The sequence below is a fragment of the Amblyraja radiata genome, chromosome 23, assembly GCF_010909765.2.
Source record: "Amblyraja radiata isolate CabotCenter1 chromosome 23, sAmbRad1.1.pri, whole genome shotgun sequence".
Lineage (NCBI taxonomy): Eukaryota > Metazoa > Chordata > Chondrichthyes > Rajiformes > Rajidae > Amblyraja > Amblyraja radiata.
The window spans coordinates 30,916,810-30,988,898 of NC_045978.1; the positions used below are offsets into that span (position 1 = coordinate 30,916,810).

The following is a 72,089-nucleotide window of genomic DNA, read 5'->3' on the forward strand; positions in this document are numbered from 1 at the left end:
ATAATACTATCCCCTATCACTACGGCATTTCTTCTAACTCCCCCCTCTTGAATGGCCTCCTGATCCACGGTGCTGCAGCCAGGTTGCTCATCCCTCCCACAGCCCCTGATCCCGTCCTTACATTGAGTAAGAGCCTCGGTCATGCTTGTCAGGGACAAGGGCTGTGGCTCCTGCCGCATCTCCTCCTGGTTCCCCCTACCTGCCTCGCTTTTCAATTCAAAACCAGCAATAACTGCAAAGCACAGGAGAATGGTTACAGGAAATAAACCAGAACAACTTAGATATCCCCAACAGGTTCAAGAACTGCACAGAGATAGAGATAACCTCTCAAACCATTCATCTTTCAACAGGTCTTCATTTTTGTAAACTAATGCTAGTGGTTCTTTCTTAAAACAATTGTTCAAAAAATATTTTATTTACCTTATTATAGTCAGCAAAAGAAAGGTAGGATATTTATTGAAGTTACAGTTCTGTGTATTTCTTATTATATATATATTAGTTATTATATTTTGTATTTTTATATTTTATCTTACCCATACACACACATATATACACACACACACACACACACACACACACACACACACACACACACACACACACACACATATATATATATACACACACACACACACACACATATATATATATATATATATATATATATATATATATATATATATATATATATATATATATATATATATGACAAAATGTTGAACATCAATAAATAACATGAATTAAATAAACAACTTGCGCAGGTTGACAAAAAACAGGTTTATTAAAAACACCGTGTAGCTTAATGACCAATTGATGCAGTAACATGCTGGAGAAACTCAGGCAACATCTCCGGAGAAAAGGAATAGGTGACATTTCAGGCCGAGACCTTTCTTTAGACTGAGAATCAGGGGAGGATGGAAACTAGAGGTGTAAAATGGTACAGAACAAATCAGAACCGGCACCGACGGCCAACGAACCCATAATGGTCCATTGTTGCCTGACTCGATGAGTTACTACATCATTTGTGTCTATCTTCGGTACAAACCAGGATCTGCAGTTCCTTCCCACAGAATTGATATTGCGAAGTGTTCTAATGCCACAAGTACTGCAGCACATGAGTCTAATCAGCAACTGGCTTGATTTTCCACCACATTCCTCACCTCCATCTTCAGCAGCTGGTGCAAAAAAGGCAATAAAACCAACAGTTAAAATGCAATGCTCCTGCACTGGTGGTGTAGATCTACACCTCAAAGAGGAGAAGCTACAACACTACAGATACACTGTTCTAATTTGTGCTCTGATTATGCAAAGCTGCCTGCTGGGAGAACAATATCACTAAATTTGCTCTGTTAGCTGAGTAACAAATCCCTAGGAGTGAGTTAAATGGCCATGCTGCAATCCCTGTATGATGTTTCATACACCTCCTCAACTGAATTATAGCCTTATAACACATCCCCATCTGCTTATTATTTTGAATTGTTCAAACTCTTTCCTCCTGCCACTTGTAATATCAAGTCGGCTATTGATTATTGAAATTATCAACTGGCTTCCCTAAAATCAAATATTGCTTTAAACAACTCAAATAACACTGATAAGTAGGAACCATAAACATAATTGGATACGTTGACAACTTAATTACCAATATCCAAAGCTGCAGAATTGACAGCACACAAAATCCTCGGTCATTCATTACAGTCAAGATATTAATGCGTCAGTTCACACTGCCAGCAAACTACTTAATCCATAAAACATTTAACAAGGCACAAGACCCAATCGTCTGTTGCCTGGGTATAATACAAGCTCCCAATAATATGTTCATTTGATATGCATTTAAATGGATTGCTTCAGGTCCCCACAAGGAGATCTGTTAAGAGCAATAAGCATTGATGCCAGTCTGGTGTTGCAAGATGATAATAAAAATACTGATAGTATAACTATGAATCCTCTTGTAACACTGACATATTTTATAGCACAAGTGAGCTTCAGAAACCTCAGCGGTTCCTTCCTAGATGATAAAGTGTCTCAAGTGCTTATTTATGGGTAATATGGGGAAACCAATGATTCAATGTTAAAAAAACCCCCCAGCAGAACTCATTAGCAAAATATCATGCTAACACACTGAAATATTTTTATCCAAACTCCTTCAATGCTATTTTGCAATATCACTTTTAGATTTTTTTCTATTCATTGTAATCAATGAGGACTGCATTAATTATGTTTCCAATAGCCCTGCTTTCATTTTGTGACATTCCCCTGGTTTCACTTACAGGAAAAATATGCAATTTGTAACACTAAAAGATGCTATTTTCATCCCAATTTTTCATTAGCAACACGTGTTTGAAAGGAGCAATTATCAACCATTTTCACTATTAAATATTAACGGGCAGATGACTGAAGATGTAACTTAATTAGACAGCGAGTGCAGATTAACCTGTGATAAGTATTATCATTTCATTTGAATTTCAGAAACATTCATCTTCAAGCCGGATGCTAATAACTGATATAAATGATCCATTTAGTCCTGTTCTGGAATAAGGAACCATGAATGGAATAAAATAGCGAACTCTCCATTTCATGATCAAATTTCATAGAATATATTTCATTGCCTGAATAAGGATCATTGTTCAACTAATTTTAAACAACCTGAATAATCGTTTCTTCTTTGTCCAGTCTTTAATATACGATATTGCTGACAGATTTTAATATCCTGAAGTCAAATACAGAGGAGAGAGATGACTGAACACTGGATTGTAACTCAAGCTCTCATTTAGTTTTCCATTCATAATTTTAGTGTAGGCTCTTCTTCCCATAAGCATTTCTGCTTATTATTGCTGCAATAAGTCTCAGAAAGCTTACTCGAGTGAACATTCTTCATACACAAGGCTGCAGAGCGATCGCCAAGAGAGAGGTATTATAACTGAGCCCGATTCTGTCCACAATTGGTATTCACGTATTTTTCACCAGGGAATTACTGGAAAGGACTGGGAGCTGAGAAACCTTGACTGATTCTCATCATCGTCTCAGGCTGAGAATACAATGGACAATTTTCCGCTCAGTGTCACCATCTACACTGCTCCTGCAAACCCCTAATCCTTCAGTAAACTTCACGGAACTGGGAACTCCATATCAGATGGTGTTGATAATTCAAGAGATAGTTAGATTTAGCACTTAGGGCTAACGGAATCAAGGGAAATGGGGAAAAAGCAGAAATGGGATACTGGTTTTTCGGATGATCAGCCATGATCAAATTGAATGGTGGTACTGGCTCAAAGGGCCAAATGGCATACTTCTGCACCTATTTTCTATGTTTCTATATAACTCGATGTTATCCTCCTGTAAGGAGAGCCTGGATTATTTTGATCATCTGTCTTACAATGATTTCAGGATCCATTCTGCTTCTATTGGCATCTGATAATATTGCCTCAGTGATCGGTGTCCAGATACAAGTCTTGGGTCTTCAGATACAAGTCTTGGCATGTGGAGGTGCCTACCAGAAATGTAGTAGGCACAAAAAAGTAAGAAATCAACATTTCTGATAGAAATAGGCTTGTAACAATACATGGTAAATATTATAGTGGTTGTTATCCCTTTAATAATTGTAACACACAGCAAGCCTTTTTCTATGCATATGCAGCAATGTTTAGGGGAGAATATTGTAGGAATTCTCCATGGAGACTATCTTGGACCACTCGGGCCCAACTCGTCAATTCACACAATAATCGTTTGAGAATGTAACAATGGGCTGTATATCCATCCCAGTATGACAAGGACATTGAATGTAATGCATTCAAGCAGAATGCAACAGTAGGGCAGTCCAGTGGTAGAGTTGCTGCCTTACGGCACCAGAGACCCCGTATCAATCCTGTATATGGGTGCTGTCTGTACGGAGTTTGCAAGTGCACTCTGTGACCCTGTGGGTTTTCTCTGGTTGCTCCGAAGGTCCAAAGATGTACAGGTTTTTAGGTTAATTGACTCCTGTAAATTGTCCCTAGTGTGCAGGATAGAACTAGTGAATGGGTAATCGTAGGTCAACATAGACTTGGAGATGCGATTGGACCTGTTTCCACACTAAATCTCTAAATAAACTAAACTAGATGCCTTATCAAGATTACCTGATGGAAGCATCCACACAGCCCATCAGGATCAAGGATGACGTGTTTCTCTTCAGATGCTACGGGCTCTAAGGTTATGAATAGTGGGTGGTTCAAGAGATGTTTCTTCTTCACTTTAATTCTTCTTCTCTTCTTCACCTCTACTCTCCATGTCTCAGAAGCATAGGGGGAAGGATCATTGCTACCCATTAGATTAGAACTTTGTATCATGTTTTGATCTTAAAACATGCTTTTTATTCAATCACGTGCTCATGCTTTAAAGATAATGGTGAATTGCATTGCCAAAGTCAGTCACATTTTAGCTGAGAAGTGGCTACCATGAAATGAAAAGTAATTTATGTTTACTAATGTGTTAATGCAAATAGTGAAAATGTGATTTTTGCCTTAAAGGCAGTAGAGGATGACTTTTTAATATAATTGGTGGAGATAGTGATTCTGATGCAGAAGGACCTAAAACTCATATCAGACGTTGAACGGCTGGACTGATTCTGACACATGTTTGGATGGGAACATGACGCTTTTCATCACAGACACTGTGAGTTGTTCACAAATCGGGGCGACAACAAAAGATGTCAAAGAATAGTTGTACCTAGAGAATTACAAAAAAGAATAATCGATGAACTTCATATGGAACACTTGGGCATTATTAACATGGAAGTAGTAACTCACAGCTCTGTTTATTGGTTCTTGTACAGACAAGGATCTGGAAGAGTTAGGTAGTACGTGCATAGTTTGTGAAGACTGCATAACCCAGCCACTGAGAACAGAACACAAGTATTGAACTGGCCTACAAGGGCATGCCAGCCAATCCATATAAAATACAGGCAGAGAGACATGGACAGTGCCGAGTGTTGGTGGACAACTATTCAAAACAGATTAAAGTGAAGCAATTAAGATCATGGGCCATGGCAGAATGCGCCATAGAAGAATTAGATCCAATTTTGCAATGCACGGCTGTCCTGAGAGATCATATCAGACAATGACACATATCTGACAATGATATCCAAGTTCAGTTTAAACAGTTTATGAAACTAAATAAAATCGAACGTTGCTTCTCATCTCATCACCATCCAGCTTCCCAGAGTCTTCTGAGACCTTCAGATAGGTTGAAGATGGGAAGACACTATAGTCTAAAATGATTTAATAGGAACTTGAGAGAAATCCAGACAGGTTCTTGTCATCACTTAATCTTAGTGCAAAACACCCAAGGGAACATGGGTGGAGATTATGAGGCGAGTCCATTCGAAGAGTCATTGAAGAATGTCACAAAACTACATCTTCAGTGAGTTATGAGATACATATGACATCAACAACATCTATTAAGTCCTCATGAAAGCACAAGCTGGTATACTTGAGAAGACTGAAGAGAATTCAAAGACCCATGAACTGGTTCGTCGTAAATTTGTAAATGTTATTAACCAGCTTTGCTTCTCATTTCTTTAGGAAGGGGAAGTAGTATGGAGACCTGAGTACATGTCACATCATTTGTGATGTATTTGATCAATGTATTTCAGGCGTAAACAAGTCTAAATAACTCAAATAAATCTGGCACACATTTTAGAAACCTCCATGCACCCCTCCGTAAAACTACACACTTTTCTTATTGCTACACCAAAACATCACTATAGTAAATATCTTACACCGGGAAAATAACATGTTGACACAGCTGAAGATTAACCGCTGACGTATGGTCTAATGCTGCTGGTTGCAAACAGTTCAACGATCTTTCATCCAGAAGAGTAAGCAAAAAGATGCATCTCCTTACACTCTGTGCATTTTACCTCATATCATTAATTTGTCTTCGTAAATCTACTTCAATTCAGAATTCCTCTTACCAACCTACTGTCAAGGTGCAACAAACCTTGCTTTCACGCATTTCTTTCTCATCTGCAAATGAAAGTCAAAAAGATGCAGATACTGAAAATCTGAAATAAAAGCAGAAATACTCACCAGGTCAAGCGGCATCTCTGAGGAAAGAAACGGTGTTACTGTTTCAGGTAGAAAACATTGTTGCTTTAATTTCGTTATTTTTCACTAACCGTTGACATGAACCGTGCCTTAATGTCATGTTATGAGTCTCTCTAATGGTCACCATTAACAACTGAACTCCGTTTATCTATTTAACATCTACAATTCCTCTCAGTCAATGATTGCTTTATCATTGCTATGCTGAAGTAAAGATAAAACACCAAGAAAAGGAAGAGAACCATAAGATCATAAAACATAGGAGAAGAATTTGAATTACATACTGGGGACAATTTACAATTTACAAAGCCAAATTATCCTACGAACATGTACATATTTGTAGTGTGGGATGAAACCGGAAGAAAACCCATGTGGTCAATAGACAATTTTATAGACAATAGACAATAAACACAGGAAGAACGTACAAACTCTGAGACAGTACCCGTAGTCAGGATCGAACACAGGTCTTTGCCGCATTAAGGCAGCAACCCCACTACTGCTCCACCATGCCACCCTTATAAACCAGAACTACCCTTTTATTCCTTTTGGATTCGGAGAAGTCTGAAGATGAATGAGATGGCTGAATGCATGATCTTTGGATGTGGAGAGGTGGAGTTTCTCTTTTCCCTCATTCCTATTTTTCGTGGCCTGTATCGATTGTCCACCATTACGTCCTTGAGAAGATCAACGATGCCATCTTTTTTGACAAATGTGATCTTCTTATGAAGGTGCTTTGACTGTGCAGCTGTAAGTTATTGGAGCAAATCCTCCAAAATTATGGAAGAACTCGGATAAGGACATGGACATTTTAAAAAGACAGATTTGTTGGCTGCAACGGAAAACCCCCCAATCCACATAGAAAGAATCAGTTTCAAGTTTCAAACCTGTCTGGCCTGTGGACTTGGGCATCACACAACTATGCGAATGGTGTGGGCAGGAAAGGCTGAGACGGAGATAACGAGATTATCTTGGATACACAAAGGAAGGAACCGAGCCTCAGCAGACGGTGGTAAACAGGCCAGCAGCAAGCACAATCACCATCTTGGATGACCCATCCATCGAGACAATAGGAGCCCATCCAGGCGATGGCATAACGATCAGGCTGAGGGATCATGACATCAGCAAACCCCTTATCATCGGAAGCCTATTGTTCATGCCAGATCGAAACTGGGAATCATCAAAAGAACCCTTTTATCCAGAGGACCACCTGGGGGTTTCAAAGGAAACTCAGGTATAAAAGCCAGAGTCAAGCCAGAACTCGCTCTTTTTCTGCTCTGCTGGACGGCTCGTGAGCCCAACCGATCGACCTAAGCTGTAAGTATCCCGGTGACCTGGTGAAGTTCCCGAAATAGGATAGAGGTTGAGAGGAGAAAGGTAAAGGGGGAGTATACTTGCAAGTAAAATTGTGTAAAGTAAGTTTTACGACGTGCCCGATAGTTTTCCTTCCATAGTCTTAGTTTAAAGCATAAGTTTAGCCACGAATTATGTAGTGTTGGTGAGATTCGATTTCTCATTGTTTAATAAAGCCTGTAAATTTTAGACTTGCTTTGAGTCCATCTTGGTTTCTGTTTTCTCTCATCAGCACACTCTGGTCAATTCAACCTTTTATCATATCCCACCATAATTCCGAGGTCTAGAACATAGGGGAATCCCTTTTGTTGTATTCTCTCTCTTGGGAACCGCTCGAGTGGAGTGGTGGCCGTTTGACCCTCCGACAAGGGAGAGAATAACTCGGGCAGTTGGGCCCGAAGTGGAGTAAAGGGAAACGAAAACCCCTACACAGCGTGGCATGGAGTTCCTGGACATAAATAAAGGATGGGTGATGTATGTCAAGATGGTGTGCAACTGAGAGAAGATTCTGCAGATGATAGTGTTCCTTTGTGCCTGCTGTTCTAATCCTTACGGGTGATAGACGTAGCAGTTGATTTGCAATATCAGAGTAAACTAGGAGATTAATTGTGGTGACATTTTGGAGATGGTACATACTGCAGCCATTGTGTGCGTTTGGTACAGAAGATGTACGTTTAGTATTGTGCCTGGACCACCAATTAAGCGTGTGGTACTTTCCTGGATTTGTTGAGCTTTTTATGAGGTTAGAATGGCAGTCACCCAATCAAGCGGAGAGTATTCTACCACACTCCCGCATTGTGCCTCAGGGATATTGAAAGGTTCTGAGATGTCAGTGTTAATCCTGGCCAAATTGGAGAGGCTAGGACACTAAAATTGAGTATAGGCTTCTGGGCTGCTAGGCCATTTGGTCAATTTAAAAGTGCTTTCTGTAGAAATGGGACAAGCTGCAGAATGGTGCCAGTTTGTCTAGAGCCTAGATCAGAGCTGCAGGAAGAGAATGGGAACATCTGCAGGCCCTGACAATGAGGTGCAAAATGCATAGAATTGATTGAATGAATGCAAACCAGACATACACATTGTAAATAATGTAAAGCTTTACTTTGCTGGATGTTGATTGGATTAAGTGTTGAGCATTGTCTGGTTTACTTGCATATCAGGGCACATGTTGCGATGTTCGTTTCCTCTGAGAAACACTGTTTGAATACAATTTATTAGCCACTGTATTTTTGGGTTAGGGAAATGTCTATCATGTATGGGGTTAATCAATATTTGTTATTGGATTGTAAAGAGACCACCCTCATGTAGTTCGGCCCCTCGAGGTCTGGGGACCTATAAAAGTCCGCTACCACGAGGTCCTGTGTCGATCTTCTGGGAGAGCGCTTAGGACTGCATGACCTTCTGGAGTGTCTGTTTGAGCGAGGCTTACCTGGATTTGGTGAGCTTTTTGTGAGGAAAGATTAGATAGTGTTACTTTCCTTTCCTTTACTGGTGGCAAAAGCTAGATTATGTTAAAGTTAGGCACTAGGGTAGGTTTTCTTCCTCTTCTCTGATGTCAGTTTCAAGGGAGTAGGGATACCGAGGAACAACACCGACACCTATGATGGCTATTGGAGCAAGCTTCACTTTGAAGAACTGAATTTGAAAAAGACATCTGTGATTTGGGGTAAAACACTTACTTTGTGTCTAAATTATGATTATTAGAAATAAATTTATAAAATTTTGAATTCGATCTCTAAATTGCATGGTAATGAATGGGAGGGATTTTAAAATGTTGAGATTTGGAACTGACTTGTGTGATTTGGCTTAGGGATATTTGGAGTTTGATTATTAATTGATATTGTTATTGTCTCATCCCCAGACAGGCAGCCAAAAGACGGGAAGCATTATTCAGAGAACACCAGGAAGGATGGAACTTATGAAGATATGGTAACATGAAAATTATTCAGGGAACATGACAGTTGGAATTGGAAATGGTCAGAAGAGGAACTGTGAACAGCAGGACTTCCCTTTAAGAGACCAGACTAGAAATTACTCAGTGGCTAGGAAACTAGTATAGGAGAGAACCCCTATGGACTGAGAGCCGAGCCAACATACTAAGGAAGATGTACTGGAGAAGGTCTAATGAATTAGAAGGAAAAACTTGAATGGATGTGGAGATATCAGAGTCGATGTATTTGACCGATGGATCTAAATTGTTCAACCCTTGATGGCAAAGTGGCTTCTATTATCAAGGTGGAAAGAAATTGTCCCTAGAATTGGCATTCGTAATTAGATTTATGACAGAATTGACAACATATGGAAATTGATTGTTTAAATTTGAACAGCTGTGAATTCCACAGGAATTGGAATGGAATTGTGTTATCGACCACAATGAGAATGAGAAGGATGAGAGGGCCACTGAAAATTAAAATAGTAAGTTGAAGGCTGAGACTGAATTTGGTTAAATTGGAACATTCATCATGGTTTGCTTTAAATACGAGTCACTCCTGTAGGGAAATCTTGACTGAACCCAGCTGAAATTTATATGAGAAACCATCATCAGATATACATATTATAACATTGTGTGAATATGGAGAAGGCTGATTATTGTTGATCCTAGGATAGTATATTATAGAACAGAATAGTAATAGGAATATAGTGATAGAGCAGAATATAATAGAGCAGAATAGTGAAATGGAAAAGGGATAGTATTGCAGAATTACAGTGAGTGTATGGGGAAGCATTGGTGCATGAATGGTAAGTTGCTTTGTCCCAAGTTTTTCAGGAAATATAGTTTATGGGTTCGACAATGGAAAGGGATGGAAGAATGGGCAACAACATGGAGGGAATTCATGCCCACGGAAACTCGGGAGGTGATTACTCATCAGACGGAAATTGTGAAGCTGCGCCCACGAAATCTCGGGAAGCTTGACAAGATTCTGGGAAGAAACATCATCATCTTGTGTTGTTGATGGATGGAAAATGTAATAGACACACATATGTATATCTGGTTATCTGATTATCTGACTACTTGGTTATCACAAATGATGGTTTATCATATATGATAAAAGGAAGGAATGTTAATCCTGGCCAAATTGGAGGGGCGAGGCACTAAAATTGAGTAAAGGCTTCTGGGCTGCTAGGTCATTTGGTCAATTTAAAAGTGCTTTCTGTAGAAATGGGACAAGCTGCAGAATGGTGCCAGTTTGTCTAGAGCCTAGATCAGAGCTGCAGGAAGAGAATGGGAACATCTGCAGACCTTGACTATTAGGTGCATAATGCATAGAATGGATTGGATGAATGCAAACCAGACATACACATTGCAAATAATGTTGTAAAGCTTTACTTTGCTGGATGTTGATTGGATTGAGTATTGAGCCTTGTCTGCTTTTCTTGCATATCGGGGCACATGGTGCGATGTTTGTTTCCTCTGAGAAACACTGGTTGAATACAATGTATTATTGGGTTGGGGAAATATCTGAAATGTATGGGGTTAATCGATATTTGTTATTGGATTGTAAAGAGACCACCCCCATGTGGTTCGGCCCCTCGATGTCCAGGGACCTATAAAAGTCCGCTACCATGAGGTCCTGTGTCGATCTTCTGGGAGAGCACTTACGACTGCGTGATCTTCTGTAGTGTCTCCGTTTGAGCGAGGCCAAGAGGGCTTGATCAGGCAGATACGAGGATCGAACCTGTGGTGGTTAAGCACATTAGTGGGAACTGTAATTGTATTTTGTCAAAATAAAGTTTAGATACGCAAGTGCTTGACTCAGTGATTTTTGACTGAAGCTAGACTGGGGGGAAGCTTAAAACGAGCAATTCACATCAGGAAGTGTGTCACTTGCAACAGGATACCAACTTCTGAACAGAGATACAGCATGGAAACAGGCCCTTCAGCCCACTGAGACTGTGCCGACCGGTGACCCCTGTAAACTAACACTAACACTATCCTACACTAGGGACAATTTACTTTTTTTTACCGAAGCAAAGTATCCTACAAACCTGTAGGTCTTTGGAGAGTGGGAGGTAATCGGAGCAACCAGGGAAAATCCATACGGTCACGGGGTGAACGTACAAACTCCGTATAGACAGCATCTGTAGCCAGGATCGAACCCGGGTCTCTGGCGCTGTAAGACAACAACTCTACCACTGCGCTACCATGCATGTGATAGATCCAACTGAGTGTAGTCAATGGTGACCTCCAGATGTTGATGGTTGCAACTCAATGATGTTATTCAAAGCCAAAGGTTGTTCCCTTTTTGTAGTTGGTCATGACCTGACATATATTGGCCTGAGATACGTACAGTATCACTTATCAGCCTTAGGTAGGCTTCAATTTTGTCTCGGCCTCGCTTTCTGGAAATACGGACTGATTGATTGCTGAGGAGTTGCAAATGTAATCGAATATTGTGCATGTATACACAAACAGCCCCACTTCTAACTTTGCAATGGAAGGAAGATCAATGATGAAGCTGCTGAAGTTATTTGGGCAGAGGACTATGACCTGAGGCGTTCCTGTTGAGGTGATGTGAAGCTTGACCTCCACCAATCCCTACCTTTGGCTTGTAACAATATTCCACCTCAACCTCCCTTTGACCATACAACAGTCACTCAGTTGCAACAATCATCAAGGAACAATAGCCCATGTGTTTTGAACCCCTTCTTCAATCTTCATTATCCTAAACCACCCAAAGATGTGGGCAAGGAGAGCGACTTACATGATTCTGACTTTAGACTAGAGATACAGTGCAGAAACAGGCTCTTTGGCTCATCGAGTCTGCACCGACCAGCGATCACCGTACACTAGCATTATCCAACACACTATGGGTAATTTACAATTTTACTGAAGCCAATTAAGCTATACACCTGTATGTCTTTGGCGTGTGGTAGGAAATCGGAACACCCGGAGAAATCCCACGTGGTCACAGGGAGAATGTTCCAACTCTGTACAGACAAGGCTGATCGATCTTTCTCTCTCAACGCCATTCTCCTTTCTTCTCCCCATCACCTGTGACAGAAGTCCCACAACTAATCAAGCTTTAAAAATACCCAAAGACTTGACCTCCACAGACTTGTATGTCAATGAATTCCACATATTTACGTCTGCCTAAAGAATTTCCTCCTCATCTCCTTTCTAATGGTATGTAATTTTATTCTGAGGCTGTGCCCTCTGGTCTTAGACTCTCCCATTAGTGAAAAACATCCTCTCCACATTCACTCTATCCAGGCCTTTCATTATTCGGCAAGTTACAATGAGATCCCTCCTCATTCTTCAAGCAAGTACAGGCCCAGAGTAGTCAACTGCTCATTCTACGTTAATTATCCCAATTATCCCTCGGATTATTCTCAGAAACCTCCTCTGGACCCTCTTCAACACATCCCTCCTCAAATATGACATCCAAAACTGCTCACAATACTCCAAATGTGATCTGACCAGTGCCTTGTAAAGCCTTAGCATTACATCCCTGTTTTAATATTCTAGTCCTCTCGAAATGAATGCTAACTCTGCATCTGCCTTCCTTACTACTGATTCCAACTGCAAATGAACCTTTAGGGAATCCTGCACCAGCACTCCAAAGGCCCTTTGCACCTCCTATTTCTGGAACCTCTTCCCTCTTATAAAATAATCCACATCTTTATTCCTGCTACCTAAGTGCATGACCACACACTTTGCTTTGCTGTATTCCATCTGCCACTTCTTTGCCCACTCTCAACCTGTCCAAGTCCTTCTCCAGACCCTGCTTCGTCTACACACTACCTGCTCTCCACCTATCTTCATATCATCTGCAAGCAGCCACAGAGCCTCAATTTCCTCATCCAAATTATTGATATACAACGTGAAGAGTTGCAGCCCCAACACTGACCCTGCGGAACACAGTAGTCGCTGGCAATCACCAAGAAAAGACCCCTTTATGCCCACTCTTTGCCTTCTGCCACCCAGCCAACCTGTTATCCATGCTAGTATCTTCCCTCTAATACTCTAGGGACTCATCTTGTTAAGTAGCCTCACGTGCTGCACCTTATCAAAGGCCTTCCAAGTAAACAACATCCACTGATCCTCCTCTGTCCATCCTGCTGTTAACTTCCTCAAATATTTCCAAAAGATTTCTCAGGCAATATCTCCCCTTAACAAAACTATGCTGACTTTGGCCTATTTTATCATGTGTCTCCAAGTTCCCCAAAACCTCATCCTTAATAATGGAGTCATAGTCATAGTGTGGAAACAGGCCCTTTGGCACAACTTGCCCACATCGGCCAACATGTCCCAGCTACACTAGTCCCACCTGCCTGCGCTTGGTCCATATCCCTCCAAATTTATCCTATCCATGTTCCTGTCTAACTCTTTCTTAAACGTTGGGATAGTCCCAGCCTCAAATACCTAATCTGGAAGCTTGTTCCATACACCCACCACCCTTTGTGTGAAAAAGTTACCCCTCAGATTCCTATTAAATCTTTTCCCCTTCACCTTGAACCTATGTCCTCAGGTCCTCGATTCCCCTACTCTGGGCAAGAGACTGTGCATCAACCCGATCTATTCCTCTCATGATTTTATGCACCTCTAGGATTACCCCTCATCGTGCTGTGCTCCAAGGAATAAAGACCCAGCCTACTCAACCTCTCCCTATCGCTCACACCCTCTAGTCCTTGCAACATCCTTGTAAATCTTTTCTGAACCCTTTCAAGCTTCAGTTAAGTTTCATTTGCAATTTTCCAGCACTCTGCGATCACTCTTGACTTGTGATTCTTGAGCGATCACTACTAATGCCTCCACACTCTCAACAGCTACCTCTTTCATAACCCTGGGGTGTAGTCCATCTGGGCCAGTTGATCTATCCACCTTCAGACCTTTCAGCTTCCCAAGCACCTTTTTCTTAATAATGGCAACTCCACTAACATCTGCCTCCTGCCTCCTGATCTCCTGGCACATTGCTGATATCTTCTGCTGTGAAAACTGATGCACACAACCGATTCAATTCGTCTGCCATTTCTTTATTCACAATTACCACTTCTCCAGCATTATTTTAAAATGGTCCAATGTGCACTCTTGCCTCTCTTTTACTCTTTATATATCTGAAGAAACTTCTAGTATCATAGAAGAAGTCACAACCATGCAGTGCAAAGTAGCAGAAGAACTGGGAGTTTGCCCTAATCATGAGAGATCTTTGGCATAATATTTTATTCCATGGAAATATTGGTCACTTTCATGGAGCAACATATATATCGATTGAATAAATGCGTGTAGAACTTCACAGCACTGGGGGAGCCGGATGGGGCAGGGAGATGAGGGTTAATCATGAATGCCCCTTTGAATGGGATACAAGATTATCTAACTTTAGTCCCATCTTCAGTAAACTTCTCTGCAGCTCATTAGTCGGAGGGAACAATGGGAGGCCTATGAAGTGGATGAATAGGAGAAGGAATTGGGTGATCTGATCAGAATATCTCTCTGACCATTCTTAAGTTCATATGCTCATAAGATCTAGGAGCAGAATAAGCCCATTCGGCCCATCAAGTCTTTCCTTCATTCAATCATGACTGATCTATCTTTCCCTCTGAACCGCATTCTCCTGCCTTCGCCCCATAACCCCTGACACCCATTCTAATGACAAATGACAACCTTGTGGCACCAGCAATGGCTGCCTCGCCAACAGTCTGTCTTTCCCTTCCTTCTTTGTTGTTTTATAGTATGTGTTAAATGTATGTTTAAGTGTTCTTTAGCTTGTTTTATGTGAGGAGGTGGGGTGGGGGGGAGGGTTGGGGGAAACTTTTTTAAATCTTTTACCTCGACAGACATGCGATTATTTTCCATATCGTATCTCTATCCGCACTGCGGCGTAACATCGAGGAGTTGGTGGCCTTTGCTGGAGACCGACTTCGGGAGCTCCAAACACGGGAGCCTGTGGACTTGCCATCGTGGAGCTGGCGATCCCTGTCGGGGATCGACTTTGGAGCTCCAACCGCGGGAGCCTGCGGACTTTAACATTGTGGAGCTCGCGGTCCCTGGTTAGAGAGTGGCTTCGGGAGCTCCAAGCCGCAGGAGCTTTGACTGCCCCGACGCGAGCACTTCGATCGTCGGCTGCGGAAGGGAGCTTCGATCGCCCTAATTGCGGGTGGTTCGACTGCCCCAACCGCGGGAGAATAAAGAGGAAGAAGTTTGGACCTTATTGCATTCCATCATAGTGTGGAACATGGGGAATCTGCTGTGGGGGATGTTTATGTTAACTTTTATGTAGTGGTGTTTCTTATTGCCTTTTTTTTAAGTATGGCTGTATGGTAAATCGAATTTCACTGCACCTTATTTGGTACGTGACAATAAACTGACCTTTGAAACTTTGACCTTTGAATCAAGAATCTTGATTAGCTTCCTGGACATTAGAGTGGTGAATCTGTGGAATTCTTTGCCACAGAAGGCTGTGGAGGCCATGTCAGTGGATATATTTAAGGCAGAGATAGATAGATTCTTGATTAGTTCAGGTGTCAGAGGTTCTGGGGAGAAGGAAGGAGAATGGGGTTAGAAGGGAGAGATCGATCAGCCATGATTGAATGGCAGAGTAGACTTGATGGGCCTGAATGGCCCAATTCTGCTCCTATCACTTATGATCTTATGATCTTTCCATCTCCAGCTCCTACCCTCCCTCTGCACAAGGACATAAAGTGCTGAAGTAACTCAGGTGGTCAGGCAGCATCCCTGGTGAACATGCATAAATGACAATTTGGGTCGTGATCCCTCCTCAGACTTCGAAGGAGAGGACTCCCTACTCTGTCAGTAATTCACCTGTTGCCTGAGACCTCCTTTCGATCCCACTGCAGTGTAAGGAGCTAATGCAAATTTAGGAGCCACAATGTCAGTTCACAAGTAACTCAGGTTCAGTCTGAAGTGTCCCGACCCGAAACTTCACCCATCCTTTTTCTCCAGAAATGCTGCCTGACCCGTTGAGTTACTCCAGCACTTTGTGTCTATTTTTTTAGTTCACAAGTAGTTGCCTTCAGTGATTACAAACCTAGCTACAAATCTCAGCAGGCTTATTCTAGAACTTTCTAAGCAACTTCCCCATACAGTTTGTGTAAAAAGAACCTCACAGTCATTGAGATATATGGCCAAATCATCCCTCCAGTCAGACATGGCTATCTGAGCTGGTCCCATTTGCCTGTGTTTGGCTCATATCCCTCGAACCCTTTCCTATTCATTTCTCTGACAGAACCTCTCAAGAAAGCAACCCTAAAATTCCCAGAAAATACACAAAAAGCTGGAGCACTGTAACTCAGCGGGTCAGGCAGCATCTCTGGAGAAAGGGCGGCATGGTGGCATAACGAAGCGCTACAGTCTCACAGCGCCAGAGACTCGGGTTCATTCCTGACTACGGGTGCTGTCTGTACGGAGTTTGGATGTTCTCCCCGTGACCTGCGCGGGTTTTCTCTGAGATCTTCAGTTTCCTCCCACACTCCAAAGATGCACAGGTTTGTAGGTTAATTGGCTTGGTGTTAAATGTTTTTCAAAAATGTCCCCAGTGTGTGTAGGGTGATGTTAATGTGCGGGGATCACTGGTCAGTGCAGACTCGATGGGCCGAAGGGCCTGTTTCCGCATTGTATCTCTAAACTAAAAACGAAACTAAAAAGAATAGGTGACGTTTCGGGTTGAGACCCCTCTTCAGACTGAGAGTCAGAGGAAAGGGAAACGAGAGATACAGAAGTTCATGATATCTATTCACGCAATGAGTTCCTCAGTCCCTTCACCTCATTGCAGTATTGAGCTGCCTTCACTGGTGAGTTCCAGGAATATCAGGAAAGCCTTGTACTGAGAGTTAATGTTCAAAGCGCATAATGGGTAATTAATATTTACTGAAATTGGCAACCTGCTTTCCCAGTGGAGGTGCTTGTGTGCAGCCTAACATGCTTATGATAAACGCAGCATTCAGCAAGTTAAGAGTTGGATTCCTGATGCGTTATCACTTCCAGTGCATTCAACCTAGACACCACTCTCAAACCCAAACCCTTACAGATGTTAACATCCAAACCTGAAATCTGGCAGTTAATTACTAATAGGAGGGAGAGTCACAGTGTCATCTAACAAGCCCCTGTCCCACTTTCACGACCTAATTGGCGACTCCTGCCGAGTTTGCCCATGACTCATACTCGCAGCATGGTCGCCACGAGGTTGTAGGAGGTCGTAGGAGGTCTTCGTAACTCTTCCTCATGCTCGTGAGTGGTCTCCGCGTAGGTTGCGGCGTTTTTTCCAGCTTGATAAAAAATGTCCACGAGTAAAAAAAAGGTTGGCATGGAAAAAAATGATACTTTTTACTCATAGGTAGGTCGTAGGCAGGTCGTAGTAGGTCGTGATTGTAGTCGTAGGTCGGTAACTGGCCCGAGAGAAAAAATGCAAACATGACATAATTTTATCATGTGATCATTTTCCACTAGTAGCTAGTCGTAGTTGGTCTTAGGTGTGGAAGACTGAGGTCGAGGGAGGTCGTAGACATGGTTGTAGGATGTCGTAGACATAGTCGTAGGAGGTCATAGGAGGTCTTTTACTTCGGCGAGTCAACACGACCTTGACATTTTTTTCAACTCGTCTAGGGTCTTCTAAATTCGTGGATTAGGGTCGTCCAAGTGGGGCAGGCCCTTTAGAAAAAAAGCCCTTCAGCCCATCAAGTCTGCACTGATCACCAAGATCACCAGTGATCACCACTGATCACTTACACTATTCCCATCTTATTCTCCCCACATTCTCATCAAGTTCTGCCAGATTCTACCAACCCTCTACACACTGGGGTCAAATTACAGTGACCCATTAATTAACTTATCAATCTGTATGTCTTTGGGATGTGGGAGTACGCAAAGAAAAGCCACATGGTCATAGAGAAAACATGCAGACTCCACAATGACAGAAAACAAAATCAGGATCAAACCTGGATGACTGGAACTGTTAGGCAGCAGCTCTACAAGCTGTGTATCGCTGTGCCAGCATGCTAACTTCAGTCCCCTTTAATTTAATGCCGGTATTCTGTCGGTAATTGTGCAACACATCAGAATTGACATCAGTCTATTCAACACTGCTCAGGGATCAGATTCAGAACATCACCGATAAACCCACTGAGTCATCAAAGGAGCAACATTTCACTTAAATATTTAATAATGTCAATCAGTGTAAAGTTGGGATGTTCGCAGACCTCTTGATCTTTAATAGATTCAATTGTGGATTGATCCATGTGAAAGACAAGAAGTTCAAACAAGGTGTGCACAACACAGTAGAAGTCTATTCACTGAGTGTCTCAGGAATCTTTAATGCACCTTGATGTAGCCCAGAGAGTGGTAGTCAGATGGCACAAAGTATCTCTAAACTAAGCTATACTAAAAGGGGCAGCAGCTTTAAAGCAACAGTTAACATTCACGATCAATGGTACATATACCATACTGGGGAATACCTAATTCTGTGCCCGAGTAAGGGTTTTATAGAGCCTCATTCAGCAAACACTAAAGGCAAAATTGACATTTGTTAGTAGCGTACAATGTCCAATATTAGTTTATAAGGTGTTAGACAATTCTCCACATTTTCATTTTGGAGAAAATAATAGATAGTCAATGGAATATTGCTGGATTCATGCTATCATTTAAATAAATCCCATCAGATGCCACTAACTCAAGAATCTACTCCTCTTTTAGACTTTAGACTTTGGAGATACAGCGTGGAAACAGGCTCTTCGGTCCACCAAGTCCGCGCCAACCAGATCACCCCGTACACGAGCACTATCCTACACACTAGGGACAATTTACATTTTACCAAGCCAATTAACCTACAAACCGGGACGTCTTTGGAGTGTGGGAGGAAACTGGAGCATGCGGAGAAAATCCACGTGGTCATGGGGAGAACGTACAAACTCCGTACAGGCAGTACCCGCAGTCAGGATCAAACCCGGGTCTCTGGCGCTGTGAGGCAGCAACTCTGCCGCTGTGCCCTTGGCCCTGGGATTTTTGTGTGATTCATAGCACAAGAGTAATGTCATGTCATTCTGATATAAGAGATAACATCACAGCTGTACTGCTTATCCCTGGACAATAAGGGATGCCAGTGCAGTGACATGGTATGATATCATTACATTGCCATCTGCCTGAACTTAGACCTTTTCTGCATGGTCTGAGGAGCTTCACACGGGAGTCCCTTAGGGTACAACTGCTAACAGGACATCATCTTATGGTTTACCGCTAGAACATCAATTCTGCGTTACCAATTTCAGAGTTAACTATAAGTTGAAAACTTTTGCTATTCTCTCCTTGAACTTGAACGTATGTTCTAATTGCATTCTCAAGAAAGTAAATGAGCATATTGTTATTTTACTCTTATTTGAGTCACGTTTATGTCATTATGCCATTCGGCCCACATTTAATCAAGACTCTTCTATCTCTCCCTCTCAACACCATTCTTCTGCCTTCTCCCCATAACCCCTGACACCCTTCTGTGGCATTGAATTCCACAGATTCAGTCAGCACTTTGTTAATTGTGATTTCAAATCAAGTGTAGTTTGTTGTCACATACACAAGTACAGTGTGGTACAGGTGCAATGTATATCTTGCAACCGCAGCATCACAGGCACACAGATTCAGACAACGCACAAAAAAGCTAATTAAAAGTAAAGTACACATAACTTCTACAAGACAGAATGAAAAGAAAATATCAAGACATTAATGCAAATCACAAGTCCACGGTTGTGCAAGAGACAGTCAGTAGTATTTCATTGCTGAGGTAGTATAGGTTACGCGGGTCAGTTCTAGAACCTGATGGTTGTAGGAAAGTAGTTGTTAGTGTTATAGAGTCATACAGCGTGGAAACAGGCAATTCAGCCCAAATTGTCAATGCCGACCAAGGTACCTCATCTGCATTCGTCCCACCCGCCTGCGCTTCCCCATCTATATAATATTAAAACTCTGTGTCTGCTGGCTGGCTGGCTGCCGGCTGGATGTGTTTCTGCCTGGCTTGTGGTTGCCAGCCTTTGATTCGTTGCTACGCCAACGCCAGACCCAGAAACGCCGACATTTTTTCCATTTCGGTAGAGATTTCACTTTTCATTCCAAGTATCCACTCTTCATTAAATGTTGTCGTGTTTATGTACACATTTTTAATAAAATCCTTCTCCCCCCCCCACCACTCACTCATTTTGTCGCCTCCTGCTGGTCACCAACCATAACGGCTGCTGGCGCCCGCATCTCGCCTCAAAGATGCCATTTAAAAACAGCCGCACTGCTGAGTCCTGAACGGATTGAGTTGGAGGACCATGTCTCCCGTGGGGAGCTACGGGTAGGGAACGGCTGCGTTGGGGGAAAGTATCCCTCTAAATCTCTCCTACCCACATACTAAAGATTATATAGTTGTGATTTGTGAAGCTAGAGGAAGGAATGTATGTGGAATTGGAGAGGGAGGGGAGAAATAGGTGTGGGTCCAGGTGTGGCACAGGGGAGGTGGGGAAGTGGGGTGGGTTATGGGGAAGAGATAAAGGGCAATGGTTTTGTAGTTACAAAATATGCTTTGTTTGTGTTTTTTCTCAACTCTGTCTTACTATAACTTCCTTGTATCTACATTATGATAAGACAGCATTCATTGGATTGCTATGGAAAATTAATGTCATATAAAACGATTCCTGTATTTAGTTTAGTTTAGAGATAAAATGCGGAAACAAGCCCTACAGCCCACCGAGTCCGTGCTGACCAGCGATCCCCGTATATTAACACCACCCTACACACACTAGGGATAATTTTACATTTATACCAAGCCAATTAACCTACAAGCCTGTATGTCTTTGGAGTGTGGGATGAAACAGAAGATCTCGGAGAAAACCCATGCAGGTCATGGAGAGAACATGCAAACTCCGTACAGACAGCACCTGTAGTTAAAATCTAACCCTGGTCACTGGCGCTGTAAGCCAGTAGCTCTAACACTCCGCCACTGTGCTCCTGCTCCTGCTCATTCTCATTATATATTTGTATTTTATAGAAACCACTTGCTTCTTTATGATTTTCTTTGTTCTCTTCTTTGGGAATGATGCAGAATCTAAAATGAAAACTGAACTAGAGTGAAATCTAAGAAAAGAAACTCTGAACAAGAACCACCTCTATTTACAGTATGTCTGTTTATTGTCGAATAAACAGGGGGGAAATGCAGAAATAAACATTTCTTCTTCAGTGTGCAATATCAATTCTCATGTGAAAAAGGTAATGAATTATCCAAGTAAATGATGGATGGAAAAAATTAGTGGCTGTGGTTTCAAAGCTATGGGATGCAGCAATTCTTAATAGGTCTATTTGCAAGTGTATTAAAGACGGGCAATTTTTACACTATGCATTCACTCAAGGGTTAAACCTGCAATTTATTAAACAGAGAATAAATAATATTTGACATGTTCTCAGCCTCACTATAAATCTTGTTCTACATTTCCAAAATGCAGGCATTACAAATATCAGGTAAAAAATGATTTACCTATGTGCTACCTTCTTTCTGCCTCAACCTGGAATCTTTAGGGAATTACGTTGGATCATTCCATCCAAATCAGTAAGATTTCTCTGCAGTGCATATCCTTGAGAAAAAAGAAAGGTAGGAAATGATTAAGCTCTTTCTTCACTAAGAGTCGAATACACCTCTGTTGTCTTAAATTTATGATTTATCTCATCAGTATCTGTGTGCAATGCAAACCAGACCAGCTGCATTGTTTGTGCTAAATATATTCTTGCAGAACACCACAGTTCAAATTATCTATAGGCTTTTCCAGATGGCCTACCTTTTCCTGAGATGCTGCATGCAGTTGGATGGAAATCACTGTAGTTTCGTGCATGTGTGGAAAGACAATTGTACGTTTGTATATTTGCCCATATTTATATCTAACACCTAAATATTAATGTAAGTAGGAACAAAATGTGACTGCCTGTATTGAAAGCAATTCATGGAGCTGTACTTTCCAGCTTGCAAGGGAAAAAAAACTCCATAGACAAGGGATAAAATATTATCTGCTATTTGCAGTAGTGGAGCTGTTGTGTGGTGCAGATGTGTCTGGTATAAAATCAGTCACAAGAATAAGCCTGGGACCAATAATGAAGATCAGAAATCCTCCTGCATTTGGAGCATGTTGCAAAAATATTGTATAGATTATAGCTCACAGGGGAAAGGTGAAACTTGGTTAGTTTTACAGCTGTGCACTTACATTTTTAAACCCTGCTCACATGCTTCCTTTCAAAACTGAACAGCTGGTTGCTGTGAACAAATAAATCAGCACTCTCGTTACCCCCAATGCTGCATAGAGAATCTGACATTTTAAACGCAAGGTTTCCTCTAGTCTCATTCATGGGCATTTATCTCTGGAGACCGATGTCTGGTGCTTGGGTCTGGAGAAGCTCTCTTGGTCAGTTATCACCGGTGACCCTGGTGACTTCTCTTGAGACTGGCATTATGCGGCTCTGATAGGAAGTCCTACACTAGATTAGTGCTCACTAGCGCAACTCTGATGAGTCAGGGGAAACTTCCACAGAACTCCACCCAAACTGATCTTCACACACTGTAGGGTTACCAGCTGAGCCCTACTATCAGACACAAGCGCAGTCACAACCATCAAGACCATTATTAAATACTGTGCCATTGTTATTGAGAGAAACATCATTACATGCTAACGAACACGTGACCAACCTGGTGGTCTTGCAGCTTAAAATAGATCATTGTTCCCGTATTGTTTCTCTCCAAAGAGAGAGAGAAAGAGGAAAAAAAAGATCAGTTCCATTTAAAATCCCACCTTTTTAAAGTGTTTCTATTGTCTTCTTCAGCAAAAGAAAAATTCAACAGATTCAACCCGGTTTCTGTCGATATCTATTATTATATCGATGCTTACCATACATAGTAGGGACCTACTGAATCACTGGGGCACTTTAGTGGTAAGATGAGATACCTCTTTATTTGGCCTGGCTAAAAATAGCAGTCAAATGGCAGTCAGAACTCTACAGGACAAGTAGTCAATGGACTGAAAGAGGGATTGAACTCGAAATACTCCAGGTTCGGCAATCTGCAGCTGACAGGCTATTTTTTGCCATGGTTGACTAAATATGGTCAGGGAGGGAGCGACATTGAAGAGACTAGTTGTCGGTAGTGCATGTTTCAGATGCTTAGCTGGGTATATAAGTACGAGAAATGTGGTCCCACTTTCTGATTAGAAAGTGTTCTCAGCAGCCCCCTCCTGTGTGTGTGAGTGCTGACCTCTGCTTCTGTCTGACCTCTGGAGGGGAGAAGGTAGCCTCTACGCTCGGTGCAGCTCAGATATGAATCAAGGTGTTCTGTGCTGCAGCATCCATTCAAGCAATGGTTGCCTCTCCTAAACTCCTGAGTTTTGTCCTTCAGTGTGTGGTCTGCCTCTCTTTCTCACTGTCCCTGTCTCTGTCTGTCTGTCTCTCTCTCTCCCTCTCTCTCTCTCTCTCTCTCCTCCTCCTTCTCTGCCTTCAGCTATGGCGTGTCATACCTTTTAACACGCATCAACGTGACACAGTTCACTCTGCAGCAGGATGGGAAGAGTTAGGGGCTGCTAAATTCAGAAGGAATTTCTACATCTGAGGACTAACACTATCACAGGGCCCCCGTTCTCTGCATAAGAGATTGGCTATGTGAGAAGGCTGACGGCTGCTGCATGAAGTGCATTATTACCTCGTGATACTGTGACCCTCCTCTATGCATCTCTAACTATCCAAAGCTGATTCAGCTTTCAGCGACTGCTCTGGTGACACAACTGCTGTAACAGAATCTCTGATCTGGTATGTCTCTCTCTTCTTTCTTTCTCCTCTAACTGCAATTGCGCCTGACAGTGGGGTTTCGTTGACCCCCTCGCCCATGCAACCTGCTCCCGTGTCCGTCGGTCTGTGTGTCTGTATCTGTGCATATATTCTGGTGTGATAGTGGGAGCCGGTGCGTGTGTGTGTGGGAATGTACGAGGTGGTATGGGTTTAATTCTGCCGTGGTGTACTTTGTATTTAAAAAATACTGCAGAGCAAGCAATGGACTGGAATGATCTAAACAGAAATGTGAGACCTCTGGCGTGCGAACACTCTGAAAGGTTAAAAAGCCTTTTATGCTTATTGCTGAGACAGGCTGCTTGTTGGATGCTGAGTGAAGTGATGTAGCAATATAAACTGTGATAAATAACTGCAATAATAATAATAATGACTTCATAATAGTGGATCTTACAATGTGGCTGGGGCTAGTATGGCGTAGTAAAAACTTTCATCCCAAGTCCTGCTTGGAGAATTCTTTAAAAAATGAAGAGTGAAATACAGCAATTAGAGGAGGGGAGGGGAGGGGAGGGGACGGGGGTTAAAGCAGTGGGTGAGGTGGGATGGGTGATTGGTGGGTGGTGGTCAGAGTGAAGGAGATTTCTGTCAGTTTCCTGTTGCTCTCTCGTTATTTGCACGCCTGCTCATACAGTGAGACCATCCACAGGCAGCCCTTAATTTCATTTGTTTCTTGTCGACTGTCCCTCTCGTTTGTCAGATGGCAGTGGCATGTGGCACCCACACCTCGCTGTGGTCCCAATGCCTTGTGAAATTTCCAATGGTGCTGCCCAGCCTCTGAGTAGAATGCAGTGCAGCCGAACTACCTTGACTCCTGAGGAAAGTTAGTGCCTTTGTGAATAGACACCACTTTCCCACAAGTTTCCCCGGCAATATGAGCTACTAAGAATGGCATAACAGCGAAGGGAACCAAAACAGCAGAGCCTTTTGGAAAATTAACATTTTTCCACCGGTTTTAGATGATTACTGCCAAAGTTTGCTTAAAAAGCACCAACCCCACCCACACCCTAGTAGTTTAGATCCAAAGAATGTGTGGAACTAAAATTCATTAACACTAAGACATTTGCTTTGCATTTGCCTGTAAATTGGTATTGATCTGTGAGCCTTGGACGAAATAGCAGTCAACAAAGCAGGTGAGTGGATGAGCAGAGCATACCATTACAGCAATGCTGAATGAGCATTAAGTGCCCCGTGTGACCTCTTGCTTTTGCCTTAGTGCCTAAATCCTGCCCATAATAGCCTTTTATTCAGTCTGATCATCATTTTCAGCATCGCCACTCTGGCCACATTGTTAGGGGAGGTTTAAAGCTCAGCCCAGAATGACTGTGCAGCAGACAGAGAAAGACAGAGGCGGAGAATGAGCGACTGAAAGCAGAGGATGGGACTTGAGATCACGAGGGGCCAAGCTGGTTCTCTGCACGGCCTTTTGAATTCTTTATTTGTGGGGAAACCTCACTATCTAACAGCGGCTTGCAAGTGAACTGTCAGCGATGGCAACAGATGTGTGCCATGGCATCGCCAAGTCTAAAAGTGTACTTACCCTGCAATCAAGAAATGATCCTGGGACCAACAGTCCAAAAAAAAAGACTTTTACCATCCTAATCTATGGAATTTGCACTTTAACATAGGTAAGAAAATAATATTTTTTACTCTAAACTGCGTTATGAATAATACGTTTGGACAATTAAAAAGCTTCTTTATTGATCTCAGCATGAATTAAAATTTGCAACATGTCACGACTGCAGTAATGTCCTTTAATTAAAGCGTTGTCAACTGTAGCAATTTCCCCTATCATTTCTCCCCCTCCTCCTCCTACCAAACTCTAATGCTTACTAATCCATGGCAAATATGTGAAACAAACTGTGTTTCCCTGGTGTCGCTTCTTTAACATTGGTGTTCAAAGCAAAATGGAGGGGAGAAAAGCACTTTTAACTGCTGCTTTAAATTTGTTGCATGCAACCCAGATCCTGGGAGCACGGATACTGAATCAGCATTTTTACTTACATGAAGGCAGCGCATCGGGCAATGACCTATTTGGAGTACATACTTCTTTATATGCCCATATGAACCTTACAAGCTATGGAATGTAAAGAAGTATGTATTTCTTTTAGGGGATATTCATCGGAGAAGAGTGACCATTCAATAGAGGGGGGAAAAAAAATCTTGTCTGACAGGGCTGCCTGAATGTGGAGTCAATTGATGAGGTTGTTGTAGTGCATGCATTGTTCCGTCACTTTTCCTGTGTCAGCAGGTGGAATTGCTCATCAGGACATTAAATATTCAATATGCTGACTGCGGCAGTGCTTTGAAATGCAAGGCTGGAGGAGAGCTTTCTGTCCACATTTGTTTTAACAAACCAAAATCAAAATGGAATTCATTTTATTTATTTTGTAAAGAAGTACTATCAAGTGCATTGCATTTAGTCAGGCAGTCACACAAGACTTCATGTTGCAGGAAGGCGTTCATCTTCAGATAAGTCTAGTAGATTGCTTCCTTTCTTTTGGCAAAATAAAGAATGTATTTAAATATGTTTCTTTCTCCCCAACAAATGCCAGTGATTATTTTTTACATTTTTCAATTATCATCATCAAAATTGACAAATGAAAAATTTTCAGCTAATTTTCAGTCAAATATTTTGCAAATAGGATCTTCTTTTTCATTTCTAAATTTCAAAGATCTTTGTCAATGTGTTTCTCAGAACGAAATGCGATAAGGGAACACAGACTTTATAACAATGCAACATTTCAACCATGATTACATTCGAATGAACTTCATTGGCTGTAAAGCGCTTTAGGTTGTAATGAGGTTGAGACAGGTTCTACCATAATGCAATTTTATGATTTGTTGGAAGCCACATGCTTCAAAAGACTAATCTCAATTTGATGCGCCTTATATCCATAGGAAAAAGTTTTGCTATCGGTTTTAGAAATTTAAGATTTAAACAACTATGTAGATTTTAACTATCTTCCCTTTTATTGGTGCCTTTGAGAGTAAACTGTAAACGAGTGGCCTGGATCATTTTTTAATTTTAAATTACAATTTGCGAATAGTGGATTATGCATCAATTAGACATCGAACAAAAACTGTAAATTGAAATATGGTATGCTATTCTTATTAAATTTGTGCTACCATGCTACAAATGAGATATTTTTTGTTAATGTTTCACATACGTTTTTAATACATTTTGCTTTCATTATGCATGGCTATGTGTGCATCTTAGAAATTATGCCTAATAATAAATCGTCCTCCAATCGTAACGGTTTAGTCAGCAAGAGACTATTTAGCTACAAATGAACACTACTAATAATTGCTAAAGCAAGGTAATAAGATATTAAAATGCATCAAAGGAAAATAATACTTTTGCGATATAATGTTGAGGAACCGCAATTGCGCTTTGAAGTTGATGACTTTTGGGAAAGGTCAGGGGGTGTAAAAGTTGTTGATTAGTCAGTCGTCATGTGATACATGATCCTCAGGAGAATCCCACTGAAGTTAAGTCCTGCAGAGGAACTTTGGCAGCAACAGGTGTAAAGCAGGCTAGCTTGAGAACTTTCTGCAGAACCAAGGGATGACCTTTGCTGAGTGAGACACAGAGGCATTGTGGGTCAGATTGAATCCAACGTGTCAAGCTCAGTTGCAGAAAACAAGCCTGCATTCTTGGCTAAGGGCTCAGTCCATTTGACCACTGCAGATTTGAATAGCGTTTTATGACCATGTTGGGTGATTAGCTTAATAAATGTTATCTACCGCTCAATGTCAGCTCCACTTAGAATCTGTGCTCTTTTCAGTAACCAAGTAGAAATTACAGCCACTGAGGTATTTCTTTCTTAACTTTATTCTCTAAATTGCCAATTAACACAGGATTTTTAATTCAGATATGGGCAAATATATCCAAAATAACCGCAACAGGTATCTTGCCCTGTCCACTGCTTTTTCATATATAACCACTAAAGTTTAAAGAGTTTTATCTTTAGTTGAAAGCATTAGTGAAAATTAAAGCTCACCTTAATTTGGAATCGAAAGCATGTTGGGAATAAATCACAACAAGGTGCCCTTTTAAAATGTATTTAAAATAGAACAAGAGTCGCCTTTTCAATGAATCTTGCTTGGCAAAGTAACAATCTGCAAATTTTAGTATTTACAAAAGATAAAATAGCTTACAATACAAATTTAATAGCTCGACTATCAAAGGCAGTAACCATTTTATTGGATAAGTGTTTAAAACCCTAGACATGGCTCCAGTAAAAGCATTAGTGAATGGCGCATAAGCAATCTCATTTTAAACTGTCGTCCTGAAGTGAAAAATGTTGTGTTGAGAAGTAAACCTCTATTAAGCATGATTAGATTGACCCAAAGGACAGATACTTCAGCAGCATGTATCAGGGACCAATCACTTCTCTCCCAACAGGATGGAGAATTGCATAATATTTTTTGATTTCAATAGAAAGAGCGCAAAGGAAATTAGTTACACATGTTCAAAATTTTAGGATGTGAAGGTTTGGTGTAGAATACCCGGGGTTATCAGAGGTGTGCATTTTACATATGGTAAAAGGTTAGTGAAAGAAAACGTTAGCTGCCGCCTTAGCATAAATTGGGAGTACAGTACCTGGGTCAACAAATCAAAGAAATCTGCAGAGTCAGAGTTTGGGCTGTGCACGTCCTATTGCAGAAAGATTAGCACTGCACTGCAGTATCTCTTTATGCGTCTGACACTGGCCTGGCTATTTAATCTTGCCCTATTTCCACAGTTATATGTGGATAAAAAGTAGGGAAGAGGGCAGCTGGTCCCTCAACGATATTCCACCACGCTAGTGTGATTGCGTCACTCTCTTCTGAGCAGGGCCTTCTCTATCAGTGCGATTAACTTTTCCCTTCCCCCCCTCTGCACACACCCTCCCCTCAATGCACTCCCCCCTCCCAAAAGGTGCAGAAGCCTGAACATTTGCTGACAGCGATGTAACTGAAGGATTTATTTTCTCTTTGGGGGTGGAAGCCTGATTGACGTTCCAAACAGATGCAGCGTTTTATGAAGTGCTCATCTGCCTGCGCAAGAACCTCACCATGCCCTGATATGGGCAGCGCATGGAAGTGCCCTGTTGTCTAAATAAGCACCTCAGCAGTTCAATGTGTCCAAGAACGCCATGACAGCTGATATAAATAGTCTTCATTCTCAGCTGCCCTCTGTGCCGAAATCACACTTAACTAACCCTTGTAATGGAAGAGGGAGATGCTTCTCGTGGTAACCAAATGTAGTAATGTACAGTGATTGGTAGATGAACAGCTGGGTAAGATAAATCTAAAATATTCCTGTTGTTGGCAACCATCCTTCAATTTAAAGCTGTCCGAATGCTCTTTATATATATCTATACTATGCCTTCCCTTTGCATTCCCTGTTAATTATCTAACCAAATCAGCAATATCGGGATTATAAGCTCTAAAATAACAGCTTACTTTCTAATGAACAACTATCGCTCGTGGCCTTAACTGATTTATACCACACAACTGGAATTATACATAGAATTACAATGCCTTAACCCAGGGTGAAATTGTACATGTCTTGAACCTTTACAAAGTGGAAGTAACAATGTTGTTTAATTTACACTTTGTGATCCTGCAATAAGTCTTATTTAGTGTGATTATATGATTATTTTTTTTTAAATCATATAAATAAAACAATTTATTTTAGAGCCATTAGTTTTAATGTTAGAATTAGATGCTGGGTGGAATTGTGGCTCAAGTGACCATGCAACAAAATATTTAACTGCTGGATTTTCCTCTTTGGGCAAATTTCACTTCATCCAAGTAGCTACTTTTTATATATTCATTTAAACAGTACAAGTCCTATCCGATGGTCAAATGTTGACCTAATAAGGAACTCTGAATATATTCAGTATTGCACATTGGGCATACTAGAGTAGATTTGCAGGATCATTCCTCACTTAAGCCATTTGAAGTCAATATTCTTTCTCATTGATTTGGTTCAATCCTACAAGTGTTTTTTTTTCAAATGAGATTTTAAGTGAAGAATTAATATTTTATCAGAGCATCTTCCTCATTAAATAATTGAATTTGGTGTGTCAAAGGTTTCTGGCTTTTATTAACTTAATAATATTTTCCAATCCCAGTTTGCATGAATAAAACAAATGCTGTTGCTGTTTCAAAGTTAAAGGATTTATTGTCTTAGATATGAGGCTCATCACCATATTCAGAAAATGATGGCTTGTTTTATACATTTAAACTTAATATAACAAATACTGAGAATATTAATGATAGGAAAGACCTCAAAAAACAACAATGTTTGTATCTGTATTTTAAACAAAACTGAAAAGTTGAATTCACCTTTGGCTTCAAGAATTCAGTGAGGGTGAGTAATATTGGATGGCCACTCAATTAACAACAAACATTCCACATTGGTTATTTTGAACTGAAAGATTAAATATATATTTTTCAATAAATGCTAAAACCAAAAACTCCACAGATCCATTTCATGTTTTACTATTAACACATTGTGTTTTCATTTGCACTGGAAATGTTTCTGATGACTCCTAATTGATAATATAATTATGACTTCAATATAAAAAGTATGTACAGTACAAAATGGATGAATGCAGAAAACACTTTTTGCTCTGCTTTTTCTATTAAATTAAGTAATTAGAAATGATGGCAAAAACTAAAATCTTTTAAACGAAGATCTTGTCTCCAAATTGTTAGTATTCAATCCTAAATGTAACAAAGCATCTAACAACCAAAGCTTTAAATAATGAATAAGATATGCCATAAAACACATGCAAACTTACAAATATATTTTCCATAACAGCTCATCGAAACTTACAGATATCAAATTATTAATTAAGGGAAATATAATTTAGAAACACTTTCATATTTATTTTATTAATAATAGCAATTATGTATTGTATCTCAAAGAATAAAAGGTGCAGTGGATCAAATGTTTCCCATCCCCTTTTGTAATTACATAAAATTATAAATTAGTATAAAATAATTATAAAAACATGGCAATAACAGATAGTTTTTTTATTAGCAAAATTACTGGACTCTGCTCTAGTATCAGAGATTACTGCTAGTGTACAATATACTTTGAAGATAAATTCAAATTTACAACCAGCCCGAATGCAACCAATGTGTAGGAAAGAACTGCTGATGCTGGTTTAAATTGCAGTTAGACACAAAATGCTGGAGTAACTCAACGGATCAGGCAGCATCTCTGGAGAGAAGGAATTAATTACTTTTCGGGTCGAGACCCTTCTTCAGACCGAAAACAACCAATGTTGACATCAAATTCTGAATCTTAATTGTTATCTTATTGACATCTGTAATGTGTATTTAATGTGCATCTAAAATAATAAGGGAACCCAAAACTATCAGATGTCAAAATACGCAGTATGATAGTTAGGATATAAAGATGAAAGGAAGCTAACAATTTGAAAGTCTAGATATGAGCAACGATTTTAACATCAATTTAACTGTTGAATAAGAACAAGAGGTGGAAGAGTATGATTTAACTCACTCATCATCAACACAAAGATCTATTTCTGAAACTTATTACGTGAGACTCCAATGTAATTGTGGGAAGTGTAAACAGTTTAATCAAAATATGAATGGATACCCATGCATGCACAGAAAATACTAGTGAAAAATATAGATGAAACCAAAAGGTTAAAACCAGCTCTTTGTTGATCTTGTGCCAATGTAATTATGAAATCAAGATGACAACTTTCCCGGCCCTGATTATTTAGCCGTGTGCTGACTATCGAGGAGTGTGATCCACTTTGAAATTTCCATCCTGCCCATTTCATTTGCTTCTATTCAGCGTCTTTCGCTGGTGTAAAGCTTAAACAAGAACAGGACAGCACAGAGATTTCTCACCCCTGCTGGGTTACAAGACAGATGATTCAAAGCACCACGTGAAATAATTCTACACTGACAGTCATATCTTTATATTTATTTATAGTCAGACTTGTAATGTGGTTTTCAACAAATGTACAGTTAACATAAAGCATCAATTTCCAAAGCAATCACAACAAATTAACAAACAGTTATTATCACTATAAAATATCACACTTAAATAAATATTATACTTCTCTGCCTTCACATTTTGTTTATTGGTTGAGAATTTGTGGGCCACAAATCAAAGATACTATTTAGTTATTTTAATGTTGTTAGTTGTCATTATAATACTGTCATTTTAAGTGATTTTAATTTGTTTTATTTGGATGAAATGAAAAGATATATAACCGACTATTTAATTCCTTGCATCAACAGATAATTGTCGAATGAGAGATTATGATTATTTTATACTCACCTGATTTGGGAAGAATGAGAGCTGATTTCATTAAGGCTTCCAAGCTTCTGGGATGGATTGACAGGGCAGAATACTGAGAAGCTATTTACTCAGCCTGGACTGTAAACATTAGCGGTGCTGTTTCCAGATAAGTGATCATCTATTTAGAAGTAAGTTAAGACATTTTTTCACCAGCGATAGTAGATCGTTGTAACTCTCAACTGCAGAGGGACATACTCAGTCACTGAAAGTGTCCAAGGCCACAATCAATAGCTGTTTGGGCACAAAAGTAATCTGGGGTTTATGGTGTAGGGGCTGGAAAGTGGAATCATGGTATGGAATCAGCCATATTATAACTAACTACACAGTCTCCTTTTGTATGAATCAAGATTAGAATATCTGTCTCAGAGAATGCACAGAACGAAAATCTAATCAAAATCAGAAGGGGGATTCCCTACAATAGTTACACTGAATGAATTAGTGATGAATAAATTGTAACCTGGTAACTCCCCAGGGAAGCAATCGCAGTATAAAAGGGTGTAATTCACAAAGTGACAAAATTAGGAGAGAGGAATTTTATTGGGGAACAATAACTCTCAAATTTTGTGTTTGTTACTTTTTATTTCTCATTGATATTCTTGCTAATGCAGAATTTACCGATTTTTTGCAGATACAATCTTAGAAATCGGAAAGAAGCATCTTCATGATGCATCTTCTGATGTTTAATCCACTGTCCTCACATGTTTCTTACAATTGTAAAAATATCATCTTCACTATTCCCTATTAGAAATTACTCTTTAATCTTCTACTGCCACCCTTTAAAATTGTCCATTCCAAAACAACACGCTGCAGATCCAAATATTTCTCCATATTATTCCTTGAGTCGTAGAGTCATACAGAGTGGAAACAGGCCCTTTGGCCCAATTTGCCCACACCGACCAACATGTCTCATCTACACTAGTACAACCTGCCTGCGATTGGCCCATATCCCTCTAAACCAAACCTATCCATGTACCTGTCCAACTGCTTCTTAAACATTTCAATAGTACCTGCCTCAACTACCTCCTCTGGCAGCTTGTCCCATACACCCACCACCCTTTGTGTAAAAAAGTTAGCCCTCAGTTTCTTATTAAATCTATTTCCCCCTCACCTTAAATCTATGTCTTCTGGCTCTCGATTCCCCAACTCTGGGCAAGAGACTACGTTTACCCAATAATTCCTCTGGTAATTCTGTAGATTTTCAAAAATCCAAGTTGTCTAGTTACCAGTCGCCCTATGAGTGAAAAGCCTTTACCCAAATTTACCCTGCCCCAACTGCTGATAACATGGTTTGCATTAATTCTAGGATTAATTCTAACTTCTCTGGTCACCCCATGCTCTAAGATTATTCCATTAATAGCTCAAAATATCCATACATCATTTACTCATGCTCCTAATGGTGACGCCGGAACACCAAAAGACCTGAATATGGTCAATGCTCTATCTGTTAAACTTGCTCTTGGTTGTGATATATTACACAAGGAAGTCATTTACCTATTTTATAAAAATCAGTTTCACTATTACTTCTACTACAACAGAGGCCAGCAATGGAGATGTGATAGGCCACAGAGCTTAGAACAATACAGCACAAGACCAGGCCTATCGGCCCACAATGTCTGTGCCGAACATGATGCCAAGACCATTTCTTATCTACCTGCACATAATCCATATCCCTCTATTCCCTGCATAAACATATGCCTATACAAAAGTCTCTTAAATATCATATCAGCTATCAACCCTGGCAGCAAGTTCCAGGCACTCATCACCCTCTGTGTAAAAAAGGTTACCTCACACAATTCCTTTCAACTTTGCCCCCTCACCTTAAAGCTAATCCCTTGCGTAATAATTTATTCATAGCAAATTTTGTAATAATGTGGCTATAGCTTCTAAATTCACCTAGAGGTGTGTTCTATGAAACCAGTAAGCCAACTCATTATGAAGCGTCAGCTGTATATTTAATGTTCTTAATTGATTAATAGCGCTAAATGATTGATAGTTTTCAGAAATCTGGGCATTTTCCAAATGTTCCTCTCCTCCTTTTGCAGAGAATTTCACTTCCAATTTGCACATAAATTACATCTTATCAAATAAGAAAAGGCTGCTGACTCATCCTTCAAGGGTCGCTAGATACCTAAAATGAAAGAAACTACCTTTATCAGTCAATGCTAAATGTACAGAAAATTATTAAGTTTAAAACACCGTGAAATGGCAGCATTATCAAAAGTGGAGATAAATTTTAAACCACGAAAATTATAACTCAATTATCTGTTGTTGCACTTAAATAGAAACCTCTTTTACGTAATGTTTTTAAACATTGTAATGCATTGGAACTTCTTAACTTGGCAATGGCTGTATATTTACCTGTATTGTGCCTATCTCTAATTTTAATCGAAGTTAATCTGTTAAAATATACCTTATTTTCATGCAGTTATTGTGGCAGGTACAGTTCAGTGGTTGAAAAAGGTATCTTCTGTATGAGATTGAGATCCACAACAGAAAAGTGAGCTCTCACTTGCTCATAATTCCACTTTCATATTCTTAATCACGTACTCTTGGCCTTGGAAGTCACTGCAATGCACCTGCTCTTTCATCACCACTTTTGAAATCTTTGCCCAGCAATATCTTCAGTATCTCTTATTCGTGATTTTTTTGGCATCTTGCCTTCCTCACTCTCGACTGAATTAAAGAAGCAAGGAGTGCAGGTTTGCTCAATATTTAACGGGCTTAGTCATCCAGATGTACATAAGGAAGAGAAGCAAGACTAGGCCATACAGTTCTCATTGAGTCTGCTCTGCCATGGCTGACCCTGTGTGTCAAGTCCATTTCCACAGATGACTTCCTGTCTATTAATTTCAATATGTACACATTTTTCATCCAATCGATTTCTAAAGGTCACCATTTATCCTGCATCATGTTGATATTGTAGCTTGATTGGAGAAATACAAAGAAATAATGACACTGTCTCTTTTTTAATTATTCAATTTATTGCAATTTGCCTGTCCTCATTTTTGTACATTTCTTCTACCTTCTGTTTGGATGGAAGAGAGGTAAGACAGTGACAATATTCGGCATGCGATTGGATAATGTTGATTGAAAATTCGTCTTGCTACCTCTAAATTTCTAGATGTTTTAATGCTGCTGGATATTTATGATGTATATGGAACATTCTAACATTCATCAGAGGTGTTGATGGGATTTGCTAAAGGTGCTGATAGTCCAAATGGATTTGCAGAAAGGAAACTTTTTTGCATTCAACAATATAGATTGGAACCCTCTATTCTGACACCTAGCCAGACTGGACAATGGAAACTGCCCCAAATCATCTTCCTCTGTGCAGGAGAATTGTTCTTCGCACATGTGGTGGAACAGTTGTGGGTAACAAGAGGTAAAAGATTCTGAGAACTGTCTGTACTCCAAACTTTTCTCAAGTCAGAATTACTGTTAACTGAGGCTGATAAAAGTGCACTAAAAAGTTAAATAACTACAGATTAGTACTGTACAAATATTAGTCAATTTTAGATCTTTGATAGAATTGGTTAATTAGTACATGTTCAAAAACCTGCTGAACCTTGTGAGTTACCAGACCAAAGAATGCCAGAGCAGAGAGTTTCAGCCTGTATTCCTAATCTTTTCTTTCAGCCCATGGGTAGAAATAGGAGAATAAACACAGCCAATATTCAACTTTTTAGTTTATAATAACTGTGGTGGTTAAGCCTTTAGGTGGCATGTAAAAACCTATTAAAAATAAGATTGAGAGCAATAAAATACAAATAGAAATGACAGTAATTGGCTTACAATACCGGTAAAAGGTTGACCAGGCTAAAATGTCATCAGTACAATTGATGAGCTCTATCATTGTTTTAAGTGGCTCTGAATTTGCATGCATGAACTGTGGTTAATAAATGATAATTTGATTCTTTTCTGTTTTAAATGTGAATGCATCTTTTTGTATAAATTGATAAATCAATATTTCAGATAAATATTTGACATTTCTTGAGCCAAATGCTTTGCTAAAGCTGGTAAAATGGAACCAAATCAACTCTTCTATGGATTTGGTCCCCTTCAACCAGCTGTAGCTGTGCATTGATCGCCTCAGCATGAGCAGGAGACGGAAAACTGGCCCGAGCTGAACCTGCCAACGAAAGCTGAAGATAAACCGCTTTGAAGACATTTTCAATAGGGAAATGATGATGCTTGACATCTGCAAATATATCATGCACATGTAAACTGTTAGGCTGCATCCTAGTCATCAAGCAGGTCTGCACAAAGCTAAGAACATATGGAAAGAGAAATCTTTATCCTGGCATTTCCTTCTGAGGTTTTTTTTCCCCAAACATGAGAATCATGATGCATCAAAGCAATATATTTTTATGTAGCTGGCTTGTAATATTAGTTAATCGATACATGTACAAGTTGTGTGTTGATTATATAAATAAATGGTTTAATCTCTTCTCTTTGATTCACTGGATTCACTACAACATTGTTGTTTCTTCATTATTACTAGTCGAGAGTTCTTCTACTGCAACCCCTCCATCCCCACTGCCATGTACATCGAAGTGGGGATTATAAGTTGCACATAGGCCATCCAGTGTCTGCGTTAGCTGTTCCAGGAGAGATGTAATGTGTTGAGGTACAGATTCGAGCTCCCTCATTCTACCGATCTCCACTTCATAACATTACCTCCCCTTGCATCACTTTCCCGTTTCTTTTAACACCCACATTATGACCTCACCAAATAACAATTGCTGCTTCAGCAGCAATTAGAACTGAATTAGAGTTAGTTTTATGGCAAGGATTCACGCTAAATTGAAATGTGATAGCTTAAGCCAGCAGACAAGAGGTCAATGACCCATCAGTCTACCGAAGCTGCGTCAAGACTTTAAGAGCCAACGTAACATAACACCAGCCAGTTTATTTTCATCCCAGCCAGCCTTGTCCCGGATAACTGTGAATTCTGGTTCACTTTGCAATGATGAATCAGCAAAGGTAGAACAAAAATGTAACAACGAATGAAGCAATGAGTCTGAAGAAGGGTCCCGAACCAAAACATTGCACCTACCCATGTTCTCCAGAGATCCTGCTTGACCCACTGAGTTACTCTTCCACTTTGAGTGTTATTTTAAGCATTCATTCAACTGACTAAAGGAGACAGTAAATATGTTTTTAAAGCTAAACACGACCTAACCAAATTAATTTCTAGTCCTTTAGGTGCATCACAAACAATGATGAATGTGCGCTGTCTAAATTTCTCTGGCATGTTGGTTATCAGTGCTGGGCACTCAGTTCTAATGCAAGACCCAAAAATAACATTTACGGTGTCAGATGTTGAAGAAAGGACATATCAGGCTTGCTTTGTTCTCATGTTTACATCCAGTACATTTCATCCTTAAATGCGCGACACAGGAGGAACTAATGAATCTAGTAGTTATTTGCAAAGCCCGTATAAAGTTTACCCTCCTTTGCAAGATAAGTTGGCACACCTGTGAAGGTAAATTAACCATGTTTGCAGCAGAGATCCTTGCTTACAAAAAATATGGACGGAACAATCAAAGTCCCCACTGATATGTGCTCTCTTGAATCACTGCTCACTATTGGGAGCCCTTGAACTGGGTTATATATATCTTACATTGCCGGGTTCTAACAATATTGGGTGCTTCATACTTGCACCAATTGTCAATCTCCTATAATGAGAGATCTTATGGATCGCTCCAAGTTAAATCAATCATAAAGTCATAGACCTATCAGCATGGAAACAGGCTCTTCGGCCCAACTCGTCCATGCTTACCAATTTGCCTAAGTATATTGGTCCTACTTGCCTGCATCTGGTCCATTTCATCCAAACCTTTCCCATCCATATACTTGCCCAAATGTGTAGGAAGGAACTGCATATACAGGTTTTAACCGAAGATGGACACAAAAAGCTGGAGTTACTCAGCTGTCTGACACTCTGAGTTACTCCAGCTTTTTGTGTCTATCTTCATGGACCTGTCCAAGTGTATTTTCAAAGTTCTAATTGTACCTGCCTCTAATGTGTCCAGTGGTAGCTCATTCCATATATACTCCATTCTCCGTTTGAAAAGGTTGCCCCTCAGTTCCCTTTAAAATCTTTCACCTTAACCCTATACCATCTACTTTTAGACTTCCCTATCTGGGGAAGACACTTTGGATATTCACCTTATCTGTGCCTCTTGATGATTTTATACCTCTATAACAGTTACCCTTCAACCCCCAATGCTCCAAGAAAAAAACAGCCTATCCACCCCTCTCCTTTTAACGCAAATCTTCCACACCAGGTAATATTAATGTTTTTTGCACCCTTTCCAGTTTCTCATAGCTGTGCGGCCAGGACTGTACACATTACTCCAATGTCTTGCACAGCTGTATCATGATGTCCTATCTCCTGTATTCAATACCCTGACAGATAAAGACAAGCATGTTTGAGAATGGCCATCTCCACTGCCTGTGTAAAATGTTGCAGTTCAAATCGGCAGGCCAGCAAATTCATTAGATGTCCCTCTGCTCAGTTTGTTTCAAATTTCGAAAGCTCGTCCAACTCTCCATATTAACAGTGGCTCGGATTTCGAATGTCTCTCAAGCTTGGTGACAATGCAGACTCAATTTACTATGCAACAGACCTTCCAGCAATACTTCAAATTATAGCAGCAGCAGAACTGAATCTGATTCATGAGGTGTCAAAATATTAAAACAAGGCAAAAAGCGCACTTTGCTCACAAATTCTGACTGTATCATCTCATCTGTAATGCACCCACGTTAGGGCTTGTCAAGGATAAGACATTTTATTTTTATCTGCATTTGTAGGCCAAATATTATTGAGTTTTTTTTTCATTCAATTCACAACACCAACCAATAGCATCTGCTCATAACGGCAACCCATGGGTGAATTCACAAACACGGCAATGAATAATTGTAGCCGATGAAGTGGTCATATTCTGCACTTATAGGCGTTGAAATTACGGCGTGGACATTTACATTACATTACAATATCTGACTTTTGCAGATATAATCGAATTTGCAATTCATTCCACTCCACTAGATTCTTGCCTGCATGGTGAAGACAAAAAATCTACTCCATAAATGTTTGTATCATGGTAGGGCAATTTGTTTTACACTGTGCTGTAGAAGTCACATTCTGCTAAGATAAAAGAGGAGGGAAACAAGTCATTAACCTGGAGTCCAAATCCTATAATCATTTACAATTGTCCTTTGATTGTCTCAAGCAGTTACAATGACTTGTTTTAATCTATGTAGATCAATTCTCCATAGATGCTAGTCTTAAAGCAATAGCTACAGTAAGACAGGCTCCAAAAATCATATTCACTTTTAGGAACATCATAAGAGTTCCTTTACAACTGCACAATACACATCCCGCCTAATTCCTTATTCTGTATCCATAATGATGTATTAACTCCATTAGAAGCATCTATAAAATATTACTCTACCAAGGGCGGCAGGGTGGCGCAGTGGTAGTGTTGCTGCCTTACAGCGCTTGCAGCGCCAGAGAGGATACAACAACCTGTGACTGTGGCACACAGACCCAGACAATGCAACATCTACTGCAATGCCCATTGCTGGATAATCCATGTACTACTGCAGACCTTGCACTTCATACTCCAATAACGCAATGATGTGTACAGCAGTGGCGAGTCACTATATAGCATAAGGACACGAAAGAAGAAGTGCCGGAGAACCGGGTTCGATCCCGACTACAGGTGCTGTCTGTATGGAGTTTGTTCGTTCTCCCAGTGACTGCGTGAGTTTGCTTCGAGGTTTCCTCCTACACTCCAAAGACATGCAGGTAATTGGGTTAACTGGCTAGTTATAAGTGTAAATTGTCCCTTCTGTGTTTCGGATAGTGTTAATGTGCGGGGATCGTTCTTCGGTGTGGGCTCGTTGGGCTGAAGAGCCTGTTTCCGCGCTGTATCTCTAAACAATGGAATCTAGCTTAGAGGAAATCTGAAAACATCCCAGATAAAGGATCAAAAATAATAAATTGACAGAGCGTATTTCAGTTCATCAATTAAATATTTAATTCAATAAAGTAAGCCGATAATGCAAGGAGATCTAAAAGTTGTACATGTTCCAAGATAGAGGCCATAAATAAGAATTATAACGGCCTAATTCTCTAGCTCACACTGAAAGAAGAGCATTTTCTCACGAAGATATCCTGTGCTCTGTGCCTGCATTCGCCCTTCACCAATATTTCTCGAGGTCTGGTACTTTTTGTTAGGTTCTCTCACATCCAGCTACAGCAATGTCATCAGGCTGGCTGAACAGCTAAACACATCACAAACCTGGAAATTGAAGGAAAAAAAAGCTTCTTTAACTGGTTCAATGTTTTACAGAAAGGAAAATAAAGATTATGAGACATGCATGAAGTTAAATGACAACCTATAATATAGCCAAACTTTATATAGGATTTTCAAAGAATTTTGCTGAATCCACACATGGCGATTAGTTCTCTAAGGTTCTTTTATATTATATTAATGCACCAATAAAACATAGTTGCACCCTATACAATAAGGTTTCACATTTTCAGTAATTTTCTTTAACAAGATTACTATGTATGAATATGAGATTCAAGTCAAAACGCTGGTTATGTATTGATTGAATCTGTGAAGGTTGTGGAGAAGCAAGGTATCACTGATGAATGCCAAGAATTGCTGTGTGTTTCAGGGAGTAATAATGGATGGGGACTGATTTGTAGAGTTTCAATAATGGGCACAATTTTCAGGTCAATATTATTACACTAACATAAGACATCATGCCACAAATGTGTAAAAAACTGTAGTGATGATTGGCAAAGAAATTATTCAACTAACAATAAGTAAATCATTTATACTTTGTATAATCATTTGATATAAAAATCATGAAGCATAATGTACTAGCGCCTCAGCATTCACTTTGTTTTTGTGAAATACAGTAACAACTATTCATGTGGCAAGTTTACCATGGAAGGAAAATCTTAAAGCCTTTCATACGAGGATTGCCAAACAAAATTATCACCAAATTGCAGGCATCATTATTTGGAGATTTATCCATCTTAATGAGCATTCAGACTGCCTATACCTCCTCTCTGGACATTCCTATATGGTCCAAGAAATCACAACTTCTTTGCTTCATTCCCTCGGTTTTTCCACTGCAAAAACTGTGAAGAAATATCCCTCTCACCTACCTCCTGTGGCTTCACATGGAGACGACCATGCTGATTTAGTTCAGTTTAGTTTAGAGCAACAGCGTGGTAACAGGCCATTCGATCCACCGAGCCCACACCGACCAATGATCCCTGTGCACAAGCACTATCCTACACACTAGAGATAATTGACAATCTTTTACTGAAGCCTATTCACCTACAAACCTGTACGCCCTTGGAGTGTGGGAGGAAACGGGAGCCTCCCAGGGAAAACCCATGTGGCCTCAGGAGGAACATACAAACTCCGTACAGACAGCACCCGTAGTCAGGATCGAACACGAGTCTCTGGCACTGTAAGACAACACACCGTGCCAACCCAATTTTCTGGAAGGAGACCTATTCTCTCCGTAAACCAACCTTTTATTCTTTTATTCTTAATATACCTGTAGAATCTTTTGGGATTTTCTTTTACCTTGCCTGCCAGATCCATCTCGTGTCCTTTTGCCCTTCTGATTTCCCTGTTAAGTGTACTCATGCACTTTGGTTTGGACTCGGTGGGCCGAGGGGCCTGTTTCTGTGCTGTGTCTCTAAACTAAACTTCTGTATTCAGCGAGGGATTTTCTTTATCCCAATGGCCTAAATCTGAGATATGTCACCTTCTTTTTCCGGACCAGAGCTTCATAGACGGAGAGCTCAAACTCACCAAGCTCAACCCTTCCATTGGGACATCCAAACATTTGATTTTCAGACTTAGGAGACCATTATTAACCAGATTTAGAAAAGTATAGCTCACAAGCAGGTTCTGACTTAAGTAGTAGAAATTGATAAATTATTTAGTAATTTGAGATAATTTGAGATAATTTAGGCTGCCACTCCACATAAAAATTAATACATATTCACACAATTTGGTATCTGCGGAGTAAAGCCATATTTTTCCATGTGCATTTTCTGGCACATGGCAATGATGATTGAATACAAAACCTGGTACAATATTTTGGATGGCCAGTTCTCCTCTTAAAGGTTCATACGTCACAATAGATAGACAAGAGCTATTGAAAGCCACATTGATAATCCATTACATAATTGTGTACAATCTAAAATGGAAGCAAACCTCTAACGTGGATACCATATCTATCCCAGTAGCAACAAATAGTGGGGCAAAGAGCTCTCCAAGTGAAATAGCATGTTTTCCCCATTTCTAACACACTAAGTGAATAATAGATTCTTAAATAAAGCATTTTGACAACTACAAACACTTTGTTTAATTAGAATCTATAACACATTGAATTACCAATCATAACTTCACCAATCCCATCTTAAATATAGAACCAAGAAACTTCAGATGCTGGTTTACCCAACCTAAATTATCTGAGTTCAGGTTCATTTTTTTGAAAGGCATTCATGTTCAGGAGTCTATTTTTGATTGAAAAATACATGGAAATATGCCCACCAGCCCACCAACTCCAAGCTGACCATTGATCACCCTTCATACTAGTCTGTTATCCCACTTTCTCATTCACTCCCTACACACTAGGGCCAATTTACAAAGGACAATTTGTAGATGAAACAGTATTGCTGATTTGATCCGTGTCTGGTTTTGCTGCTATCAACCTGATCCGTAATCTATGTCGGGTTTCCGCACTTCCACCTAGCGGCATGCGGGCAGCCATGTAGCTAGTTCAACTTCTGACTCCGAGCCTAGAGTAATCATTTCAATGGTCTCTGTATGTATTCTGATTAAAGTACTTGTTATGATATATAATGACTCTGTATCAATAGTACTTTGCGCACAATTAATCTACAAACCTGCCGTCTTTGGGATATGGGAGGAAACTAGAGCACCCATAGGAAACCCACACAGTCACAGCGAGAACGTGAAAACCCCATATGGATAGTACCCGAAGTCAGGATCGAACCTGGGTCTCTGGCGCTGTGAGGCTGCCAGCTGCACCTCTATGCCATCCTTTTATCTGGGAATATCTCAATAAGTCTCTGCACAACCCTCAGAGCAGATATCCTCCAAAGTTTACAAGTTTGTTTAATGTTTAATCTACTTGCTGAAAGGAAGAAGAGGAAAAAACATTAAAAAAATCAAATGTTGCATTAACAATTAGATGGTGCTTTTACATGCAAACAAAATGTCATTTACATTACAGTAAATGGTCTACTGAACATTTATCCTGACCATTTCACAAGTTCTCAACATCATATGAACTTCCATGTACCTTTATCTTTCTTTCAGTTTAGTTCCAAGGGCAATATATTGATCATGGTGGCTTTTGTGCTATTTGATCCAGTAGTATGAAAGTTATTGAAATAGCAATCTGGAGCCTAGACTACTGGTCCACGGAGACAAGTTCTAATCTCACCACGGTACATTGGAATTTAAATTCAATTCATTAAGTAAACTTGAAAGATAAAGTCAGAATCCAAAAAGAAACTATTGGATTGTCTTAAAACATGAATTGATTCACTAGGGATAGAACATCAAATTTTACAGCCCTCTTCCTGTTACACATTGTGGCAAGAGGGTGAAGGTAAACACCCAGCACCAACTAAAACTATTAACAACAAATGAATAGTTTGGACAAAATATAATTTTTGAATTGGGCTGTGCCAAATGGAAGCATAACATTTAGTAAGATAGTAATAATTTATCTCATGATTCGCTATCAGAAACCACAATTTTCCCTATAAAAATATGATTATATTAGTTGGTAGACAAAAATTCTGGAGGAACTCAGCGGGTGCAGCAGCATCTATGGAGGAAATAGGCAATGTTTTGGGCCAATACCCTTCTTCAGACTGATGTGAGTGGGGGGGGGGGGGGGAAGAAGAAAAGAAGAGGAGGAGCCAGAGGGCTGAGGGAGAGCTGAGAAGGGGAGGAGACAGTTGGGACTACCTGAAATTAGAGAAGTCAGTGTTCATACCGCTGGGGTGCAAACTGCCCAAGCGAAATATGAGGTGCTGCTCCTCCAATTTCCGGTGGTCCACCGTCTGGCCGTGGAGGAGGCCCAGGACAGAAAGGTCGGATTCAGAACGGGAAGGGGAGTTGAAGTGCTGAACCACCGGGAGATCAGGTTGGTTATTGCGAACCGAGCGGAGGTGTTCGGCGAAGCGATTGCCAAGCCTACGCTTGGTCTCACTGATGTAGATCAGCTGACATCTGGAGCAGCGGATACAATAGATGAGGTTGGAGGAGGTGCAGGTGAATCCCTGTCGCACCTGGAACGACTGCTTGGGTCCTTGAATGGAGTCAAGGGGGGAGCTAAAGTTCAACGTACCCTACAAAGAGGCAGGCGTAGCTAGGGCCTATGCGTGTGCCCATAGCTACGCCTTGTACTTGGATGAAATGGGAGGTGTAAAATGAAATGTTATTAAGGGTAAGGACCAGCTCCGCTAGGCAGAGGAGAGTATCTGTAGACGGGGATTGGTGGGTTCTCCGGTCGAGGAAGAAACAGATGGCTTTGACACCCTCCAGGTGGGGGATGGAGGTGTAGAGTGACTGGACATCCATGGTGAAGATGAGGGGATGGGGGCCTAGAGAATGGAATTCCTGGAGACGACGGAGAGCGTGTGAGGTGTCTTGAACATAGGTAAGGAGGGATTTAACCAGGGTGGATAGGATGGAGTCGAGGTATGTGGAAATGAGTTTGGTAGGGCACGAACAGGCAGAGACAATGGGTCTGCCAGGACAGTCAGGTTTGTGGATTTTGGGGAGAAGGTAAAATCGGGCCATGCGGGGCTGGGGAATGATGAGATTGGAGGCTTGGGGGGGGGGGGGGGCAGGGAGCCGGAGTTGATGAAGTCAGTGATGGTGCTAGAGATAGTGGCCTGGTGCCCGTCTGTGGGGTAATGGTCTGAGGATAAGTAGGAGGAGGTGTCTGAGACTTGGCGCGTGGCCTCTGCCTTGCAGACTACCATGGCACCTCCCTTGTCGGTGGGGTTGATCACCCAGTCTGGGTTGTTGCAGAGTGAGTGGAGGGCTGTACGTTCAGGGGGGAGAGGTTCGAGTGAGACAGGGGAGTGGAGAATTTGAGGCTGTTGATGGCCCGCCGGCAGTTTATAATAAAAAGTTCTAAAGCCGGAAGATGGCCATGAGGGCGGGTCCAAGAGGAGGGGGTCCATTGGAAATGGGAAGTTTGTGGTTTGCCACGTGAAATAAGGCCACAAGACAGAAGCAGAATTAGACCATTCAGCCCATCGTCTACTCTGCCATTCAATCATGGCTGATCTGGTTTTTTTTCCTCCGAACCCCATTCTCCTGCCTGCTCTCCGTAACCTTTGACACCCTTACTGATCAAGAATCTATCAATCTCTACTTTAAAAATACCCAATGACATGGCCTCCATTGCCATCTGCATCAATGAATTCCAGAGATTCGCCACTCTCTGGCTAAAGAAATTCCTCCTCATCTCCATTTTGAAGGTATGTCCTTTTATTCTGAGAAATTATAGCCATTCCCACCATTAATTGTTTGAGTTACTTGAAAATGACAGGGAGTGCATCCTAGTCCAACACCCTGTTTTTAACGCACAGTTTTAAGCACAGAGTATATGGTGCGTTTATTACAGTTTTAAAGATACAACATGGAAACAGACCCTTCGGGCCCTCCGAGACCACGCTGACCATTGATCGCTTATTCACCACTAGTTCTATGTTATCCCATTTCTGCACCAAATCCCGAACAACATTGGGGCAAATTACAGAGGCCAATTAACCCACGTTAGCATGTTTAAGAACATTGCTCATTTGGTCAATGGTTCTTTATTGTCACATGTGCAAATGCGACATGAAATTCTTTTTTCACATCCCTGGAAACCTGGATACTTAATATATAACCGTTAAACAAAGTGTGGTTTGGATTATGATATGCAGATGCCTCTAATAAAAATGTATTTAAAAAAAATATATATATTTTTTTTCATACAGTTCAGTAAAGTATTGCTATACCTAAATACAATCCTGATAAGCAAAATGTACAGAAATAGTCCACTGAGTGAGACCAATGCAAGAGACACCAGGCTTGGCGCCATTTCCAAAGTCCAGTCTGTTCTACACTCTAGGTCTTATGGAATGGGCATAATTATGGATCGAGGCATAATTGTTTTCCATTTATGTAATATCTTTTAAAGAAGCTTGGGTGATTTTGTAATAAATTTCAGTCACTTAGTAATAGTTTATAATTAGAAAGATATTACTACCAGGAGATGCTTTCCTGTATGAACTCCAGTGCTGGCCATCCTGGCTGGGCCATTCTGGACAGATGCTGTTTAGTTTAGTTTAGTATAGAGATACAGCATGGAAGCAGGCCCTTCGGCCCACCAAATCCGCACCAACCTCTGATCACCCGTACACCAGTCCTATCGTACACACTAGGGGAGCAATTTACAGAAGACAATTAACCTACAAACCTGCACGTCTTTGGAACCTGTTGTTGAGATGGACCCATAACACGAGTGTTTTATAACATTATAAAATACACAGCTTGGATGTCAAACCCAGTGATTGGTAAGTGAAACATAGTCCTCATCCAACTGTAATGAGCATTGGTGTGATACTAATGAGTTAATGAGAATTACTATAATCTTATTATCGCCATAAATGGTAGTGTAAGTGGCATGCCGACTTAATTAATTTACAGTCACAGCAGGCTGATTAAACAGCTTTGGTTGGAGTGCACTTGACATTAAAAAAACTGCTTTTATAACCAAAGCTGGGATTTCCACTTTAATTCTATTATCAGCCAAATTTGCAAAATTCTGATATTTTACTCCTTCCTGGCATGGAATTGTCCACTGCTAAATCATCAAGTATAGGATTTCACCAACTGCAGTTTCACACTCCGAGACCTGGAACATACAATGATCGCAGATTATTTATTTTCTAAATTGCTTCAAGATAACAATAATCTTTCAAAGATTTTAAGTTTCAAAACTTATTTTGAGTGTGCTCTCACATTTTACTTTTGCATTTTCCCTTTTGGTTTCAGGTTATAAACTGGGCCATGTTAAATGATCAGCCCAAGGGCCAGAATGTGATGACCTTGCTCCATTATGCTCTCTGCCTCACGCACTGCACCAACCGTGATGCAGAACTAGGGAACTCAAGACTCTAACTCAATCCCATTTCAATGTTGCTTCCATATTTTGTGAAATACCTTAAGACATTAACTGCCTGGTCTTTCCTGTATGGGGGAAATGTCAGAGAGAGTGGTACATCACCTTAACAGGCCCCTCAGCCTGCTGAATCCACACTGATTTATATTAATCCTACCCTACCCCCATTGTATTGTCCCCACATTTCCATTAACACCCTTACCCCAAGATTTTAACACCTACCTGCACACTTGAGGCCAATTTACAGTGGCCAATATCGACCTTTAACTTCAAGTAACCCTTGTTTTCCCTCTCTCTCCATCCCTCCCCCAACCTATTTATCTGACCAGTCTGACTGCCTTCCTAATACATTTCATCTTTGTATGCTTTGTTGTCACCTTTCCCAGCTAAAAATGATCTATCTACATCTTTCCTGATCTCGCCCTTTTTGAAGTCTCATTTTCACAACTTACCCTTCCATATCTCTGTCTCCCTCTCCCCTGACTCTCAGTCTGAAGAAGGGTTTCAACCCGAAACATCACCCATTCCTTCTATCCAGAGATGCTGCTTGTCCTGCTGAGTTACTCCAGCATTTTGTGTCTATCTAATTTAAAACCAGCCTGCATATTTAACCTGCCAATTAACCTACATTTTATTGGGACGAGGAACAAAACCAGATCATGCAGAGGAAACTCAGGCCATCACAGGGAGAATGCGCATATTTCACACAGAAAGTATTAGAGTTCAGGATCAAGCCCGTGTCACTCGAGCTGTGAGGCATCAGTTCTACTAGCTGTGCCACTGTACCACCCTTTGTCTCCCAAAATACATTTCAGATTACTAACACACTGCTTCGATGATGGAATATCATGCTTTGTCATCTTCTCATGCAGGAGCTGGGCACAAAATCTAGAGCAAAGATAGACACAAAAAGCTGGAGTAACTCAGCGGGACAGGCACCATCTTTGGAGAGAAGGAATGGGTGACGTTTTGGGTCCAGCCGAAACATCACCCATTGCTTCTCTCCAGAGATGGTGCCTGTCCCGCTGAGTTATTCCAGCTTTTGGTGTCTACCTTTGTTTTAAATCAGCATCTGCAGTTCCTTCTTACACAAAACATAAACCTGTAGCTTGGAGTCACAGCTAAAGCAGGTAGCAAAGCATCATTAGTGGGATTTACAACTGCAAGGCCTATTGTGTGCAGGACCCTTCTGATTCAGTCAGGCCCAGCTTAGTTCAAGATGCCCTTGCCAGGAGATAGGCTTAGTAGATAGGAAAGCAGTGACCATGAGTACCTTCTCCACCCCACATCATAAAATGTGAATGAGTTTACAGGACAATATACTAATCTCACCCCGGGCACATCCTCTTCTCACCTCTCCCATCTGACGAAAGTGTGCAAACACACACCTCCAGATTCAGGGAGTTTCTTCCCAGCTGTTATCAGGCAACTGGTCCATCTTATCAACAACTAGAGAGCAGTCCTGAGCCACTGTCTACCTCACTGGAGACCCTCGGACTATCTTTAATCGGACTTTACTAGACTTTATCTTGCACTAAACGTTATTCCCTTTATCATGTATTTGTACAACAAGTTTTTCACTGTACCTCGGTACATATGACGATAAATTTAACTAAACAACTAAAAAGGACACATAATCTTTTCATCATTTCCTCTTATAGAAACCTTTGAACTGAGACACTGTGTTTGACTTGTTATTGATGCCTTTCAGTGAATGGCCAAAATCACAAACTATGCATACCAGAGTTAATAATGCAGGATTTCAAGGATATGATTTTTTTGCAGACTTTTAACATTCAGTGAAATATTTGGAGAGTATCAGTATACCTGTAGTTTGAAATCACATCATAGGAACTTGGTGAAGAATTTGCCTTTGGCCAAACAGCATTCAACATTTGTAGGAATATCAGCCACTGATGCACTCACCCCCTATTTTCAGTTCCAATTAAGACAGGGGAACCAATTGCATGAAAATGAGCACAATTCTCTAATTAAGTACTTACAAAGGTTTGTTACGAGTGGATTAATGATGAATTTCTCCGCTGTATTATTTGCATGCGCTAATATCCAGTGGTGAAATGACAGCAAATAATTCCCACAGCTGAAAAAGACAGCATTTCAATACACAAGATAGACCCAAAATGCTGGAGTAACTCTGCGGCTCAGGCAGCATCTCTGGAGAAAACGAATAGGTGATGTGTTGGATCAGAACCCTTCTTCATACTCAATACACAATTGGTTTTGAGGATGCAACCACATTTTAACAATATTAATTATGTATTAATGAATTGTGTTAACTATTCCGATCTTCAAAGCTTTTTTCCTCTTGTGATAAGCTCCATTGGTGGGTATCCCTGTGCAATCCAGTTATACAAACCATTAAGACCAAAAAACAAAGCAATTTGGCAGTAGCTTCGGCACTTTAGCAGAAGTGAATACTCTCAGGCTTCCTTCTGCATCTGTATTATCCCCAAGATGGCTGTTTAACACACAATGAGATGAAAATGTGATGACAACTTACTTAATAACAAGCTGCCATATGAAGCATTTAAGGCCCTATTAATCATGGTGGGCAGTCAATGACAAGTTGCCATAACAAATCTCATCCTGCAAATTAACCAGTAAAAGTTAATGCATTAACTAGACTATGCTTGAGGTGAAACATACAATTCCAAAATTGCTACCCAATGCTCTTTTTTATACACAGCCCCAAAGCTCTCGTTGAATTAAGGGGCCATATAAGTTGTTTGCACAGAAAAAAGACAAAATATAACAGAGGATGCCTGCACCTATTTAAATGAGATGAAACACACAGCAGAACATATATAACACTCTGACTGCGATAATTGTACTGATCACACAAGTGATCTGTACTCAGCTTTCTCCGGAAAGCTTTTCCCAGAGAAATATTGAATGCTCCTTCCTGCGTTTGCACTTGCTGTAATGTCAAGGTTCTGGTACTTACACCATTCAAAGAACTTCTTCCAAAACACCATCAGAAACCTCAACGCTCCCTTTATTCAATTGCTGTAAACTTTATTTTCATGCATAAGATTTTGCTTTGCATAATTAATGCAAAAGGAAGCCAAGACGTTAATGGCATTGTAGATTTGTAGACATACATCCATTTTTTTTCCTTTCAGAGTATCGGTTTTCTTTCCATGGTTTATTTCCTGATTTACCTGAAATTATTCAGTATTGGGATCAGATTGAGTTTGAGTTTGAGTTTGGTTGATTGTCATGTGTACTGAGGTGCAGTGAGACGTTTTGGGGCTTTTTTCTAATATTGCAGATTACAAATGGTAAGAAATGGGTCCTGAAGACTAACAATCAGGTTAGAGAGCGATGCTGTCAAATGAAATGGGAAAGGGAGGCGAGAGACAGAGTGAGAAATAAAGAACAGGGAATTGGGGTCAGGCAAAGTTGGAGAGGGAGACTGGGGATAGGGACACAGAAGGGGAACTGAGGCTCATGAAGAAATGGAGAGGAGACATGGAATAGGGATAACTTTTCCCGTTTTTCCTTAGGAGTTGGGACAAGTAACAAAATGGTGAGGCATTATGTGGGGATAGACAGTTAAAGATAGTTTCCATTGATGGGTGAAATGGAATAAAGTGGGCAGAGCCGAAGGATTCTCACTGAAGCAGAACGGGGAAGGGGAAGGATAATTTATCAAATGGAGACACGTGGAAATGCAGATACTGGAATCTTGAGAAAAATAGAAAGTGCTGGAGTAATTCAGCTAATCAGGCAGCATCTCTAAAGAGATGGATAGGTGGTGTTTCAAGTCGGGACACTTCTTCAGACTTGTAATGTTTTGGGTCAAGACCCTTCTTCAGACTGGTGACATTTTGGTTTGGGGCCTTTCTTCAGTCTGAAGAAGTGTCCCGACCTGCAACATGCATATGGATGTCATTCAGGGTTACTCCAGCATTTAGTGTTCAACTTAAGATTCATCACACGATGCTAATTGGCACATCACCTGATGTTCCAAACCCTTCCCACCATGTAAGCTCAAGTCAATACTATTTAATTGCACTGATTATACATAACGAACACTCATAAGTGCTACACGATCCAGACAACTTTATTGGTACCCTTTGCACCACCATCAATTTTCATTCCCTCTATAACCAGCAAACAGTGGCTGCAGAGAGTACCAGCTACCAAATGCATTGCATTTATATGCCCAGGCTACGGCGACAGTATCTCTCAAAACTACGATCTTTACTATCATGTAATATAAACGCCACAGAGGCATAGGAAAGCTGCTCCCTGCTTGCTCCTCACCAAGTTACATGTAACCCAGATAAGGAAATACAACACTGTAGTGTGCTGCATGCAGCAGAACCTTGCAAACATACTGGCCTTTGCTTGAGGAAGAGTTGTCAGAAGGTACAGAGCCCGAGAGTCATGAAGCACACAGATAAGAGGACAATTAAGGTGTAGAGGGGGGAACGCCTGCTCAACAACAGAACCCACAACTTCAAGCTAAGTGAAGGAGGGAGACATTCAGAAAAATACTGCAGGCCTGTGACTAATGATGTGCCTCAGGGGTCAGCGCAGGACCCTTTGCTGTTTGTCATCTATAACCACAATTTGGATGATAATGTACAAGGCATGATAAGCAAGTTTGCAGATGACACTAAAATAGGTGGTGTCATAGACAGTGAAGATGGTTATCAAGAATTATAATGGGATCTTGATCAGATGGACAAATGGACTGAGGAACAGCAAATGGAGTTTAATTCAGATAAATGTGGGGTGTTTCATTTTGAGAAGCGAACCAGGGCAGGGCCATTACGAATAGTAAAACCAGGGGAATGTGGTAGGGCAGAAGGATGGAGTACAAGTACATAGATGCCTGGAAATGGTATCGGAGGTAGATAGGTTGATGAAGAAGGTTTTTGGCCTGTTGACCTTCATCAGTCAGGCAATTGAATATAGTGTTCAAGAAGGAACTGCAGATGCTGGAAAATCGAAGGTACACAAAAATGCTGGAGAAACTCAGCGGGTGCAGCAGCATCTATGGAGCGAAGGAAATAGGCAACGTTTCGGGCCAAAACCCTTCTTCAGTCTGAAGAAGGGTTTTGGCCCGAAACGTTGCCTAATTGAATATAGTGGTTGGGACATTATATGTAACAGTTTTACACGACATTGGTGTGATCACAATTGGAGTATTGTGTACATTTTTGGTCACCTGCTATAGGAAAGATACCATTAAGCTGGAAAGAGTGCAGAGAAGGTTTAAGAGGATGGTGCCAGGACTTTAGGGCCTGACCTATCAGGGAGAGGTTGGGCTTTATTCCCCAGAGCGCAGGAGGATGAAGGGTGATCTTATAGAGGAGTATAAAATCATGAGGGGAATAAATAAGGGGAATAGATAGGGTGAATGCACGGTATCTGTTTCCCAGGGTAGGGGAATCAAGAAACAGAGGACATAGGTTTAAAGTGAGAGGAGAAAGATTTAATAGGAACCTGAGGGGAAACCTTTCATACAGAGGCTGGTGGCTATGAGCTGCCAGGGGAGGTAGTTGAGGCAGGTACAATAACAAGATTTAAAAGACACTAGACCAAGTGCAGACCCGTTGGGTCTGTTTCCCCAACGCGTGTTTGGGGGGTGGGGGGGGGGTGGGGGTGGGGTGAGGCGTCACACTAACCACCTGGGTCTATTGGGTTGTTCCTCCAAAGCACGGTTGCGGGGTGGGAATCTGGCTGGGGCTGGGGCTGGGGCTGGTGCAAAGGCATATGTAAATGGATCCATTCCGATTGGACATCTGTTAGCATTGTGCATTGTGACATCACACGATGGAATGTTCACCAGGGGCTGGGGCTGGTGCAAAGGCATATGTAAATGGATCCATCCCGATTGGACATATGTGAGCATTGGGCATTGTGACATCACACGATGGAAACGAATCAAAAGGCAGACAGGCAGCCGGACGGATGGACGGCGGCAGCCACAGAGTTTTAATATATAACTAGACCAAGTGCAGACCCGTTGGGTCTGTTTACCCAACGCGCGTTTGCGGGGGTGGTGGGGGGAGGGTGCGGCGTCACACTAACCACCTGGGTCTATTGGGTCTGTTCCTCCAAAGCACGGTTGCGGGGTGGGAATCTGGCTGGGGCTGGGGCTGGTGCAAAGGCATATGTAAATGGATCCATCCCGATTGGACATATGTGAGCATAGGGCATTGTGACATCACACGATGGAAACGAATCAAAAGGTAGACAGGCAGCCGGACGGACGGACAGCGGCAGCCACAGACTTTTATATAATAATAGATAGATAGATAGATTAAAAGATAATTACAATAATAGGAAATGTTTAAAGGGATGCAGGCCAAAGGCAGATAAATGGGATTAGCTTAGATGGGGCATCTTGGCTGGCATGGACCAGTTGGGCCAAAGGGCCTGTTTCTATGCTGTAAGACTCTATAACACCATTGGAAACCTTATTTTACATCCTAGCTCATAATCTCCTGACCAAAGGAGTGCACCAAATTCCAGGGCTCAGTGGTTGTAAGATATTACATGTTGATAGGTCACATGGCCTGATGTTACCCCAGGATTTCCGCCAACCAGAATTAGCAGAATTCTCTACTACAGAAGGCAGTGGAGGCTAATTCACTGGATGTATTCAAGAGAGAGTTAGATATGGCTCTTCGGGCTAATGGAATCAAGGGATATGCGGAGAAAGCAGGGACGAGATACTGATTTAGGATGATCAGCCATGATCATACTGAGTGGCGGTGCTGGCTCGAAGGGCCAAATTGCTTGCTCCTGCACCTATTTTCCATGTTTCTATGTTAGCAACCAAGACAGACACACAAACCCTAATGCAACTACACATGAGTGAGACAGGCACAGAAGGGAGATTACAAAAGGGAAGGGTCTGCTTGGAGAAAGAGGGAAACCTGAAAAAGATTTGGTGGCCGATATATCAGGGGGGGGGGGGGGGGCAGTGGTGCAGCAGTAGAGTTACTGTCTTACAGCGCCAGAGACCCGGGTTCAATCCTGACCATGGGTGCTGTCTGTACAGAGTTTGTACATTCTCCCTGTGAATGGTGTGGCTTTTCCCTGGGTGCTCCGGTTTCCTCCCACATCCCAAACAAATACCGGTTTATAGGTTAATTAGCTTCAGTAAAAAATAAAATTGTCTCTAGTGTGTAGAAGAGAACTAGCGCACTGTGTGGTCACTGGTCAGCACAGACTCGGTTGGCCAAAGGGCCTGTTTTCACGCTGTATCTCTAAAGTCTAAAGTCGAAATGAAGGGTCAAAATGTCAGGAAGGTCACTCAGCCTCATACAGACAGAAATTGAGAGATACAAACAAGCACCTGAGTGCAAACCGAATATTAGAGCAAGGAAATAATGAACAAATAATTGAATAAAAATGGGGCACATTTTATTTTTATTTTTTTGTTTGAAAGACAGAATGCTGGAGAAGTTGCCTCATATATTTTAAATTGTCACATCGCAGCATTTTGGAATCGGTAACTTCCAAACAAATCATGTGCAAATCTCAAAATGCTACTGAGCTTGTACAGCATGTTATGCGGCATGATATCATAAACAATTTGCTTCAAGTCATCTGCAATGCCAATTCTATTTAACTGTCAGTGCTTCCGGTAATAGGAAATCCACTGAGTCTTCATAAGCCGTATCTCTGCCTTCCTCTATCCCTGTGGGAAAATGATTGACCTTAGGTTTGTCTCTTCATTGTACAACCAAGATTAGGAAGAGGTACAGGTACAAATCAGGGCGAACTCCAGATTTAAGAATAGTTCATTCCCAGCTGTTATCAGGCAATGGAGACCATCCTATCGCCAACTAGAGAGCAGTTCTGACCTACCATCTACCTCATTGGAGAACCTCAGACTATCTTTAATTGGACTTTTCTGGACATTATCTTGCACTCAAATGTTATTCCCTTTATCTCGTATCTGTACACTGTGGACGGCCTGATTGTAATCACGTATAGTCTTTCCACTTACTGAATAGCACGCAACATTGGTACATGTGATTGTAAATTAATCAAACTAATTTTGGTCTCCAAATTTGGTTTCCAAATCTCCAAATCTGAGGAAGGACATTATTGCCATAGAGGGAGTGCAGAGAAGGTTCACCAGACTGATTCCTGGGATGTCAGGACTGTCTTATGAAGAAAGACTGGATAGACTTGGTTTATACTCTCTAGTATTTAGGAGATTGAGAGGGGATCTTATAGAAACTTATAAAATTCTTAAGGGGTTGGACAGGTTAGATGCAGGAAGATTGCTCCCGATGTTGGGGAAGTCCAGGACAAGGGGTCACAGCTTAAGGATAAGGGGGAAATCCGAGATGAGAAGAACTTTTTTCACACAGAGGGTGGTGAATCTCTGGAACTCTCTGCCACAGAGGGTAGTCGAGGCCAGTTCATTGGCTATATTTAAGAGGGAGTTAGATGTGGCCCTTGTGGCTAAGGGGATCAGAGGGTATGGAGAGAAGGCAGGTACGGGATACTGAGTTGGATGATCAGCCATGATCATATTGAATGGCGGTGCAGGCTCAAAGGGCCGAATGGCCTACTCCTGCACCTAATTTCTATGTTTCTATGTTTCTAAACTAAACAAATCTATGCTGATTATCAACATGTCATTGTGCCATTATTAATTGGGAAGTATATAAATATTGTAAGTCCAATTGTTGTAAATTGTATTCAGTGGAGCGTATGGGGAAATATACAATTAAAAACTGAACTCTCTGGAATCTGAAACAAAGATAATTTTCTCTTGTTTCATTATCTGCATAAAAACATATCAAAGAAACCTTAAATAAAGGGGAAGTTACTGCAGGCTCCATAGATATAAATTATGCAGAAGTGTTTAATTGACATTTAATGGAGGGTTAAGGATCATTAATTATGAAAATAAATAGCATTAAAACATATGAAGTGCTGTCTTTAATTTGTGCAGAATCTTCAGTGAAGACATTTTGGCATTTTTTTCACTGCAGCTTCGCTAAGATGGTCAATTCCATTTCCATGTTATTGACTTTGCTCCTTTGCAATAATGCATGTGATTCATAAAGAACCAAGAAAGAGAAAGAGATTTCCAGTGCCCATCATGTCTCCCTGAATCCCACCCTGCAGGTAACCATATCATAATCCCAGGATGGCCCAAAACACTTAACATTTGATTACAATGTTTAAACTTTGTTCATAAGGTTATAAGGAATAGTAGAATTGGGTCATTCGGCCGATCAAGTCTACTGCGCCATTCAATCATGGCTGACCTATCTCTCCCACCTAATCCCATTCTCCTGCCTTCTCCCCATAAGTACACCAGGTGGCACCACCAGCAGTGGCTGTCTCGCCAACAGTCTGCCTGTCCTTTCTTATTTTTGTTATTTTTAGTATGTGCTAAAAAGTATGTTTTAGTGTTCCTTGGTTTGTTTTATGTGGGGGGTGGGGGAGGGGAGGTTGGGGAAAACTTTTCTCAATCTTGTACCTCGATGGAGATGCGATTTTGTTCTGTATCATATCTCCATCCGCACAGTGGCCTAACATCGTGGACTTGGCGGCCTTTCCTGCAGACCGACTCAGCGCTCCAAGCAGCAGAAGTCTGCGGGACTTTAACATCGCGGAGCTTGCGATCCTTTTGCCGGGGATCGAAGCTTCAACCGCGGGGCCTGTGGACTTTAACACGGTGAAGCTCACGGTCTCTGGTAAGAAGAGGCCAACTCGGGAGCTCCATGCCACGGAAAGAGTTTCGCTCACCCCGACGGGGGCTTCGATCGTCGGCTGTGGGGGTTTTGATCACCCCGACTGTGGATGTTTTGGCTGCCCCGACCGCAGGAGAACAAGAGGAAGAAGCTTGAACTTTATTGCCTTCCATCAACGATAGGAGTGCGGAATCCACTGTGATGGATGTTTATGTTAATTTTTATGTGGTTGTGTGTCCTGTTGCTTTTCACTTAATATCGCAGAATGGTAACTAAAATTTCACTGTACGTTAATTGGTACATGTGACAATAAACTGACCTTGAAACCTTGAATCCTTGACCTAACCTCTGACACCCGAACTAATCAAAAATCAATCCATCTCTGCCTTAAAAATATCCACTTACGGCCTCCACAGCCTTCTGCGGCAAAGAATTCCACAGAATCACCACTCTCTGACAAAATACATTTCTCCTCATTCTAAAAGAATGTCCTTTAATTCAGAGGCTGTAACCTCTAGTCCTAGACTCTCCCACTAGTGGAAACATCCTTTCCACATCCACTGCTGTTTTTAAACAGCTGAGATTGGCAGTGACTTTGTGCGTGGCATTTGAAGTTCAGTTATCTTGTTAATGTTATGTCATGAAGAAATGCTGGCCTGGAGGGTCTGAGAAATCCTATTCTTCAGATAATGCTCTGGGATCTCATACACCCAACGTACCTAGCCTTGGCGTAACGTCATCTGGAACGAAACATTTCCTTTTTTTTTAAATTTATTTTTTATTTTTATTAGAAGTACGGTAAATTACAATAATACACAACACATATATCTTAATACATTTTTTGTACCGCTTCATTTTTTTGAGCTTTAAGAAAAAGATAGAAGTAAGGAAAGTAAAGAAAATGCGCAAGAGTCGTGAAGTGCAAGAGAGTGTTGGGAAAAGAAAGCCCCTTAGAAAAGAAGTTAGAGAAGGAAGTAAAGTAAGAAAGTAGACCCTAGAAAAGAAAGAAAAAGAAAGTAGGGACAATCGCTCTATTATAACGAAACATTTCCAAGAAGGCTGTTTTCCCTCAGTCCGTCTGCAGCTCAGCCCAATTTACCCGCTTAAGTTCTCTCGTGGCATTATGAGGGAAACAAGAATGATCCTTATCACTTATCATTACAGATGATCAAGTTATGAAGGGCAGGGCACAGTAGTGCAGCTGGTAGAGCTGCAGCCTCAATGTGCCAGAGATCTAGGTTCTCTAGATGTTATATCAGGGTGTTATATTAAGGGGGCGCCGCACGATGGCTGCCTCGCCAACGGTCTGTCTTCTTCATTCTGTCATTCTTTGTGTTTTTAGTTTGTTGTAAAATATATGTTTTAGCTTATCTTTACTTTGTGTATTTGTGGGGGGGGGGGGGTGGGGGAAACTTTTTTAATCTCTTTCCTCGACAGAGATGCAACCTTTTCCATGTTGTATCTCCATCTGCATTGCGGCCTAATCACGTGGAGTTGCCGGCCTCTTGTTTGGGACTTTTAGAGCTCCAAAACCATGGAGCCTGCGGACTTTAACAGCTTGGAGCGGGCGATCCCTTTGGCAAGGGTCAGTCTTTGTTGCTCCAACTTGCGGGAGCTGCGGACTTTAACATCGTGAAGCTCGCGGTCCCTGGTTAGGAACCGATTTCGGGGAATGCAAGCCGACCGTCCCGATGCGGGAGCTTAGACCGCCCCATGTGGGAGCTCGATCGCCGGCTGCGGATGGTTCGACTCCCCCGACCGCGGGAGAAAAGGAAAAAAGATAAGACTTTATTGCCTTCCATCACAGTGGGTATGTGGAGGAGCCGCTGTGGTGGATGTTTATGTCCATTTTTTATGTAGATGTGTGTCTTGTTGCTTTTTTTTGGCGTTTGTACATTCTCCCTGTAACTGTGTGGGTTTGTTCCAGATACACTGGATTCTCCCACATCCCATGACCTGCTGGTTTGTAGGTTAATTGGCCTCTGTAAAATTGTGTAGGGTGTATCAGAAAGTGGAATAACATGGCATGGACTTGGTGGGCCGAAGGGCCTGTTTTCATTCTGTATCTCCAAAACTTTAAAAAGTCCTTGTGATATAAATTTAAAATATTGTTATTTCACAGGAATTTTCAAATCCTGGTGTTATTTTCAAATCCCACACAGAATGAAGAAGGGTCCCGACCCGAAACATCCCCCATCCATTTTCCCCAGAGATGTGTCTATCCCTGACTCTTTCCAATGGTTTCAATTGCTGCCACTGTCCAATAAACTTAATCGGCATCAGATCAGCAATGTGGTCTTTATTCACCAATAAGGATGTCATATTGTGGAAGTAATCTGTTCTAACACAAGGGATTAAACATTAAAATAACTCATAAAATATTCTGTATTTTTTGGCAGTTGTTGTTTGCTGTACAAGCTTTCTCAGAGTTCATCTTTAATCTCCATACTGAATAATTAGACATTTTCTCAGTGATTAATTTATGTCATACATGACAAGGAAAGCGTCACACCCATTATTTGAAAATGAATTATAGATGTCCGAGCACGACTTTTCATTCCTAAGAGCAATGTACAACAGCAACATATAATCAAAGCTTGGAGGTCACCGATGAATGAACATTCCTATGCATTGGAAATTGCTGGTATTAGTCTAGATTCAGTTAGCCTGGAGTCTGCCTTTGTCAATGCACATGCAGCAAAATCAATGAAACTGAATTTAAAAGCAGGAATGATGCTGTTTGTTTCCTCTGCAGAGGCTTTTGTATTCAGACAAAAACTAAAGGAAGAATTTATTTTATCTGACCTTGGACTACTTTCCAATCGATTTTGGAGCATAATTAACCAATGGCCAAATTAGCTCCTCAAATGTGACACTGATCTTTATTTCAGAAACAAATTCCACACATGCTTGGTGTTAATCGATCAATATTCAGCCAAGTTCTGACCAGAATTCTTTGTTTATAGCAACTGCTTGATATATTTTAAAAATAATCCAAAAACTAAGTATAATATTCATTGCCTAATTTATTACATAGCAGCAAAATACAAATGGACACCCTCATGACTTCTAATCAGAAAGATCATCTTCAGCTAAAGAAATTAACTGCATGCAATGGAAAAGAGAAATCTTGAATCATTTAAGATACAGCTGGATAATGAAGGCAAGAAGATTGTCTCGATGTCTGGAGCAGAATGGTGTTCTTCATCACTCTCATAATCTTAAGATATGAGATAGATGTTTCTGAAATAAAGCTGTATAAAAGTCAATGTTGAGGCCAAGTACAAAAGATTAATCTCTCTATAGATTAATAACGGGCCCGGTGTGGATATGGATACTTAATTTTTGGCATTTGCCATTTGTTTTACCTAGAAGGAAAGTGATAGGATAACATTTCAACAGAATGTATGTCAGAGTTTAGCGGAAATGATATTCACACCTGATACGTCACTTGCGATATATGTTGCAGCTAGAATATGTGAAATCGCAATAAACTAGAAACCAAAAAATTAGATCACAGCAGATATTCAAAACATGCAAACACTTTTTTTATGAAGTGTTTTGGAAAGCAGCAAAGAAACAATGTGGATAAGTACTCTAGCCATTAGCCCGTTACATGTACTTAATTAAGCCGATTGCACAGTAAACTTCACAGTGGTAGTTGTACAGACTAATTTGAACAACACATAAAGTTAAGTGTCTGTAATTAGTATTGATTTGAGAATAAAACCTTGATTAACCATTTGTTGTCTGTTACTAACTAAAATTATGAGACCTGAAACCATTCATTATCACATAATGAAACTTGGAGAGAAAGAGGCCTAAATTCTGCAGTTATAGTGTTGCCAGAACATTCACAGTTTGTCATTGTTAAAACTACGAGACTGACAATATCTTAAGGATTTTCCACCCAAACATTCGTTAACATGGAAACCCCATAGTCGTTGTCTGTGATTTAGTCCCGAAATGTAACAATAGAATTCTCACTTGCAACAGATATATAAACATAATACTCTGTAAACACCATAAATGAACAACAAAACAGTTCAGTATATATTTAAAAGAACAATAATGGTGCCAAGACAAAAACAATGCCACCAAGTATATGTAGTCTGGAGCTTATTTGGAGGTTGTAGTGTTTAATAGTCTAATGGTTGTTGGGAAGAAGCGGCTCCTGAACCTGGACATTACAGTTTTCAATCTCCTATACCTTCTTCCCAGGTACACTATGGAATGACATGTTTGGGTAGACCCAATCAACTCCATGGGTTTCTTCATTAATTTCATTGAGTCTACCAACAAAACATTGAAAACAGTGGCTCAATTCTTTCCCAAATGAACATAGGCAATCAGCTGACCAACAAGGGCATAATTTTGGGTTATTGCATCTTTCAAAGCCATAATTATATTGTTCAGTACTCGGCTATTGAAAAAAAAACAGGCCATATCTCTGTTGACTGGAAAACCACCAAAGCTCCTCTATTCCCTTACCTTGAATCAGACTGGGCAAAATACAATTGGAATATGATCCAGGGTTAGCTCACCAGTTGGCATGGGCCAGAGTCCAAGCTTCCACTGGGGTTGTGATTGGGGGAAGGGGGTCATGGAGGGGGAGCGGAAGGGGGGAGGGGAGAGAGGGTTGATGTCAAGTGATAACAAGATCCAGTGGATAACTCAACTTTGTCTTTTGTGATCCTCGAAGAAATTATCAGTTGTCAGTCGATGAGACTCTTCTTCCAAGATCTATCAAATCTATCATTGATGCTGAATGCTTTCAGAAGTTTCTGACACGAACAAACGTTACGGATACATGTTAAAAAAAGTTAAATTATATGTTAACAATTATTATTTGGGCAACATTGAAAGTGAAACACTAAAACATACTCACGGATATTTAAAACAATTAGATACATTTAGCCTAATTCAATTAAATCAAATAAGCAAACCTACCTGCTACTTACTGAAGAAGGGTTTCGGCCCAAAACGTTGCCTATTTCCTTCACTCTGAAGAAGGGTTTCGGCCCGAAACGTTGCCTATTTCCTTTGCTCCATAGATGCTGCTGCACCCGCAGAGTTTCTCCAGCATTTTTGTGTACCTTTGATTTTCCAGCATCTGCAGTTCCTTCTTAAACACAAGCAAACCTACTTAATGTTCTGGCAGCCAGCCAATTTCCCCCCACATGCATCAATGGAACAGCTGTGTTTGTGCATGGACTAACCTGGCAGATTTCCCTCGGAGCTGAGGAATCTGATGAAGATCGCGCTGCCCCATTGCATTCCCTGAGTCTACCAACGCAATGCAAGTGTCCTGGGGCAGAAGACTACACTCCAAGCTCCGCTTGGGAATCATGCCCAGTTAAGTACTTAAATGCCAAGTGGATCTAATGGCTTTTAAGCAAAAGGTCTGTCTCATTATCATTGCTCGGAAAGGGAATTCAGCCTTGATTATACAACTTTACGCAATAACCAAGATAGCTTAACGTCAAGTGTTCTCTGAGCTTTGTAACGCAATAAGAATGCATCCTTTTATCAATGAGCACATCGTAATCCTGTTATTGCTTTACTGATGACCTGAGGCGATTATTGGGTTGTTGTTCCTGTTATACAGCTTGCAAATTTTCCTCGTTAGCAGTGGCCTCCATAGTAAAGTAGACCCATCGTGACGGCACACGTTTTGGGCAATTGAGCATGCAGTTTAGTCAATGTTAATTAGAGGTCTCTAGGAATTCTCCCACTACTTCTGGATATGATACTGTTGATGCCGCAATAACAATTCAGGATCATCTATGTGCTTCACTTTTACTTCAGACATTCTGTTTATTTTTCAGTAAAACTCTGGTGGAGAGAGAGTGCAGTTCAACCATAAATTAATCATCATAACCATTAATTATCCTGCCATATTCATTTTAAAGACTGCTGGATCGGATGCAACTTTCAGCTGGTATCATTAAAGGTTAGCAGCTGAAGAGACAAACTGGAATCAGTGCAATAAGATGCAGAATGTGCATAAGCACATACAAAATAGGTGCAGGAGGGAAACTGCACCTATAACCCACTCCACCATTCAGAAAGTTCATGATGATCTGTGAACTAAACTCTATTTTCATGCTTGATTCCCATATCTAAAAACATAATCATTCCAGCCTTGTATGTACTCGGAACATTGACTTCTCTCTGAGTGAAGAATTCCAGAGATTTACTGCCTGCTGAGTAAAGATATTTCTCGCTGGCAAATCTTGTATCTTTCACTCATGCCCTCTGGTATTTGACACTCCAGCCAGTTAAATTGGACTACCACGATCTATGTGTCTCATAATCATATATGTTTTGAAGTGATCTCTTACTCTTATGAACCTTACTCTTCCAAATTCTAAAATTAGAAATGTCATTCTATGAAGAATGGTTGCGGTACAAGGCACACTGAGCAAATCTTCACGATCCAAATCTTTAAATTAACAAAAGCAGCTTGGATATATACAGGAAGGAACCGCAGATGCTGGTTTATAGTCTTCAACATATTGTACATATATATCTTCAACATATTGAAGATAGACGCAAAATGTTGGAGTAACTCAAAGGGTCAGGCAGCTTCTCTGGGGAAAAGGAATAGGTGACATTTTGGGCAGAGACCCTTCTTCAGACTGACATTTCAGGTCAAGACCCTTCTTCCGTCTGAGGAAGAGTCTCGACCCGCAAAGTTACCCATTCCTTTTCTTCTGAGATGCTGCCTGACCTTCTGAATTACTACAGCATTTTGTGTCTTTTTGGATTTGCATAGCATCTTTAACATGGAAAAATGTTCCCTGAAGTACCCTATGGACGTCTCCAAAAAAGATCGGGGATGCACAAGAGGTCAAATTTAAATAACTTAAGGTTATGGTTCTATGGGTAATTAGAGAGATGTATTGAAGCCTTATAGGGATTTACAAACAAAGCTGAGAGTTTCAAATATCAAACTATTATATTTAATATGTTATATTTATATTTAATATATTTTATATTTACACATTAGATATATGTGAAGTCCATGTGTTTAACATCCAAACTAATAATGATCAACAGACCAAAAGGAAAATTAAAACTAAATATCTAAGCAAAGGGCAGTACACTGGTGCGGGGGTAGAGCTGCTGTCTCATTGCGCCAAGGGCCCAGGTTTTATCCTGATTTCAGATGCTGTCAGCGTGGAATTTACACATTCTCCCTGTGACTGTGTGAGCTTCTTCCAGGTGCTCCAGTTTCCTCCTACATCCAAAAGACATGCAGGTTTGTAGGTTAATTGGGCTCTGTAAATTGTCCCTGGTGTTTAGGATGTTGATGAGTAAATGGGATAACGTGGTACCAGCGTCACGTTCTCGGTGGGCCTACGAACGTGTTTCTATTTTGTACCTCTAAACTATCTCTAAACTAAACTATTACCATATCAGTGACCACAGGGAATGAAAAGTGCACAGGGTTCAGTATAAGTTAGAACGTAGCAGTAGAATTGTAGATAATTGATACTAGTCATTCAGTGGGCAATCTGATACAGAATATTAATTTTCAATGAACTAATGGAGTTACATTCATCAAGGCTTCAGTGCAGGAAGGAACTGCAATGCTGGTTTAACCCGAAAATAGACACGAAAAACTGGAGTAACAGTGGAACAGGCAGCATCTTTGGAGAAAAGGAATGGGTGATGTTTAGGGTTGAGACCCTTCTTTAGACTAATGCAGAACCGAGATGCTGCCTGTCCCGCTGAGTTATTCCAGCTTTTTGTGTATATCTAAGACTTCAGTGCAAATACCATTATACAGCAGAGATATGTGAAGTTATGATGAGTGTTTGAGGGCACTGGGCCTCATCTCACTGGAGTTTAGAAGAATGAGGGGGGACCTCATTGAAACTTACTGAATAGTAAAAGGCCTGGATTAAGTGAATGTTGAGAGGATATTTCCACCAGTGGGAGAGTCTAGGACTAGAGGTCATAGCCTCAGAAGAAAAAGACATACAGTACCTGTAGAAAGGAGATAAGAAGGAATGTCTTTAGTCAGAGGATGGTGAATCTGTGGCATTCATTGCCACAGAAGGCTGTGGAGGCCAAGTCAATGGACATTTTTAAGGCAGAGGTTGACAGATTCTTGATTAGTAAGGGTGTTAAGGGTTATGGGGTAAGGGCAGGAGAATGGGGTTGAGAGGCAAAGATAGATCAGCTTTGATTTGAATGGTGGAGTAGACTTGATGGTCTGAATGGCCTCATTCTGCTCCTAGAACTTACGAACTTTTGAATTTCATATGGTTAACTTCCATACCAATAATCGTCAACAGACCAAAAGTAGGACTGAAACTAAATAATTCCCCTGATTCATAATTCATACAATATAGAGTTACATTTCTGCCACTGTGCCCTCAGCAGAGTCATGCCTATCTGATGTATATATTAGCAAATGACAAGTGGGAAACCTTTGATGCTCCAATATGTGCTGTCAGAAGCTATGGTCTTCATTGGAATTACATAGCAGAAAGTTTTTAAAAGTAGCCTCAGAATATAAACATCACAAGCTAGGACAGCATTTATTATTTCTCACTCATTACTTTTGACAAGCTGATGATGGACCTTTTCTTGATGCACTCTAGTCAAGAACTGATGGGCAGGGAGTTCAACCAAGCAATGAAGAATGATTGCCAAATAAATCCAAAATCAGGACAGTGTGTGACATTTAGAGGTGACTTGACCAAGTGGGACCCGTTGGGTCCCTGTCACATGGGAGGCCTGGTCCCCCAACGCAACCCGATCCCCAACGCAATATTCCACCACTCACCCATAGCCCCGACGGGAGGTCTGGTCCCCCAACGCAACCCGTTCCCCAACGCAATATTCCACCACTCACCCATAGCCCCCACGGGAGGCCTGGTCCCCCAACGCAACCCGTTCCCCAACGCTATATTCCACCACTCACCCATAGCCGACAACTGCGCAGGGGCTGCTCATTTTGCCTTATGCACCCTCCCTCATTTTTAAACTTTAAAAAAAATGAAATTGCACTTGCTAGCTAGCAGAACTCAGTGTACTGTGACTTTAAAAAAATGCATTTGCACTTGCTAGGGCTAGCAGAACTCAGTGTACTTGGATAGTAACAATGTTGCGAGCAGGGCTACAATCCCATTGTGACATCACAGCTGTAAGCACAGGGAATTAGCAGTTATTTTTTTCCAAAGTTCTTCAGCTATTTGAACATTTTGATTAATAACTCAAGAAATATTACATGTATTTTTCAGATAAGGTGATTTTTGACTTCACGGGATAAAACTCTACAGGAATATCTAAAACATTTACAGTTAGATGGTCGTTTTTTTTTAGCAGTATGATTACACACACACACACACACACACACACACACGCACACACACGCACACACACACGCACGCACACACGCGCACACACACACACGCGCACACACACACACACACACACACATTCAAGATTAGAGTGTGACAAATGACAAAATACATTTTAATTTTAATTTGACAAAAATGAAATAGAAAAAGAGAGAAAGAGCAAGAAATAGAGAGAGTGAAAGAGCTAGTGAATGTGTAAACCCCTAAACTTCCAAAGAGTGTGGTCGCAGAGTGAATAAGTAAGAACTTACAAAAAAAATAAAAAGACAAAAACGAAAAATAATAAAAAGAAACAAAAAAAAGAAAAGACCAAAACGTGTTGATATACCTACCTTGTTTCTTACCACACCCGTCACCCTGTCCGTAAATCGGTTTAATTCCGAAGTTGTGTTGCACCAAGAAACAGGTTTACCTCCAAAATGGTTTGCTCTGTTCACCATGATATGCTCTTCTATATACTGAGAAAAACAAATGCAAATTAGGTAATGCTTTTCTTTATTTTTAATACATTTCTAAAATTGGCAATAATTGTAATATTCTTCCAACATCAGTTTGGATAATCACTTTTCGAAGCAGCCAAGTAATTTTTTTCCACGGACCTAAATATCTCGAAATGTTACATACAGTATTTAAAATTCATATCATTGCCCTTATGAATGTATGTCTAACACTATCAATAATATGAACTTTTAACATTCAGATTTAAGAATTAGCCACTAGTGGGAGAATCTAGGACTAGAGGTCATAGCCTCAGAATTAAAGGACATTCCTTTAGGAAGGAGATGAGAAGGAATCGTTATCGGGTGGCGAATCTGTGAAATTCTTTGCCGTTGTGGAAGCCATCAGTGGATATTTTTCAAGCAAAGAAAGATAGATTCTTGATTAGTACGGGTGTCGGGGATTATGGGGAGAAGGCAGGAGAATGGGGTTAGGATGGAGAGATAGATCAGCCATGACTGAATGGCAGAGTAGACTAGATGGGCTGAATGGGCTAATTCTGCTCCTATTACTTATGACTAGCAGAGCAATCAAAGAGTATTGGACTTGAAACATGAACTTTATTTCTCTTTCCGCAGATACAGCCTGACCCATTGAGTGTTTTCAGTATTTCTACTTTCATTTCAGATGTCCCCAATCAGCAGATTTTTTTAAAATGTTTTTCCCTTGAGCAAACTGTTCCATTCAAACCATCAGCTCCATGAGTGAAAAAGAAATATATCGGCAGATTAAATGGAATTTCCACCACTTTAGGAGATAAGCATCTGATATGATGAATAGTCTTTGGGCTGTAGACTGAACTCCCTGCACCAAATCCATGGTAATCAGGTGTGTGAATGAATCTTTGTACTTATTTATTTGTACCATAATCATATTGTGATCACAACTTTCATATTCAAATACAATTCCAATAGCATGCACTAAAGTGCAATGCACTCTTAAAAAATGCAATGTTTTACAAAAATGGATAAGGTGAATGTGTACATTGTACATTTTTAATACAAATTCCTTATAGAAAGTGTGTGCAGAAAAATATATACAGAGCCTTATAGAAAGTGTGTATATAAAGATATATCTAAAAAAATGTGTGCATATATATATATATATGCTTTCTACTATAAATATCTATCTATATATGTACAGTATATATACATACAGTATATAGATATAGACAGATAGATAAACACACATACATATAGCATTGAAAGACTGTGATGATTGAACGTTATACAGTAGCATGGACATTTTTCATATATCTCAGTTTATATTTTTATTAATGGTAACTCAATGCATTATATACATTTCAGTTCTTTACCGTGAGCCCTGAAGGATCAGTATATTAGCCTTGTCTCCCCTCCTCGTCCTTGGATGCCCTTCCATCCAGTATCCTGACAACACATTTTTTTCCTATGTATTTTTAACCGTGTAGTATCAAGCCTTTGAAATTTTAATGAATTGTATCCCTTGGCACATAAACTACATTGTCTAATGTTTATACCTTCAGCAATTTTATTTAACCTCTCCTTTTTTGAAATAATATGCATCAAAGTATTACCACCACAACTTGTCATGTTTCATTTTTGGGACATAATTACCATGTAGATTACCCCCACAGCCATTTTCTATGATGTAGGTTTTAAAATAATGGAGGCAACATTAACTATTCCAAGCCCAACATTTTTGCACAGATATGGGGATTAGCTGAACATTGACTAGACTGGAGTAACGCTAAACAGTAAACTGGCTTTATCTCGCTTTTACCCTTTCTTTAAATCTCCCACCCTATCGAATTTCTTCTCCCAATACTAATATTTGACCTCGAAGTGAACTATTGCAAAATCTCCTTGAACTACTGGTAAGAGGCTCCTTCCCCCTTTTCTGAACAGAATTCGAAACATCACTGTCAGTGGTTTTATTGATGCTGAGCTATTGGGATTGAGTGTCGCACCAAAACAAATCCTCTGCACCCGGTCCCATTTGTCCTGATGAGTGGCTTCATTCATTGACAGAAAGGTACTACTAGGGCTTTGTGTTTGATTTTCCCCTCAATTAACCAAAACAATTCACTAGATAGTGCTAAAACGGCATTTTCTTTGGTCCTAACACAGCCTGTGCAAAAGCTAAAGCATGCAAGTGTCAGTTGGAATTATAATATGTATGTCACAGAGAAATCAACAAGGCAATGACAGGCACAGTGACTTAGCCAACATTTTAAGCAGTGATTTTTTTAATGTTCTCCCTTTTGCTATAGCATCTTTGTGGCAGAACCATTCTTGGTACAGAAAGACTTGGCAAGTGATCTGTTCTCTTTTCCCCAATGCAGCTCTGCACCAGTTATGAGGTGGAGTGTAAAATGTAAGGTGACTTCTCTTACTTTCCCTGCCTGCCTCCTGCAGGGGAACTGGGAGACTCGACTGCCAAGAATCAGAGCACAGTGAGGAGAATCACTGGCATCCTGTGTGTATTTTGGGCTCGTCAGCTGCTATTTATAAACTTGGAAGTAATTAGTTGTTAATTTGGAACGCTTCTCGCAAAGGTAGGGAAGGCAAGAGGAGGACTGAAAATTGCCGCTCCCAATTCTTAACATTTATCCTCAAAACTTGGGCTTAGCACTAACCACTCACTGTTCAACCATGTTGACATTGCATATAACCTGCAAAGAGAAAATCCTCCATTATTCTGCTTAATCATATGCTGCGGTTCAAATTCAGGAGACCACTTCAGGGTGATATTTGTTCAGCCAACAGCATGAGTTGTTGCTGTTGCTGCCTCAAAACTTTTACTGGGGGGGGGGCACAGGGGCACAGCAGTAGAGTTACTGCCTTCCAGCAGCTGGGACCCAGGTTCGATCCTGACTACGGGTGCTGTCTGTATGGAGTTTGTACATTCTCCCTGTGACACCGTGGGTTTTCTCCGGGTGCTCCGGTATCCTCCCAAATTCCAAAGATGTGCAGGTATGTAGGTTAATTGGTTTCTGTAAATTGTCCCTAGTGTGTAGGATAGCATTAGTGTACAGGCGATTGTTGTTGGCGTGGACTTAGTCGGCCGAAGAGCCTTTTTCCATGCTGTATCTCCAAACCTAACTAAAACTAAACTCCAAGCACCCTGTGTCGTGGTATCTGACATTGTTTTGTAGTGTACCACATGTTACACTGAGTCAGAAAGATCAGATGACACGTTGGTGGGAAATAACAAATGGAGGAATAAAACAGCACATTTGTGTTCAGTGGTGTTGAATGTGTTATTTGTAGCGCCACCCGGTGGTTAGGCCACTTATTGGGCCAACCCTCAGCCCTAGGACTGGCTGGCTCATGTGACTCAGTTTGGCGGGAAGGAGGCTAATGCCCCTGTCCCACTTAGGAAACCCGAACGGAAACCTCTGAAGGCTTTGCGCCCCACCCAAGGTTTCCGTGCGGTTCCCGGAGGTTTTTGTCTGTCTCCCTGCCTGCTTCCATTACCTGCAACCTCCGGCAACCACCTGCAACCTCCGGGAACCGCACGGAAACCTTGGGTGGGGCACAAAGTCTCCAGAGGTTTCCGTTCAGGTTTCCTAAGTGGGACAGGGGCATTAGGGGTGTGCCCTGTTATGTATATAGAGATTTTGAGAGAATCCTCCCCAGTCGTGTGTGAACAGTTCTTTGTTCAACTCAATAAAGATCACTTTGTTTAACAACATGTGTCTTGCTATAATTTAATATAATCAGATCAAGGCGATGATCTTACACCCTGGTTTAATCCTGACCTATGATCCCGTATGTGTGGACCTTACACAGACTCCCTGTGACCAAGCAGATTTGTCTGGGTGCTCTGGTTCTCTACTTCATCTCAAAAAATTGCATGTTGGTGGTTTAATTCATCACAATATTAGTGGTAGAATCTGGGGGCAGTTTATGGGAATGTAGGGAGAGCAAAATGTGATTAGTGTAGGATTATTGAAGGATTAATGTAAGAATATTGTAAATGGTGCTTGATGGTTACCAAGGACTCAATGGGCTGAAGGGCCAGTTTTCATGCTGTATGACTCTCTGACTGGTATGATTGCAATAGTTAAGAAATATCACACAATATACAGAACAACAATGTCTATATTATGCAACATAGAGACCAATAAAAGGTCATTCATCATTTTAGACAATGTTCCTTCAATTATCTAAATCACCAACACAAATTCACTGTTACCCATTATATTGTTAATCCTGGAATCTTGCTAAGCATCAAGGACAGCCATATTTGCTTACAAATCCACAGTCACAGCACTTCAAATAATTAATGGGCGTGAGGAACTGAAATTTTTATGTGAGTTGCAATAAAGTTGCAATAAAGGCTTCAAAAACAAAAACCTTTCTCTCTCTAGGATTTTTTATGACCTTTGACTAACCAGTTTTGGCCCCATTCATACAAAATACCATTAAACCTGGCTCTCTACTGTGGGCTAGTTACACATTTTGTTCTAACCATATGCCCTTATTGTATACTATTGTTGATTTTATCATCATTATTTGTTACTTATATGCTGCTCTCCCTTCTTTAGATTGTTGTATGCTATGTTGAGCCTTTACCGAGAGGTCACTGATAGAAGAAGGTCGATGATCCCACATGGCAAAGGCAAACAGGTCAAGGTTGTATGTTCTAAGAGCAGAATTAGGCTGTTCGGCCCATCAATTCTACTCTGCCATTCAATCATGG

At 40.8% G+C, this 72,089-nt stretch overlaps 1 long non-coding RNA gene across 1 annotated transcript; it reads left to right on the plus strand.

Moving 5' to 3' along the window:
• Positions 1–23,603: 23,603 nt before the first annotated feature.
• Positions 23,604–37,006, plus strand: LOC116986429. Its single transcript, XR_004415478.1, has 2 exons — positions 23,604–24,183; positions 25,486–37,006. It is a non-coding gene; the product is annotated as an uncharacterized LOC116986429 (long non-coding RNA).
• The last annotated feature ends 35,083 nt before the right edge of the window (positions 37,007–72,089 follow it).